General features: G+C 44.7%; 1 protein-coding gene across 1 annotated transcript; it reads left to right on the top strand.

Moving 5' to 3' along the window:
* Window positions 1-800: 800 nt before the first annotated feature.
* On the top strand, window positions 801-12,981 carry LOC111155777 (MIS18 kinetochore protein A). Its single transcript, XM_022516175.1, has 5 exons — window positions 801-1,146; window positions 3,255-3,321; window positions 7,453-7,575; window positions 9,983-10,079; window positions 11,151-12,981. The coding sequence occupies exons 1-5, from the start codon at window positions 801-803 to the stop codon at window positions 11,229-11,231; spliced, it is 714 nt and encodes a 237-aa protein (XP_022371883.1). The 3' UTR covers window positions 11,232-12,981.
* Window positions 12,982-60,948: the final 47,967 nt, after the last annotated feature.

The raw sequence follows: 60,948 nt of genomic DNA, 5'->3' as shown, positions 1-60,948 counted from the left end.
GAGATCATCCCTTTGAATTCCGAGTTACTATCCACTTACTTAAAGAACAGATGTGGGTTGTACCGGAGATACTATTGTGCCTGAAAAGAGCAGTCCAGGGAGGTCAAGCTTGCTTGCACACAAAAAAGGAGAGAAGGCAGTTTTCCCCCCATTGCAGGCTAATTGACGCGGACGCAGCACTTTAGAGCACTCCAATCCCATCGTCTCACTGGATCCTCGTAAAGAACCCGGTGCGGTACTGACCCATTTAATCCACGAAGAATCAGAGTCCGGGAGAGCAAACAGACTCTCCGCAGTTTGCTTCATGGTTACTGCGTCGTGGCCCACCCGACCCATTGGCTGGATTTGGGAGGACAGGGCCGAGAAATCTGTTTTCACCAGCTTCCTTGTGACCCTCGGGCGCGCTGAAATTTGAGGGGCTGCAGCCTGGAGGAGGGGGAATGAAGCTGTAGAAAGCAGATGTGTTCCCCAACTCCTCTTCCCTGGGTGGTGTGTGAGGCGGCGTATTCACTTTAGTAACTAGTAAAGGGGGTCAATACCGCTCCCCACGTAGACTGGCCGCCGGATCTCCAGCAGCTTCAATTTCCTAAAGATGGAAAATCTCACAGCCCCAGAGATGAACCCGCGCTGCTCAGCCCGACAAAGAGCATGCGCCCTAGCAGGTTGCCCGCCATTTCTTCTCTCCCAGGCCCCGCCCCCTAAGGCCCCACTCCCTTCTGGCCTCCGCCTCCTTGCCCCGCCCCGCGCAGGCGCAGGCGCGCATTTCCCGTGGCGCTCCGCGACGCGGGCTATTTGGAGGAATGGCGGCCGCTTGGTCTTCCAGTTGTTGCAAGGGATGCTCTTCTACAAGCTGTACGTGTGGCGGTGACAAGGGCAAGTGGAGCGACTCCTCTCTGTTGGGCAGGCGGCTCTCGGAAGACTCGAGCCGTCACCAGCTGCTGCAGAAGTGGGCAAACATGTGGAACTCCGTGAGCGGAGACGCGTCGGTGGCCTGTGCAGAGGGGACGCGGCGCGAGGAGGCTGCGGAACCCGCCGAGGAGGAGGATAGGCCGCTGGTGTTTCTGTGCTCCGGCTGCAGGCGGCCACTGGGCGACTCGCTGAGCTGGGTGACGAGCCAGGAGGACACCAACTGCATCCTGCTGCGCTGTCAGTTGCCGCGCCTGGGTGGGAAGTGGGGGTGGGGGTGAGGAGGTGGGGAAGAGCTTGTGCCTCACCTGGACGGCCTGGGAGGAGAAGGGGAGGGGGCTGTTTTGGCGCCGTCCAGGGTTTTTAAAAGCAAAAAAATCTTAGAAGGTGAGCTGTCCCAGGAAAAAGGGAGGAGGAGGGTCACCCCTGCACCTTGGGCTCACGAATGATGGGTCCTTTTCTGGGATTCCGCCAGCCCAGAAGAGCAGCGATTCAGTCGGCATCTTTGTGAGCATTGTACAGTAAAAAGTGACCTGAACTCTTAAGCATTTGGGATGTTGCCACTCTCTATTAATCCCCACAGAAATTAGCTAGCTGTTAATTCGGAAATAATATTTTCATGGTTTATTTAGGAAATGAAGCTTTTCAGCTACCTGATTCCTGCAGGGGGATGTCAGGATTGGTTTTTCTTATTAGTTGTGTTAGAGTTGTCAGAACACATTACTATCAGAATTTTTTTTTTTTTTAAGGAAACTTGTAATAAAAACACTAACAGTCTCCTCAAAACTGGAGAGGAAGGAGTTAATTGTAAACAAGTCAAGAAGGTGGCTTGAAATCTAGCTTCTAATACTGGCTCTGCCAGTTACCTCTGTGTTTCTCTGCTTTGTTGATTTCCTAGTATTTACTTAGGGGAGTGGTTCACATGTATTTTTCTGAATGGCTGTAAAAATGGCTATTCTTTTTGGACTTGTGGTTTTCAAATCAGGTTTATGTCTGAATTCTATAAATATTTGGAAGAAATTCACCACGGAGATACCATTAATCCTCCCAATCTGTGTCTGTTGTTGGAGGTCTAGATTGTTTCCAGAGTTGCTGCCATTAGAACAGTGTGTACTTGGGTTGAGATTTTTGATATTGTAGGAGAATCTCTTTTTCTTAGTAGGCAAGAAATAATACATTTGGTGTTTAACCTTTCATTTTATTTGTACTTTCTGTTTTTACAGTCTCTCTTCTATCATTTGCCACATGCTTTCCTCCCCTTTTTTTAATATATATAAAAACACATTTACTTTGTATCAGTTTTTAAATTTTAACAACTTAATCAGCTTTAGATAATTCGATTTACTCCCCCTCTTCATCACTGCTGCTGTGAAAGATAAAGAAATGAATTCTTTGGTTAATTTCTATTCCCTCCTGCCTCGGTTTGAGTTAGTTTGATTATTTTTAGTTTGTCAAGGTTTATCACACTTATTCTGTTCTGTAGCCATAGCGTGGTTGTTGAACCTTAATATACCTTCTTGTATGAATTTGTTTTTTTAACTCCAGGACTCTTATTAATACAAGGAAGCTTATTAATAGCTTTCTCATTTCTGAGTTGTTTATTTCATTATCATCAATAGACACTCTTCACCCCCACCCCAATCCCCAAGAAAACTTCAAGTTTGAATGGTTGGAAATGTCATTCTGTTCTCTCTATACACGAATGGCAACTTGACTACTTGTACAATTCTGGGGTCATGCTCTTTGCTTTTTCCAGGCAGAGAGAAGCTAGTGCAAGAGCCCTGAGGTTAGTGTGGACATTTTAGGTGTGATGTCCCTTCTTCATTTCCCTCCATCCCATATCCCTTCCTTTAGTGCATCCTGGACCTGGATCCTCTGGAAATGTTTCCTGCTTCTGGGGTCAACTGTGACCCTATCCAAGACATGGTCTAATTAAAAGATTTTTGTCCAGGTCCTTAAGAACTCTGCATTTGAAACTTGGGCTTTAAGCATCTTTCTGGGGGTTTTCCCACTTTTATTATACCTTGCAGGTATTCTTGGCAGTCTGTGATTGAGGTTCTAATTGTTTCAAGTTTTATTGGCTGTTGAATTTTCCCTGCTAATTTTACTCCTTCTATTAATGTCAGTGGTTTTCAGGGAAGAGAAAGAAGTAACTCTCATTCTGCCATCTTTTTTCCAGAAGACCTCTGTACATTTAGTTTTGAACCACCTTTGTTTATATGTGACTCTGGGCTCTTATTTTTTCTGGTTCTCTGAGTGCTAAAGTAAAAATTGAGTTAGAGTTTCTTTAAATATCTGCAGGTGTATTATAGCAAACCACATTAATATGTTATGTTACTTTGCTGTAGGTGTTTCCTGTAATGTTGCTGTGGATAAGGAACAGATACTATCCAAACGTAAAAATGAAAATGGTTGGTGAGTAAGGCTATTATCTGTGTGAATATATGTATTAGAGAAGATGTTTATTTTTCAACTAAAAATCTTTAATAAGGTCATTACCAGTAAGAGTTGTTGGGATATAACTTTCTTCATGGTGATCAATACAGAATCAGTCATTTTAATGTAAGAATTTTTGAGTGATGGTGGTCATTTTTAGATATTGCGATGAAAGAGTTTCTGAATTTCCAAAGTCACATTCTGACACTCTCTTCTGGGTCTTTGGGCTTAGTGCTAAAGCAAGTTGAAAATAAAAGTAGAAAAAGAAATTATCTGTATCATAAAATCCCAGCCAAAGGGTGCCTTAGACCAATGCTACCTACTTTTTTTTAATGTTATGTTACCCATAGAAAATGCTGGCATCACACTCACACGCGTGGACATGTGGCCTGTTGAGGTAAACAGACAAGGCTGCACGAGGCCAGAAGCAACCAGCACGGGGCCTCCAGCAGTCCGGGGCCTGTGCTACAGCTCCAGGGGTCGAAGGGATCACCATCTTGGCGTACCTGCCACCCACTGCTATAAGCCGCATTCTCAGTAAACTGAATGGAAGGCTCTGCCTGTATAATTGTTGCCCAAAGTGTGTCTTAATTGATCTGTCTTAAGTAACTTTAGGTGGCATACAAACAACTACACAGAAATTAATAATCATGTATTTGTTTTAGTGTGTATTTAAAAATACTCATTTTTCATTTTAAAGTAGTGCCGGAGGGTCCTATTCAAATAAAGTGTATTTCAACTTAAAAAGTTACCCTCTTTAAGGAGAATTAAATTAATAACAGTACAGGTAGTATGTGGATGTGACGGAAACGGTGCTGCGGGGACGCAGGGGACCTCAGTCTGGAAAACCAGCCTTAGATCGTTTCTCATTCTGTAGATAAAGAAAGACCTGGCGAGATTAGAAGTTTGCTTAAACCATAGGACTGTTTAGTAGAGCTAGGATGGTGCCCGTGTCTCTCCTTCCTTCTTTTTTTGTTTTTTTTTAAAGATTTTATTTATTTATTTGAGAGAGAGAGAGTGAGCACACAAGAGGGGAGAAGGTCAGAGGGAGAAGCAGACTCCCTGCGGAGTTGGGAGCCCGATGTGGGACTGGATCCCAGGACTCCAGGATCATGACCTGAGCCGAAGGCAGTTGCTTAAGCAACTGAGCCACCAGGTGCCTGTCTCTCCTTCCTTCTTGGAAAGTGTTCTTTCTTCTTTCCTTCCAATTTTAGTTATTTTGATGCCACTTTCACCATTTTTGCCATATCCACATACTAGCTTTGCTATCATGTACTTAATATCTTTCATTACATTGACTCCAGATTTTCATTTAAATTTATTTCAAAAGGAATCTGATATATTACTGCCATATCATTTGCTTGAACTAGAAATTAACCACAGTGGAAACAAATTGTTATTAAACTCTAGCAAAGATGCTATCACCTGACTGGTTCTGAGCCTGAGGTCTGGATTCTCACTGTTAAGAGATCTGCAGCTGTGAGATTCTTGTTAAAGATTTCCTACCCCTGGACTGAGACTTTCTTTTTATAATCGGGATTGATAGGGAACTGAAAAGGGGAATTGACTCCTATGCTGTGAGCCATTGTTATTTAGTCCTGTTTACTTGTGTCACCCGAACCCATCACTTTTGCCACATAAATTTAAATTCAAGACATTCACTAGGGTCCCATATTCTGCACTTGGGGAAATAACCTACCATATTGCCTTGGGATGCTCGTAAGTTTTTGATGGGCCTGTCTGACCGGATAGCCACCTGAGCCATTCCGCATCTGGCCAACAAGGGCATTCGGGGGTTTTAGAAACGTGTTGTGAGGTTAGCAGCGCCGTTTCCTGGGTTCTTTCTGTCATTCATTAAGGTTCTTACATGCTCACTCTTTTCTTCGAAAACTCATTTTCTTTGAAAAATCACCCTAAGATTTCTGGCACTGCTTTCTCAGTATTGTTCAGTGTTAAGGCTGAGTTCTGGCCAAATCCTGGCCAGTGGGGAGAGCAGAAGGACGTTGCAGTAACTGTGCTGCTCTCTCCATTGTTCCTCAAGGTCACTCTGGAGGTGTGAACGGGTTTGCATGTGTGTTCCTCAGTGCTGTTTTTTGATTTGGGTAATCTGGGATAAGACACTGTTATCTGTTGATGAGTGTGTTTTGTATTTTAGGTTTATTTAAGTATCCTTTTTGGTGATTACACCTGCATTATATGTTTGTTCACAATCTTGGTAATTGTGTATGGCAGCCACACAGAGATGACGAAGTTCGAGATGTAGTATGGACATCTTCCTGTTCATTCTTGGTAGTATGGATAGGGTTCCCTCCAGGGCTTTACTAAGAAATATAAAATAAAAAATAAATATAAATTTGAACTATTAAAAAATATATAATATTTTTAAAAATATAAAAACATATAGAAGCTTAATATATGATCAGTGGCATATTATCTAGCTAATTATATCACCAGTAGGGACTTATCATTTATTGGGCATTTTGTTCTTTGTTCCATATGTAGCTGCAGTAGTTAAAGTCTCTCAGTATCTTTAGGTAAACAATAATGCAGTCTCTAATATGTTGTTTGAGTCTTGGTTGGCTCCACTTTTTGATAACAGGAATAGCTCTGTAGTTATTACAAATGGCTAATACCAATAGGAGTTTTGAAATAATAGCTATCTTTTGTGATGTATATTATATTATGATCCCTAGATTTAAATCTTCAGTTATCAGTTTGCTATGTGTTGGGACTGTGATTTATTATAGATATTAAACATTGGCAAATTTGGATAGGTCAACTTGACAGGGCATTTGGGTGACTGGATTCTAAGATTTTCAGAAGACATGAATTGACATTGTGGGGGAGATGATATTCAAATATGCAGAGCCTGAGATGAGAAATAACTAGAATGAAGGAACAATTATGTGGAGAACTTGGATCATCAAGTAAAATATTTGTGAGTTGTCTGTGTACAACATATCTGTAGTGGATAGAAGAGTGTTAGGTCAAAGTGTAATTAAAAAGAGAAAGGCAGTCACGATCCCAGGATTCTGGGATCGAGTCCCGCATCGTGCTCTCTGCTCAGCGGGGAGCCTGCTTCTCCCTCTCCCTCTGCCCTTCCTGCTTTTGCTATCTCTCTGCCAAATAAATAAATAAAATCTTAAAAAAAAAAAAAAAAAGAGAGAAAGGCACCCCTAACAGGAACATGATGAGCACATGTCAGAGATTTATTTAACTCATTGCTCGGGGAGTCGGAGCCTCACAGAGCTGGTTTAGGGAAGGAGTCTCTCTGTGGAACAAATCTAGTTACTGTCCTGCAGGACAACAGAGCCTCAGCCTTTGAGGTTACCTTTTCTACTAGCAGAGAACATTTGTGTCTCTACCAGACTAAAATTATTTCTGATTTTACAAATTATCAATCTTATTAATCTCCTTTCTATAAGTTATCATCTAACTTCGGAGAGTCTGGGCCCTAATCAGTAGTAGTGAGCAACCAGTGTTACCTTCCGGGAGGGCAGAGTATGGCCCATGGGCCAGGCACTTATTTTGGAAGTATATTTTTATTGGAACATAGACGCGGTGTGGATTCAGCTATGTATTATCTGTGGCTGCTTCTGTGCTGTAATAGTAGAGGTGAGTCATTGTAGCAGACACCACACGGCCTACAGACTGAAGATACTTGTTTCCCGGATCAACGCAGAAGAAATCTGCCTCCTTGTCCCCGAGCGTTCATGAGGCTTGGTGGGCTTGTTGGACAGTGTGCCAATAAAAGGGCATGTGGAATCCTTGTCTTATTTTTAATTTTTAGATAATTTTTCTTAATACCAGATGGAGGCATTTACATTCTAGAAAAACACCACATCAGTATCCTCCCTTGTCACTTTTCTGATGTCCCCTGTCACTAGGTGCTGCAGGCAGTGTAGCCTGGAGGTGACTGTCTACATTTTTTAATATAAATATTTTACTATTATTTTTTTCCTTCTTTATACATAACATGTGACCTAGTAGGGTTGGAATAACATATTTTAGCAACTTAAATATTAAGCGTTTATGGGTTTTAACAGTGGGATTTTTGTGATAATGAGTTGCTCCTTCCCTGACTGAAGCAATGGTCCTTCCTCTGTGCAGCATTCTGGAGGCCCTCTCCTGCACGGGGTGCTCACTCAGGCTTGGCTACGTGTACAGGTGCACACCCAAGAGTCTAGACTACAAGAGAGACTTGTTTTGCCTCAGTGTGGAAGCCATTGAAAGGTAAGTATACTGAATAAATGAATACCTTGTAACTGATTTCTTGGAAAGTTGTTTGGAGAAAAATTGGTATGAAAACATCAGAACTAAATCAACACTGTTTGGTTAAAATATATTTTCAAGTAATAATTTCTGACAGTAGAGCTGGTGATTTTTTGTTTGTTTTGACCTGATGTATTTGGTATTGGAAAATCAGACATTATAAGTTGTAAGGAGAAATCACTGTGAGAATGTTTTTTTCAGAATAAAAATAGGTTCAGTTTTCCATAAAAATTGATTTAGTTTAAGAGGATTTTTTAAGCAGTTGTGCAGATCAATATGTGTCGTCCATTTTATTCCAACCCCGCTCTCCCAAGTTTTTAGCCATCTAGAATATGAAGGATTTGGAATTTCAAAACTGGTTAGGAAGAAGTCCCTTTGGTCTTCTGGAAAAGCAGAAATACAAAGTCCAATACAATCTTTTTTAAAGATTTTATTTATTTTCTTGCATCTAGTAAGGAATCACCTGTTTTTTTTCTGAGGCATGCAAGGAAGTGCCTTCATTCTCTAAGATTTCTATAAAAAGTAGACATTTGGAAACAAGGCAGATAGGAGGCTGATGACAGATGTCAGTTAAAGAGTTTTCAGATAGCTTTTATTTATTTATTTTTAATTTTTATTTATTTATTTTTAAAAGATTTTATATATTGGAGAGAGAAAGAATGTATGAACAAGGGGTAGGGACAGAGGAAGAGGGAGAAGCAAGCTCCCCACTGAGCCTGACATGGGGCTTAGTCCCAGGACCCTGGGATCATGACCTGAGCCAAAGGCAGACATATAACTAACTGAGCTACCCAGGTACCCAAGAGTTTCAGGCATCTTAGTGGCCTTTTAATTCATGAACCTTTTTAAATAGGAAACAAAATTAAATCACTTATTTGACCCCAATGTATTTTCACTTATCCTGCAAAAGATGTAACCCTCAAGCCTTTAAAGATGCCTGAAAACCTTATACATCAGGAAAGAAGAATAGTTTAAGAAGAAAAGAATTTATTTATTTGACAGAGAGACGTAGTGAGAGAGGGAACACAAGTAGGGGGAGTGGGAGAAGCAGGCTTCCCACCGAGCAGGGAGCCCAATACGGGGCTCAATCCCAGGACCCCAGGACCATGACCTGAGCTGAAGGCAGATGCTTAACGACTGAGCCATCCGGGCACCCCAAGATGAAAAGAATTTTAATGCCAAGGAACCTGGTTGGTTTTAGAAGTGTTTATTTACACTTTTGGGGTTTTTTTAAAAGACTTTATTTTTAAGTAATTTCTACACCCAGTTTCGGCTCAAACCAATGACCCCAGGATCGAGAGTCACGTGCTCTGCGGACTGAGCCAGCTGGGCGCCTCTGTTTACAGTTCTGTAAATTACTGCACGCCACTTCCTTTCCCACCTCATGGCATTCTTCTTTCCTAAACAGGATGTTAATTGCCTTCTGCCTTTTTACCTCCCATGCCATTTTTCAGAAATATAATCACTAAGGCTTCCAAGGGAGGCTTGGTCTTATTTGACGAAAGAAGTGACCTGCTGAAGTAGCTGCGTGTGAGGAAAGACTTTGGAAGAAACGCACATTCATCAACTTTCTTTGGAGAAATATTAGCACCTTCTTGTTTCCTGTTTAGACTTATTGGGTTACCAACCCAGGGACTGTTTTCTTTGTTTCCAGGCCAACACTTCTCTTGTCTCATATTTTCTACACCACGGCATCTCCTAACCTGAGAGAGCTGAGTGAAACATAACTTGGATATCTGTTGAAGTTGGCAAATCCAAGTCACCAAGAATTGACTCCATATATTATTTACTAAAAGTCAAATTTGAAAGTACCCATGTTCCCAAAAACTTATAGAAAGCAAAAAAGCAGTGGCTTCTTCAGAATCTTTTAAAACTTTTTAATTATAGAATTTTGAACTATGATGGGCGCCTGGGTGGCTCAGTGGGTTAAAGCCTCTGCCTTCGGCTCAGGTCATGATCCCAGGTCCCGGGGTCCCAGGATTGAGCCCCGCATTGGGCTCTCTGCTCTCCCTGCCTGCCTCTCTGCCTACTTGTGATCTCTCTGTCAAATAAATAAATAAAATCTTTTTAAAAAAGAATTTTGAACTATGTTAATGTTTTGCTACTTGGTTAACTAAAGACCAAGTTTGTTCAAGGAATGAAATACTTAGAATTTTGGATAATATAAAGCAATGCCTGGACCAGGGTATTTTGGAGAAAAACTTGATTTTAGGTGGTACAACTTCCTGTGTAAGTTAGTAGTAACAAAAACGTGATTTTATGTTCATTTGGTACAAATACATAGTGTAAGAGTTAATGTTATTAACTAACATGAATTTCATATTTGCCTCTTTTTCATATTTTAACTTTGTACTGTGCTATACCACAGTTATATTTTAGGGTCCTCGGAAAAGCAAATTGTGTCAGAAGATAAAGAACTTTTTAATCTCGAAAGCAGAGTTGAAATAGAAAAGTCTCTAAAGCAGGTAATTCTGTTCTGTACTTTTTCTATCTTTGTATGAACAACTTCCTATTAGTGCGCAAGCGCTCCTGCACAGACAGCCCTCGGAATGGCGTCTGGTTTGGTCTTAGTACTTTCCTGGTAAGAGAGCGCCTGTTTTATTTTAGGCGTTCATAAAGTTGACTTTGGGGGTTAGCCAAACTTATGCTAAAGCTTTATAAAAAAAATTATAAGACGTTTCATGTCTCAATCAAAACCATATAGATCCAGAAACTAGTAAACTATATTTCATTTGATTCAGTTCTCCTGTTCTAAACAACCTGCAAGTGTTTTTGAATGTTGATGTCGTCCCATGGCAGATAGGCAAGGTACCGAGGAGTGGATAGAAGCTCTAGGTTAGAGGCTGAGAACGATGCCTTATTTACATAAAATTCAGAGTATGCCTCTAAACACTTTCACGTGTAATGCATACCTTTTTTTTGTCGTTAACTTATTTTTCTTTTATTTTTATAAAATTTGAGTATAGTTGGCACACAATATTACATTAGTTTCAGGTGTACAACTTAAGTGTTTTGACAAGTTGATACATTATGCTTTGTTCACCACAAGTATAGCTACTGTCTGTCCTATTACCTCACTATTACAATATCATTGACTGTATTCCTTATACTCCTTTACTCCCTTGGCTTACTCGTTCCATAACTGGAGGCCTTGACCCATTTTGCCCAACACCCCCTCCTCTCCCTCCCCTCTGGCAACCGTCAGTTTATTCTCTGTACTTATAAGTCTAATTCTGCCCTTTGTTTGTTTATTCATATTTTTAGATTCCATTTATGAGTGGAATCAATAATATTTGTCTTTTTCAGCCTGACTTATTTCACTTAGCCTGATCGCCTGTAGGTCCATCCGTGTTGTCTCAAATGGCATGATCTCAGCCTTTCTTATGGCAGTATAATATTCCACTATAAATTCGTGTGTGTGTGTGTGTGTATAAATGCATAACTTTTCATAAATTTTGTTAATGATACGTATTTTAATCAGGTATGATCTTAATCATAATCTATGTGTATCTGAAAATATTTTTTTAATTCAATAGATGGAAGATGTTTTGAAAGCCTTACAAACGAAGCTATGGGAGGTTGAATCAAAATTGTCCTTTACCAGTTGCAAAAGCTGAAATCTTCTAAGTGCCCCCACTCTGGACTCCCTGCTGATGGACACTTCTTTCATATGTAGCAATTCTGGTTATCATTTGATTTCACCTAGAATGGAAGGAGTTCTAAAGGGCTGTATGCATATTCTCTTGTATTGATCAAGTGAGAAGAATTGTAGAACTACTTTACAATATAATAAATGGTAAAGAGATGGTTATTTCCTGAAGTTGAATTTTAAAGCCATTTTATGATACTTGCTGAAACTGGAATTTAGTAGCTTTTGTGTTGATTAAGAAACTGCCATGATCTTTTGAACTCTTCTCTCTGTACTGAGTTCATTATTCATTTCCTTTAAAAAAAATTTTCATTCACCTTTAATACTTTGGGAAATATTTAATATTGAATGGCAAAAAATTCTTAGGGGTTTTTCCTCCCACTGTGTGACTGACTCTCTCTGAAAATGGATGCATAAAGTTCTCTGAAGAAACCGGTCAGTTGAATCACTTGTCAGAACTGTTTGAAAACTTGCACAGGAGCCGAACAGCATAAAGTCTCATGGTAGTAGAATTCCTCTGGGTCTGTTTGTTTACTCCTATATGCCCCCCAAAATCTGGAATAGTATTTGCCAAAGAGACCAGTAGTCATTCTCTGAGGGCGGGGTTCTGGGGAATTTTCAATATTCTGTAATGTGAGACTTAGAGTAAGCCTGTGCTATCTTTAAAATCAGGAGGAGACTAAAGATGAAAACAAAGTATTTTAAAACTGAATTGCGGTATTTAACTGAACTCAGAAATCCTGACGCCATGAAAGCCTGCTCGGGCATGTACAGGTAACCCCAGATTTCTCCAGGCGCCTTTCTGGTTTTGGGTTCAGATGAGGCCGCACAACATTAGTACTCAGTATGTATGAGGAACTCAACTCAGTTTCTGCTCAGGAGTTCCCTACTTATTTCTGAGAATACGTAAAGGTGTCCCAACAAAAGGACTGACTGACTCATTTACAGTTATTATTTTTGATAGACTGGCAGTAATGCCTGGTAATTAGAGATTAGTGAGTCCCCTTGGTCTCCTCTCACGCAGACTTGCGACCAGGTAGAACGTGGTGGCGAGACAGCACATACTTGTCCCTGCTGGCAACAGCACAGTCGTCTTGCCTCGGTCAGCTCGAGGCAGTCCCCAGTGTCTGTGCCCTCCGGTGCTTCAGGGCAGCTTGCACGCGAGTTCATTTGGAGCAGATGGGTGAGTGCGGTAACAGCAGGAACTCCTCTAACTTCCTGTTGTGCGGCGGCAACAGGCCAGCAGTCACGTTCAGGGCTGTTCCAAAGACAGGTGGTTTGGCTCCCTAATTCCTTTACTCTGCTCCTACTGGGGCAGGATTTCTAGTCCAGCCACGCATCTTGAAAACTACTCATTTCACCAGTGAAAAATCATTTCTAAGATCCAAAGTGCTGACTGAGCGTCTGTTGTGGATCAGGAGACGAGCCCAGCTCAGGTGCTCTGGGCTGCCTCTGGTGCGGACTTGGATTAGCCACAGTTGCCTTTGCTGTCAGGCTGTCCTTCAGAGGAAGCTAACGGAACACTCCTGGGTGCAGATGGGAAGCTCACACGCTTGTATCACATGCTCTGCACTGCAGCCCCCGGAAGGAGACCCCAGGAGACAGTTGCATTTCATACGGCGGAGTCTGCATCTTCGGCCTCTGCCCGTGATGTCACTGAGGGATGTTCTCGCCCCTGCCAGAGAGCTGCTCAGGTTCCCGGACCGCTCACCTCGAGGCCTCCGGGTGGGAATACTTTGTCCTCCCTGCGTGCGGCTCTGTGACACCTGCAGGAGGAGGGGCTCCCCCCCACCCCATTCTGGGCCAGCCTCTCCTGTTTTCCCGAAGGCTGGGAAGCCTGGCTTTCCTGGCTTTTGCCTGAGGTCTCAGAACGCTACCGTAAAACACATCCTGTGTATCCACGTCCTGTCACCGACAAGACTTGAGGCAATGGGTTCTTGTTTCTGTTCCTTGTAACTGAAAAACAGTGTGTTCTCGTTGCTGCTTGCCAAGTTCTGATGAAGCACGGCTTGTGGGCAGGAACGCGGTGCTGAAGCAAGACACGGACATTCCCGCCCAAGTTGCAAGAGACTCAAAGAGTCTTCAGGCAGATCTACCCAGAAATTGTCCTGTCAGCCATCCCCGTAAAGGGGCACTCCCCTGTTCTTTAGGGAGAAGCTCTGGAAGCTAATACCAGGACCTATTACATGGTCTTTCTAGATTCTTCTAACCACGTCTGCATAGAACATTATAGTTTCATCCGAGTGTGGGTTCTGTCCTCAGCAAATGCTCTCATCGTGTTTGTAAATTTCCAAGCTAGAGGGCCCACTGCGGTCACTGCTCTGTGTAGCACCTGCGCCGGGATGGAATGCGTCCTGTCTGGATGGTTCTAGTCAAGCTCTGGACATGTAAAATGGGCAGCATCGGGAGAAGGCCTCCTTGCAGAATTGGGTCTACGCATTTAGTGGGAAATTCTTGAACAAAGAAGCTGTGAGCGAGACTTCCTCAGCTTGTGTTTGAGGGATGGTCTCACAGGTAGCAGAAATCCTAGGTCAGGACCCCAGTCGGACTGCTTTCTTCAACCATGTGACCTTGAGCAAATTATTTAATCATTTTGAGCCTTTGTTTCCTCGTCTATAAAATGAGGCTATAATAACCTTCCCCTGAATCACAGATTATCCAATTAGGTAATGCTTATGAGAGTGCTTTGAAAACAGTAAAGCATCACAAAAATGAAATGACAGTGATTTATAGCCTCGTTTAGAATAGAGTTGATCTGATTCCTTCCTACCTAGTATCCCCATAAGATTCTAGTAGTGTAAAGGGAGAAATCTGAAACACTGTAGTAAAAATATATATATTACCATTTACTTCTTTCTCCAATTACAAATACAACATATGAACATTGCAGAAATTCTGAAAAATAGAAGAATGGCACAAAGAAGAAAATAAAGCACATAATCTCACAACTAAAAAAATTAATGATTCACTTTTCGGGTATGTTTTTATAGTCATTTTTATACCATACCAAACATACTGTTTTCACTTAAACTACTTCGTAACTATGTTTCTGCATTATTAAATACCTGATTTTTAGTGAACACCTATTTTTAAGGAAACATTTTAAAACCTGTTCAAGTGCAATCATATGGTATGAAATTCACACTTTCAGTGGCTTAACAACTGAGTTTACTTGTCGAATAAGAGGGAAGGTGTGAGCGAAATCTTAAACCAGTTACCTCCGTCTGGCTCCAGGGCGTGCAGGATCTGAGAGCCAGCTGTTAAATTGTCAGGAATTTTGTGAGTTGGTTGTTAAACTGTTGGTAGCTTCGTGTTGGCCGTGGCTGGGAGTGTTTATACCAGAAAAATGAGCATGTGCTAAAGAACCCAAAATGCCCCTTCACACCACCACCAGCTGGCTTCCCAGGACATTACTGTGTATTTTGAATCTCTCTCCATACTGTTTGTCTTAAAGTTTAAGGGAAGGAAAATGAATTCTTTTGTCACCCAGAAGATTCCATCCTAATGTCTTTTCATTTAATAAATCTAAAATGAAACACTATATCTTAAGACTTTAATGATTACAGCCACATTCTTCACCGACTGGAGAAAAAGCAGAGGTACCTGAAAGCTAATGACTTAAAATTTTGTATAAATAGTCAATGTTATGTATATATATCTGTATATCGCTTTTTGTTCTTCCTGAATAAATAGGTGGGCGGTTGCACGCCTGTGAAGCAGCAGACAGCGCATTTGCAATTGCTTTGAACTGAGGGAAGATCATTTACTCTTTGATCTAACCCAAACTGGTTTGGGTACTGATCATTAATTTTGTTTAATAAGAGCTGAGTTTCATCTATCTGGCAGGGGTTTATCTAGGCAGGTGATCACAGCGGCAGGCAGTCAAGGTCAATCTATGTAATTGTAGTCTCTTCAGAATGTGTACACTTGTCTAAATTCTTGTGATAATTAGAGGCAACGGGAAGGGAGGGGTCGGAGGAGTGACGGCCCACCTGTGATTTGAACTAGAACTGGCCTCATTTTAAGTTAGCTCCAATCGACTTCTGCTAGCTGGACAAAATTAAATTAAGCCTAACTTTTTCCCCCCTTAACAATTACCACCATGGTTTCAGATATCCTCCATCGGACTTTAAGGCAGAGAGGGACAAGTTGCCCTCAAGGGCCCTTTCAGCCTCTTAGCTCATGGGAGCTGAAAAAGGAAATGAGAGAGTTCTAAGGGAGGCAGTGAGAATCCCTGAGCTGACTTCGCAAGCTTGAGTTCTCTCCCCCACACACGTTGTCACATTCACGAGTCTCCCGCTGACCGCCGTGGGACTCCCACTCCCACTTACCAGGAGCTGTGGGCTTAGAATCCTGGAGGCTTCCCCAGAGCAACAGGAATTCTGGAACAATTGGGCGCATGTTTGGTTGAGTAACAATTCTCAAACCAAATGTAAGAGAAGGTCACCATTTTGAAGAGAAATGTTCTGAAACCTGCAGAGGATCTTCCCTGAAGGGGACAGACAGTTGCTTTTCCCCCTCGCTGCTTCCCCAGGGGGTCAGGGGATGACTTCTGCTCCAATCCAGCACGCAAAGGATTGTTTCCTACATACCAAGCATTGTGCTGGGAGCTGGGAGCTCACCTGCTTCTCACAAAAGCCTCTTTCATAGGAATCCTCCCTCCCATTTTACAGGTGCGGAAACTGAGGCTCAGAGAAGTTAAGTTCCAGCCCGAATTCCCAGGGCTTGGCAGTGCGCTGCTGCCTCCTCGCTGTGGCCCAAGCTGCAGCTAGAGCCTCCTTGGCTCTTAGCAGTGAAATACCGAAGGGGAGGTGAATCACTTCCCAGAGTGGTTAGCCCTTAAAGGCCTTAGAAGTCAGGAACGTCTCCCTTTTCTATAAAATGAAGCTAACTGAACCCTTGTGCGTTGAAGTCCCTGCACATTCTTTGTCTCTACCCTCAGATTCCCCGGCTGCCCTGGGGCAAGGTCTCCCTCTCCCGCTGTCTCCTGGCTCCGATCTCCCTCCCACCACCTCCTTTGTGTCATTTCTCTGCTTTATTGCACTTACCCCTCTGCCCCCGACATCAGATTTTACATTTGTCCGTCCCTTCATCGTCTTTCTGTCAGATGGTCATCCCCACAGTCCTGTGGCCTCTGCCGGAAGGGACGCAGCTGCTCGGCAGCCGCTCTGAGCACCCAGTGGGGTGCCTATCGCTGCATCACCCACCCGCTTCCTCACGCCTCCAGCTGTCCAGCCTGCGGACTCCGCTCCGGTGTCTGTCTGGCGGCGAGCGGCCTCCCTGCGGCCCAGCCAGCTCTCGGAACCGCCGTCCTACCCCTAACCGTGCAGGCTCGCGACAAGCCTTTTGGTCGCCCACGGGAAACATTTTGCTGAAACCCCTCTCTTGAGGGCTACCAGTCAATGTTCCCACCAAGTGTTCCTGTTGGTCTGAAATCCCCAAAACTTACAACAATGTAAAATACCCCCACCTTGGGGTGCCTGGGTGGTTCGGGTGGTTAAGGGTCTGCCTTGGGCTCAGGTCAGGATCTCCAGGCCCCGGGATTGAGCCCCTTGGCAGGCCCCCAGCTCAGTGGGGAGTATGCTTCCCTCTCCCTCTGCCTCTCCCCCTGCTGTGCTCTCTCTGTCTCTCTCAAATGAACAAATAAAATCTTAAAAAAAAAAAAAAATCACCCTAGCCTTTAGAATTCCCTTTTCAGTTGTCCGTATTTTTTAGCGTGGGATAAAACAAGGTTGATATGCCATGAGGCTGGGCACCTGCTGTGCCATAGGCCAGAGAAGTTGCCACACAGCAAGGGGGGTCATGTGGCCAACGTCGCTGACCACTACAGCTCATCTTTGACGGGGTATGGAGACTTCGTTATGACTTTGCTTCTGTGCATGTCTACAAGTTTTTGTCAAACCCAAACACCAGGGTGCTCTCACACTCCAGCTTTATGGGCATCTAAGCCTCCGATGGCTTCCAGGCTCTATCTCCCATTTTTCTTACCTGGGACTCTGAGCTTTTGCCAGTCAGAACACTCTTGTGTCTCACATATGCCACTGAAAACAATATATACAGTTTTGGGTTGCCTGGACGGCTCCGTTGGTTAGGCATCTGACTTCGGCTCAGGTCATGATCTTGAGGTTCTGGGATCAAGAACCCAGGTTCTGGATCCCGTGTCCAGCTCCCTGCTCCCTGCTCCCTGCTCAGCAGGGAGTCTGCTTCTCCCTCCGCCTCTCTCTGCCCCCCTGCTAATGCTCTCTCTCTCTCTCTCAGATAAATAAAATCTTAACACACACACACACACACACACACACACACACACACACACACACAGAGTTTTTACTTGTCCTTCAAGGTCCTGCTGGGATGTTACTTCCTCCAGGAAGCCCTTGTTGATTTCTTTCAGAAGTAATTTCTCCCACTTCATCATTCCTAAATTACTTAAGGATGTTTTCTTGCCTCCTTTGATTTCAACTAGAGTTATGTGGGAAACTTTCCTGCAAGACTAACTTTTTTTTTTTTTTCCCAGAGGCCCAGCACATTGTCAGGTCTTGTATGCTGGAGGTAATTAATATTTACCTGTTAAATGTAGAGAGAATTTTCATCCCCTGTCTACTTTGTACAGTTGTGATGGTAAGTTGAAAAAATCTGAAAAGAAAAAAACAAAACAACTAAGCTGAGAAAAATGTTTATGCCAAAGCATTCTAAATTGCTTTCAGTATTTCAGAAGTGTCGTATGAGAATAAAAAGAAACTGGGCGCCTGGGTGGCTCAGTCCATTAAGCATGTGCCTTCCACTGGGGCCCTGATCCAGGGATCCTGGGATCCAGCCTATGCTCTGTACTCAGTGGGGAGTTTGCTTCTCCCTCTCCCTCTGCCCCTCCCCCTGCTTGTGCTCTCGCTCTCTCCCTCTCAAATAAATAAAATCTCTAAAAAAAAGAAAAAAGAATAAAAAGAAACTATCCCCAAATGCAGTGCTGGTGTGGGGTTGAACTCCCCCTTAACCATGTAAATAGAAATTCAAGGGGAAATTAGCAAATTGAACTCATTTACATGTGTAATTACCCACCTGTGATCATTCTCCTGCCTTACCTATTCCCTTTCTCCTCCCACATCAAAGTTAAAAATACTTTGTATCAAACATTTTCTCCCTAACCTAATACAATGAATTCCGGGAACCGAGTCTGTGCGAAGACCGCCCCGCTCCTGAAACAAGACGTGGGACTCGCGGTGCCCCCCCCCCACACCCCGCCCCGGGGTGCAAGCTCTGCGGGTGGGGAGTCCCGCTCGTATCGCAAGCCGCCTTCAAACGTGCGGCTCCCGAGAGAAGACTTGGGCATCGGTGGCACTGGAAACATCCTGCCGGGGATGTTCGGAGATCGGGAAAGCCCGGAAAGGAAACCTTGGCTTTTAAACCCGTGAACATCCAACAGGCACGGTCCTAGGGCACCCTGAAAGAGCAGCTTTCTCTGATAAGATAGGAGGGTGCCGAGGAGTGGGCTTTGCCTCAGGACACCCTTTTCTGGGGGCTGCAGTTGGGGGAGGATAACCAAGGAACTGGGGTAGACAGGCCCTTGAGGTTGCAGAGGCAAAAGAAAAGTGGTTGTCCTGGGGTGTTGGTGTCTGGGGCGGCCGGGAGTTGGGACCCCCGGGGGATGCTCTCCGGGGGCCTGTGGTCCCTGCAGCGGAGTCCGATGGTGCGGGCCTGGCCCACCCGAGGGCAGGGGCCTTCTCTACAGCCCCTGGAGACTCACAGCGGGGGCATTGCTGGGAGCTCATTAGTCTGCTGGGCCCCAGAACCCAAGTTCAGCAAGATACCGCCACCACCCCCCCGGCCCCGGGAGACCCCCGCGCACGCTGGGATGGGAGATGCGCTGGTTTAGAGTGAATAAAACACCTCATTAGTGGTGTTTTGTCACGATTATTAAGTTCTCTGAACCCCATAGCTGTTTTCGCTGGGCCTCCTGACACCCTATTGAAGTAGGTTCCTAGGACTGTCCTGTTGGAGTTGGATTTTCCCCTAATCTGACCACAAGGGGCCGCATTTCACCAAATAAATACTCCTCGTGTCTGGCCCGCAGGCCCGCGGGGGCTGAGTGGCTGCAGGAGGTCCCTTCCCCAGGTGGGTTCCCTCATCTCGACCTGGAGTTTAATCCCTTTCCTAACGGAGCCCCTTAATTAAAATCACATTCAAGGCCCCCCCACCCCACCCCCGTGAACCCTCACCAGATTGCCACCAGCTTCGGTTACTCAGTATTCATTCCTGAAATTGTCCACACCTACACTCACAGGAGCATTTTCCCCAGGAGACTGAAGTTTTACACTGAGAAGTTAATTATGTTTTCTCTTACAGTCACTTCCGGAGTTTCCATGACTCAGGTTCATTACTAAACCCCCTCCCCCGATGTTTTTTAAATGGGGTGTTTCCCAGAGCCTTTTGGAATTGTCAAGTGAGAGGAGTCGGCCTTCCTGAAAAAGCACGCTTCTGGTCACTGGGCTGATCTGACTCACAGGACTTCCCAGGAATCTCAGCCTGTATTAATGCCATCCGTTGCTCCAGAAACAAGAACGGATGCTATTATCTTTTTATGGGATGAGGCATCCAAAGCATTTCATTCAGATTCATACATTTTGCAAGACCTTACACTAAATTCGGAAATCCCATTGGAAGTCAGACCTGAAACGGGCGTTTTTAGGCATGTGTGTGTATACACTCGAGCATTCAATTATTTTACCCCACAGAAGGTAGCAAAGGGGTCCGCGAGCGCACCCCAGACTGGGCAGCCTGGGGCCTGGAGGTCTGGGTCCTGCTGGGCCTCCAACTATCAGAGCGAGTCTTGTCCTGGCTTCCCGTCTCCTAGCCTTGGTTTCCCTACCCATCTAATGAAGAGGCTGGACTAGAATGATTGGTAAGGTTCTTGCTTTCATTGATCTAGTAAAAGCAATCAGAACTGTTTTGTTGTTCTAATTAAGCATCAACTTGAAAAGGCAAACGGGGTCCATGCCTGATGGTGCACACTAAGCATCCGGAATCAGACAGACATTGGCCATGACTCCCCCTTTTGGAGAACCAAGACCACGATGGAAGCGCTGCCCACCTTTGCTGAGGCTGCGGCTTAGTCCGATGTAGGTGGCTGGCAGGTGGCGCATCCTGAAGATATTCTTGAATCAGCTCGTAGAATTCTGAATAGAATTAACACATGGCACGTGAACACTTCATTTAACAGCAGCATCTCTGGTCACCACCGTTTCATTAAGAAGATTCATCTTTTTTTTTTTTTTTTTTTTAAAATCAGGCTCCATGCCCAACGTGGAGCTCAACGCAGGGCTTGAGCTCACGGCCCTGAGATCAAGACCTGAGCCGAGACCAAGAGTCAGACCCTCAACCAACTGAGCCCCCTAGGTGCTCCAAGAATATTAATCTTTAAAATACACAAGTGATTCCTTTTGTCACTGCTTGCGTTGCTTTGCAGGGAAAAGACGTATGCCCTGCTGGAGTCCTTTTCCTTGTGCCTGTTCTCCTGTCTCCCCTCCGACCCCCATCACTGGATCCCCTTTGCCAAGCCAGAACCAACCAGAACCAAAATTAATCAGGGCTGGATATCAGCCACAGAGCAGGCCCAGCAGAAAACCCCGCAGTTTCCAAGGCAACCCCTGCCGTCTCTCTCCCCAGGCTGGAGGGGAGCCTTCCAGAGTGTACCCTTACGTGGCTCTGGAGAGAACCAGCGCGGGGCCAGACAATCCATGGACTTGGACTCTGGTTCCAGTCCTGTTTTTGATTTTCCTCTGGAAGGAGAAGGCTGACTCACATTTATTTGCTCCAGTTCTGGAAGGAGGACTTGAATTTGAATTGAACTGTTTCAGGGGTGAGCCGCCGAGAACAGATTTAAAAATATACCAGACCACTGGTCTGAGAATCCCTAGATGACCTTCCAACAGCGAGGAAGTAACGGAGGCAGGAAAAAGAAATAATTTTTGTCCCTACTTGGGGGGAAGGAAGAGTGGGGGAGCCAAGACACGGAGAAAGGGCTGGCGATGGCCCCCAACCAGAGCAGCTCCTGTCTTGTACCGTTTTTCCCATCGTTGGTGAGACTGTACGATGTATTGTCCAAACCAGGGCGCATTAGAGAGGGACAGGGGGAGATTTCACAATGAAGCCGGGATGACAGACGTAAACCATCCGAGGTAAGCCAGCACACATCACCCTACTTTGTGTGCTGCGTGATTAGAAGTCCTTGGAAACGCAGATCCCCCCAGCCCGTGGAGATGCAAACTCACCAGGCCCCAGAGATAGAGAGTCCTGGTCATCTGATGAGATCAGCTGGTGGGAGCAGAATAGGGGAGCCGAGAAACGTCTGAGGGCTTTGGACAGCGGCGGTTTGGGGATAGGGGACAGGGAGTCAAACGGAAGTGAACAAAAAGGACATTGAGGTGGGATCCGAGGGAGCACAGTTTAGGGTGGCCTCGGTCAGCAGTTCGGTGACTTTGTCCAGTAAAGAGTATAGTAATTATGATTTATGTTTGAACAGAAATACGTAACATTTCTGGGAAGAAAAAAAATCCCAACACAATACATATGAAAACAATGTGGTTTATGATTTGTCCTGTTTTCCCAATGAAATTCACTAACGGCAGACATCACTAAGATTATGAAATATGTTTATTATTACCCTCAGAAAGGTAAACTGAGTTTACCATACATAGCAAGCTAATGATAGGAGAAAATAAACTGAAAATAAACTGAAATATTTTTATAATATTAAATATACTTACCTCGGGTGAAAGCGTGCATGTTTGTTCTTTAACCAGATGAGCTTTCCTGATGAAATCATCTTAACACTTTAAAAGGGGTGTTTTAGGGGTGCCTGGGGGTGGCTCAGTTGGTTAAGGGCCCGAGTCTTGGTTTCAGCTCAGGTTTTGATCACAAGGTCTTGAGTTCAAGTACCATACTGGGCTCCATGCTGGGCATGAGCCTACTTTAAAAAAAAAAAAAATGATTTCAACATGAATTTGGGGAGTGACAGAACTTTCGGCCTGTTGCAAAGTACTCAAGAAATGTACTTCTGCTGTAGAAAAATTAACAGATGCAGGTAAATGAAATGAAGACAATAAAATCATCTTTAATCCAAGCTTTATTCAGATTTTAGTATGTATCCTTGCACACCATTTGTTATGCATTTTATTTATAGCTATAATTATTTAAACAATAGCTGTAATAACAATAATTATCATATTATGAACAGTTTTCCATATCAGCAAATGTACTTATAGACCATTGTTTTAATGACTATATAATATTTCACAGTATTGAATCGTTCATTTACCCAAATTCTTGGCGTTAGGTATGAGGCTGTGTCCAGACTTTCTGTATTACAAACAACAGGGTATGGAACATCTTCTCGTAGAATGTCTCTGTGCACATATAATGAATGACTCTGGAATGAATGACTTCAGTGGGCCGTGTGAGACCTATTAACTCTGGGCTCTGTGTATGATCTGATTGTGGAATGCACACGCCACAAGAACAGGGAGGGGACATGGGTTCTAGTTCCTGCCCAGGCACATAACCTGAGTGCATACCTTCATCTCTCTGTCTCAGTGTTCCGCTTTGTAACAGCACAAAGATTAGACCTTATCAATGCACCTGTTTCTTGAACTGGGTTATTGTAAGGATTTGATCGGGCAAGTGCATGTGAAAAACCATTTTAAGTCATAAAGCAGGGGTGACTGGGTGGCTCAGCCAGTTAAGTGTCTGCCTTTGGCTCAGGTCGTGATCCCAGCGTCCTGGGATCGAGCCCCACTTTGGGTTCCTGGCTCAGCGGGGAGCCTGCTTCTCCCTCTCCCTCTGCCCCTCCTCCCAGCTTGTGCGCTCTGTCAAATAAGTAAATAAAATCTTTTTAAAAAGTCATAAAGCAGTTTATTTACAGGGATTTATTATTTTCTTTTCAAAATGTTATTTAAAAAAAATCTATTACATCGACTTAAACTATTTCCAGTTCTCTAGGAAAACTGATTTTTATGAACCAACCGACAAGCATTGCAAATGTAGAAGCTGCAGCGCCTGAATGACCGCTTCCAGGGAGAAGCTACTAGAAACTCAGGCTAATCAGACACCTGCCTGCCCACATTCCAGATAATGATCGCAAACCAAAGGCAGAGGGAGCACCGGCTTTGCAAAGAAGTAAACTTTGGTGTACCATCTGGGGTTGGGGGGATGGGGAGGGGAGGCATGAGTAGCTCCCTCCCTCGCTACCTCCCCCTCCCATCAGCCAGGAGACTGCTCTGAAACTGGAGAGTGGTTTGGGGCTGATCCTGTCCAGCCTGAGAGAGACAGAGGCCAGCCTGCTGTCAGAGATAACAGCGGCTGTTGGAAGGGAAGTCTGGGGGAAATATTTTAATAAAGAATCCTGGGAATTCCAGCTCCAGTTGGAGAGGGCCCCCAGGGGGCAAGTCGGGAGCATGAATGGAAATTTGCAGCCTCAATTAACCCCAAAGAGACAATACTACAGCTGGAAACCAGACATGCCTCCCACATACCTGCCATTCACCCGTGGGATGGAAAGGCATGGGGGAGAATTCCACTCAGCAAACATGAAGGGGCCCAGAACCTTCCCTCCCTCTGACCCTCCCCCACAGGCCATGGGTGCACAACACCGGTGGGGGTGGTTGTGGTGGGGGCACCCTTCACACGGTGTTCTGTGAGTACCTTCTCCAAGGGCCTCTGCTAGGAGGAAGGGAGCACAGAGCATGTGCTCATCGCGCTCTCTGAATAGTTGCGCCAACAGTAGAGGCCGCAGAGGGGGGGGGGGGTGGGGGGGGGGGGGGGGGGGGGGGGGGTCGGGGGTGCCTGAGGGTCTCCCCCAGCCCACCCACCAGGTAGCTTGCAGGAATTCCACCTTAATTCTCAGGGTCCCTAAAGAAAACAACGTTCACTCCCTCTCCCACAGGAAGACATCTTGCACTGGGAGAAAATGGTAAATGCCCCACTGTAAAGACAATATTTTTGAGTTCACTGAAAGGTATGTTGTAAAGCGAACATATTTTTCTTCCCAAACTCCAAAAACAGGAGTTCCATGTAGCAGGTGGCCAACTGAATCAAGAGGGGGAGCAGACCGGGAAGGGTATTTCTGGTAGCAGGTGTGCTGGGGCCAAGGGATTGGAGCACCCCATTCCGCTTGAGCGGAGACGGGCAAGTGCCAGGCTTCTGGAAGCCCTTTCTTTGCCTAACTCTAATATCTTCACTGCAGTTATTTTAAGTTCTCCCAGCTGTTTAAAATACGATATATAATGCTGACCGAGTAAATGTAGCAGCACGCTTCCCCAGGTCTTCAAACTCTACTGATGAGAACAGGGAAGAAGGGGAAACATACTGGTACGACTGACTTTTATTTTAGTTGCTATTTAAGTGCAAAGAAAGGCTGGTAGTCCCTGATAAACAGAAAAGGCAAGGTTCTTCTGTGAACCATGGGTAGAAGAATACAAGCACTTCTGAGAGCGATTAATTCCCCTGCACAGAGGGGTCTCTGGTCTCCTGCCTTCAGTGGAGTTTGGGAAAAGCCTTCCTTTGGAGTAAATAGGTCACTTTTTGGGTGACTGCCCAAGATCAAGTTCCTGTCTTTGTTTGGTGACCATTTTTCAGTTGTTAACAAATTGTTAGGGGAGGGACAGATTTTATGTGGGTTTCTTCTCTTTACTGATAAGTTGGAGAAGAGATATATGGAAGCTCCAGGTCGGGGGTGAGAGGTTAGAGGTCATGTTGGGAGCTGCCTCTACCTGGGCATCAGGTGCTTAAATGGAGTGGTTTCTGAAGGGGAGGTGGTAGTTAGGGACCTAAGGGTTTGCGGTCAGCTATCTTGAAGACAGGGAGTGTGGAAGAAAGGAAGAGATAGTGAGAGAGGGGGAGAGGGAAAGAGAGAGAGAGAGTGCATGAGAGAGAGTGATAGAGGGAGGGAAGGAGACTATGAGTTGATGTAGCACCTTTAGGAGCCACAAAAGTCATCCTAGAAAATTTCCCTCAAGGCTGTTTTCACTCTGGTAGAAATAGGCTCACTGATAGTCCTTCATCACCTCTTAAGGGACAGCCTTGGAGGAAACTGATTAAAGCCCTTCTTCTCCCTTCTTGGTCTCATCCAGGGCTCTTAATTCAATGGGGTTTTCTCAACTGAGAAAGAAGTGTGAGGAAGGGGGCTGCCCAAGGGTTTGTGCCAGAGTGGCCCAGCCAAGAGAAGTGGGACATCTAGCGAGAGCTAAGACTTTACACCATCCAGTCAGCCTATGAGAAGCTCTGGCCTGCTTTCTGGAAGCTCTAAGGGCTCCTCTGGACCCCAGTGGGCCGGAGGAACCAGAGCTGGAGAGATGGGACAGGCGCTGTCCCGTGGGCCTTGGTGGGGGGCAGCCTATGCGTGTGTGTACTCTAGGGAGCTCTGAGAAGTAACTGGGGGGAGGGCAGGAGAGACCTGAGGTCCTCCTAATGTGGGTGGATTTAGGGATTTGCTATGGGACAGGGGAATCTTGGTTGGTATAGAACATCTATATCATTCAAAACATTTTTTACAAGTGTTTATTTTACAATTATGGGGGGAAAAAAACAAACCCAGTACAGATAATTTCATTTTGGAAAAAGAAAGTTGGGGGTAAGAATCAAGACTTAATAAGGTGCAGATGTTGGGGGCTTGGTGGGACCTATGCTCGTGGTCAGCTCCCAGGCTGGGCAGAAGGCAAGGGAGAGATGGTTGAGTTTGAAGTCAGAAGACAGGAGCTTTTCCTTCTGCCCTGCTCCTTTCTGTCAGGCAGCAGCTGTCTCCTGAGCCTCAGGGTTCCCCTCTGCAAAATGGGGTGGTTGAGAGGTTTACGTGGCACCCGACAGAGTGGTTGAGAGGCTAAGAAAACTCTCCATAAACACTGCTCTTTGTAAATTGCCACATAAATGCAGCGCGCTGACCCACACGCTGGTGTGTTTTTCTCCCTGCTGAGGATGGACTATTCATCATTCTTATTCATTCATTTGTGTTTCCATTAACCGTCATCCCTACACAGTTAATTATGGCTTCTGGGTAACGGAAACACAAATATTGTCAATGAGCACCTGCTCAGCGTTTTACTGCATTTCTGCTGCATTTCTTACTCTGAGACCCTGTGTTAGAGTGTGGGCGACCAGGAGGCCCAGGCAGTGGGTCTGGGGGGCCTGGAACAGAGCTCCATGGAGGAAAAGACCCCCGCCCTCAGCCTTTCTCCCCTGGTCTACAAAATGTCAGAGGATCCTGAACAGCTCCCTCATAGCCCCACGAGGCTGTGGTGAGGGGCCAGGGCCCCCTCCTGAACTTCAGGCATCCCTGTTGAAATACAAGATGGCAAGGCCATATCCACCATCATTCTGCCTGCCACCCAACTTTGGAGTCTTTGTCTGCCAGAGAAGTTTAATGACAGCTATACAAGTGATCTTGGATTTGCTTTGGGGGTTTTCCAAAGCAAGAGGGGAGAAAGTAATTTTATTTTTATAAAGATGAGGAAAATGCCCAGAAATCCTTTGCCAGCCCAGAGCTTTCTTCTTTTTCTCCTCCTCCTCCCCTTTCTTCTTCTTCTTCTTCTTCTTCTTCTTCTTCTTCTTCTTCTTCTCCTTCTCCTTCTCCTTCTCCTTCCCCTTCCCCTTCCCCTTCCCCTTCCCCTCCTCCTCCTCCTCCTCCTCCTCCTTCTTCTTCCTCCTCTCCTCCTCCTCCTCCTCCTCCTCCTTCTTCTTTTGTTCTATCTTCTTGATTCCTCTGACTTCCCAAGCCCCATGAGAGGCAAGTTTACAGTCCTGGACAAAGGGTGGTGTGTATCCTTTTTCTACAAGACAAATGGGAGAGGAGCAGGAAGCAAGAGAGACTCAGGGTTCAGAGATTTCTTCTAGAGAATTTGAAATCCTACTGCTGGAGTAGCTGCCCTGGTCCATAGAAGAAGAAACATCCCACGTAGGGGAAGAAGTAGAGACGACTTGCAGGGTCAGTGGGGACAAAACTGTCTTGGTCTTCCCGAGTGAGTTAGAGTTCCACAGAAAACCTAGTTTATAGTCTCCAACCTCATTCAGCCTGAATAGAGCAGAAGGGTAGAAGGATGGATGAAATTCTCACATGAGTTTTATTTCCCTTTGGCTCTCATTGTTTGAATATACCATGTATTTACCTATCCTTTGGTGTATGAACAGAACGTAAGTCCATGTATTTGATTAACAAGACTTTTTAAAAAAAGATTTTATTTATTTATTAGAGCATGTGCACAAGCAAGGGGAGGGGCAGAGGGAGAAGGAGAAGCGGACTCCCCTGCTGACCAGGGAGCCTGATGCAGGGCTCCATCCCAGGACCCTGGGATCATGACCCTGGGGTCATTAAGCATCTGCTTAACTGATTGAGCCACCCAGGTGCCCCTGATTAACAGGGTTTTTTTTTGAGCACCTACTGCATATCTGCGGGGGGGACATGGAGGAGATGTGCCATCAAGCACAGTGTGGACAGTGGAAGGAGCATGAGTGCCACAAACTCCATTTCTACCACCTTGTGACCATGACCAGCTGCTTACTGTGCTGGACCTCAGTTCCTTTGTCTGGAAGATGGGGCAGGTACTCCTATGGGAGAAACTAAACCACATGAGATAACATATGTAAATATCATGGTTAAAGGGCTTTGGGTAGCAAGGAACACAACCCACTTTGGAAAAGTTTAACCAAGAAAGGGAGTCGGGTGGTTGAAGGGTATTGAGGTCTCTTCTGGAATTTGCTGAAAGGTAAAGCAGGGGGGCTGCAGGGAGGGCAGGGACCCAGGCTGTTGTGTGGGTCTAGGCAGCAGGAGGATATTCAAGGTTCTGCTCTGGCTGCTGCTCTCTGTGACTCTCTTCACCCTCACTCTGATGTGAAGGGTCTGCATGGCTCAGTTAGCAACAGCCTGGAGGGCAGAGTCCCAGTCCAGGAGCTCGGGTAGAATGGGAAGTGGATGCCAGTATTAGCCTGCTACCGCTGTCACGACAAATTACCAGACTGGGTGGGGTAAGCAACCGAACTTTATTCTTTCTCACAATTCTAGAGGCCTGGGATCAAGATGTTGGTGGATTTGTGGGTTTTTGTTTTTGTTTTGTTTTGTTTTGTTTTAGCAAATTTAATAATTTCTTTGCTCTGTACATATATGTTCTCCTCTGGAATTGGAGTCCAGTATGCCAAAACTTTTTGTTTTTTATTTTTTATTTAAATTCAATTAGGCAACGTATAGTACATCATTAGTTTTTGATAGAAAGCTCAGTGACTCATCAGCTGCATATAACACCCAGTGCTCATCACATCACGTGCCCTCCTTATTGACCATCACTGAGTTACCCCATCCACCCATGGACCTCTCTTTCTGCAACCCTCAGTTTGTTTCCCGAGTCAATTTTTTTCTGAGGACTCTCTCCTTGGCTTGTAGATGGCCATCCTCTCCCTGTGTCTCTACGTGGTCTTTTTTCTGTTGTGTCTGTGTCCTAATCTCCTCTAATGAGGACACCAGTCATATTGGATCAGGGCCCATGATAATGCCTTCATTCTGACTTAATGACCCCTTTAAAGATCCTTTGTCCAAATAGTCACATTCTGAGGTACTGGGGGTTAGAACTCCAATATGTGAACTTTTTGCCATACACATTCAGCCCATAACAATGCACTCCAACAAAGAGGCTTGCTGGGGCCTGGGGAGATGTGTCCAAAAGTGTATACTCAGTAACGACCCTACCCTAGTGACCAGAACGTAGTAGGCTCTTTTCAAACGTCAGTTGTCTCCTCTCTTCTGGGCAAAACATGAGATCTCTGTTATCAAAGGGCTCCTCCTCCTCTGGGGAGCCATGAAATCTCAAGCCATGGGAAGGACATGGACTTGGAACTCAGGGGTTCAGGTTCTCAGTCTGGGCTGTGCCACTGCTCACCAAGTGGGTATGAGATGTTATATTTCGAGTCAGTTCCTTGGGTGTAAAATAGGGAGGGTTGATAGAAGTGAGTGGACTCCATGATCCAAGGGCTCGTTGACTCCGAGCCCTGCAGTGGTTTAAGGGCAGGGTGCCAAAGTGAGGAGCAGTGACTGGTGTTGGCTAGAGTCACTGAAAAAACATTTGTGCTTGCTCAGAACTGGGTGTTTCCCATAATCTTAGTCTGGGCTGGAGCCAGCCATCCTCTACGACTGGCTGACTTTTTTGGTCAAAAGGAACCCATCTCCTTTTCTTCCGTGCTTCTCCCCCAACCCTCAAAACCAAACAAAGAAACTCTGCCCCTTGGAGCCAAAGCAGCACATGCTTTGGGGGGAAGTCTCAGAGAAAGTCAGTTTCTATTCGTTTCCCTCAGTCATCATCCTGCCTGCCAGGCTCTAGCTGTGACCGACACAGCTGGGATGTCTTAGTGCAGCTCCACATGGTGCCCTGGAAACTCTGAAGGCCAATTACTGGAAAGAAGATTCCGGAAAGGGTCTGCCAGGATGCTGGTAACAAAGTGAGGGAGTTAGAATGGGAGTCAGACCAAGATAACCCCAGGAAGATCTCCTCAACTCTGTGTTCTGGAATGTTCCCACGAGGAGCCTGCCCTGGGTTCACTGTTTAATTGGATGACTCTTGGAGTTTCACTTCACACAGAATCCCTTGCTGGAGTTTGAGAGCTCAAGGGATCTACTCCTCTCCTCTTAGCCTGCATCCAGAAATAACCGAGGATAAGGAAAAAGGGAAGGAGCGTGTGCTCCAGGAGCACATTAATGATAGAATCATACACAGGCCTATGAAACTGATGGTAAGGAGGTACAGACCAAATGCCCTGTGTCTCAGATCTTGATCTGGCCAGCTCTGAAGGATAACAGAGGGAGCCAGGGGCTGAGTGATGACCCTGTAACTCTTTCCAACAAATGATGGAGGAGCCTTCTGCTGATGGATGCCCTGCCTCACGAAAGGAAATACAAGGAATAAGGAAGAAAACCTTCTCCACCCTGTTGCTCTCCCCAAGACCACCCACCCAAGCTATGCAGGGTGAGAAGACTTTCCTGACACTTGATGTGACAGAAGGGAGGTCGCACTGCAGGACACCGACAACTTAACACTGAATATCAGCCGCTAGCCCGCTTTGTCTTTGGAAATCCTTTGGCTAGCCCGTCACCAGGAATTCTTCCCTGCCTTCCTCCTCGCCACGCTACAGGCCTCCTGCTGTTGAGGAGACTTCTCCTGAAAAATTCCTTTTGTTATACAGAGAGAACTTTAGCTGTTCACCCACTTCCCTGGACATCCGAGGAGCATCAGAGTGACCTGTGATCATCTGTCTCCTTGGAATTTCACCCTTTGGCATCTCAGAAGGACTACCAGGGATTTTGCCCTTTTTCTGTCCTTTGTCTGGGAAGGTGGCTGGGAACAATCGTAGATCATTACTTTCCCACTGTGATGATTGATGCCACCTCCCATCAGAAGGCAGAAGTGCCTACAGTTAGTGTGGGTGTTTGGTAGAATCCTTTTTATTTATGGTAAGACCTTATCATAATGCGCTAAGTGGTCTCCTCTGCATTTAACAGGGTAATGAGATCAATGGAGTGAGCCTGTACGCTAGGTCAAGGGCCAATCAACGAATTATGATTTAAGTTTTGAGAATGGTGTGAATTATGAAGCAAACTTCATTCTTTTTCCAAATAGAATCCAGATTCCAACTCAACTTATTCAATAGTCCATTCTTTCCCCACTAATTTAATTGCTTCCTAAAGTATTTACTAGAAATGCACGCTGATCTGGGTACAGGTTTTGGACCCTATGTCAGTTGATTATTTGTCTGTTTCTGTATCAATAGCACACTTTGAAAATGATCATCTTATGGTGTATTTTGGTATCTCTTGGAGCACATTCTTCCATTGCAACGCCTTTCCTAACCTCTTCTGGCTTCACCTATGGGTTTTTGCCTCCCATTGATTTTTTTTTTTTTTTTTTTGTGATCAGCCTTATTGAGGTATAATTTAAGTGCAATAAAATTGGTGGGAATTAAAGTTACTGTACAATTCGATGAGTTTTGACAAATAGGTAACGTCACGTGACTACCTTTAGTTATGACAAAGAATATTTTATTACTCCAAAACCTCCCTTGTGCCCTTTGGCAACCAATCCCCTCCTCACCTCGGGCCCCTGGCCTGCTCTTCTTCCTTCTGTCACTGTGGGGTTTTGTCCTTTTCTGGCATTTTGTGGTAAAGGAATCCTACGGGGTGTCGTCTTCAGTCTCGGACTTTTTTCCACTTAGCGTAATGTTTTTGGGATCACCCATGTCCCTGTAGGAAGCCGCAGCTGTTCCTCTTTCCTGCTGGTGATGACCCATTGTGTGACTGTTACAACTTGTTTTCCATCCACTGTTGGAGGCACCTTTGGGCTGTCTCCTGCTTCTGACTGTTATGAATAGAAACCTTCAGGGGTCCCTGGGTGGCTTAGTCGGTTAGCATCGGACTCCTGGTTTCAGAGCAGAGCCTGCCTAATTCTTTCTTCATCTCCCTCTGCCTCTCCTCACTCACTCTTTCTCTCTCTCTCAAATAAATAAGTAAATAAAATCTTAAAAAGAAATAAAAACAAACAAGCCCTTTCAGATTAACATTTGTATACAAATCTGTGGGTAGACCTATGGGTCTGGGAATTGGGTTAGGAATTTGGGTAAATTCCTAAGGTCTGGATTGCTGGGTCATTGTCACGTGGGAAGTTTATGTTCACCTTTATAAGAAATGTTTGTGTGTTCTGGTTTCTCTACATCCTCACCAGGACTTGCTATTATCAGATTTTTAATAGGTGTGTGGTGGTACCTTGCGGGCATTTGAGTTTGCATTTGCCTGAGGACAAATGGTAAACACCTGTTCATGCACTCACTTGTCACCCGTATTGTTTTTTGGTAAAATGTCTGTTTAGGCTTTTTGATTTTTTTTTAAAGTTGTTTGTTTCCTTACTGATTCTTAGGAGTTCTTGATATATTCTAGATACAAGTTCCCTTGATCAGTTATGTGATTTTCAAATATGTAGCTTAACTGCTTCCACAGACCAAAACTTTTAAAAAAGATTTTATTTATTTATTTGACAGGGAGAGACAGAGTGAGAGAGGGAACACAAGCAAGGGGAGTGGAAAAGGAGAAGCAGGCTTCCCGCTGAGCAAGAAGCCAGACCTCGGACCCAATCCCAAGACCCTGGGATCTTGAGCCGAAGACAGCCACTTAATGACTGAGCCACCCAGGCACTCCACAGATCAGAACTTTTAAATTGTGATGAAGCCCAATTTAACAATTTTATTTTCTTTGGTGTCCTAAGAATGCTTTGCTAACCCCAGATCCCAAAGATTTTCTGCTATGTTTTCTTCTTAAAAGTTTAAAGTTTTATATTTTTCATTTTGAGTTACCATCTATTTGAATTTTTTTTGTTTCTTTGTAGAAAGTAAGCGGTTTATACTGAAGTTATGATTTTGTTGTTGTGGTGTTTATGGACATCCAGTTTCTCCAGTGCCATGCATTGAAAAGGTCACCCTTCTTCCTTTGAATTGCTTTTGCACTTTTGTAAAAAATCACTTGGTCATATTTGTGTGGGTCTATGTATAGTTCCTCTGTTTTGTTCTATTACTACCACACTGTCTTGGGGAGATGGATGAATGAATAGAGTTCACTCATTTGTTAGGCCTGAGCTCACACTTTTATTGGAATAATTCTCTTGAAACCTTACCAGGTAGAGCTGGCTTCTCCACATATGCCTCTTTGCAACCCTGGTCCCTCTATTCAGGCCCACAGCCCGGTGAGCTTCAATTTTTTTTTTTTTTCTGAGAGAGAGAGAGAGAGCAAATAGGGGAGGGGAAGAGGGAGTGGGAGAGAGAGACTCTTCAGCAGTTTTCATCCTCAGCACGGAGTCCAACTCTGCCCTTGATCTCCTGACACTGAGATCAGGACCTGAGCTGAAATTATGAGCCTGATGGTTCACCAACAGAGGCACCCAGGCACCCCAACTCCTGTGAGCTTCTTGAGGTCAGGGATGGTGGCATTCCTTTATATCAGCCCAGTACAGGACCCGTCATATAGCAGTGTTCAATGACATTTGTTGAATAAAATGACTAACCCTGGATGGGCTGAATGCCGTCTGGATTCGAGAGGACAGACCAGAGGTCACCTTCAGAGGGAGGCTTTTTGTTCACAGGGGAGCTCTCACAAATGAGGAACAGACAGACATTCTGCTGTGTTGCAGTGGTGAGAAGTATTTTTGCTTTTGTTGTAGGATAGCCCAATTCAAGTGAAGAAATATATTTATGGCTTATGACTTTTTTTTTCAATCAAAATGAAATGGTTATATTAAATCCTGAGGGGAAAAATGATTTTTTTAAGTATTTATATTACTTATTTTATTCAATAAAATAATGTGGATGAGGAAATTGGCCCTGGTTTTCATCTCAAACACCCACATCCAGGTATATCTGAGAAGTGACAGTCTTTGGAAGACTTATCCTCCTTCATCCTAGAGTGGATTGTGGCTCATATTGGGAAACCAGTGTCAGGCTGTTTCCTACCACTGTAAAGAGTTTTTCTAGTAAGCAATTGATCGTCAAGAGATCAACAAAGAAAATTACTTTCAGCCTTCTCTGGGACATGGAAATGACTTGATAAGACCATTTTCATAATGGTGCTCTTTATAAAGAGATGTTGTCTGTGAAGTCTCTGAGTTATTGGAGGTTGACATGTGTTTTTCTCCTACAGGTGTCAGGGGTCAGGGAGGGCCAGAAACCCAGCCTGAGAATTCCCTGTCCTTCTCTGATGTTTCAGTCAACTCCAGGAGACAAGTGACAAGCCTGGAGAGGTTGGCTTGGAAACTCTCTAACTTCTCAAGGACTCCCTGTTTCTTCTTTCCGCAAAAAGGGAAATCCTCAGGATCTAATGCATCGTGCTGGTGCACTGTCTTCCCTGATGGGGAACTGCTGTGAGTGATCACTTTCGAGTCGCCACAATGGTGTCACACCTATGGGAACTGGTCCTCTTACCTTCTTGCGCATTTCTCACCGTCAGCCTGACATTTTGCTTCTTCAGATAAAGCAGCACTCTTCTGAAATGTTGCTTGGATTGTGATTGTATTTTCTTTGGTTGGTGAAGAATTTGAAGTCCCACTTTCATGATAACCACATCTAATGATTTACTTGAACTGGAAAGTGAATAGTTATATGTTTGATTTTCAGAACCATGAACTTATTTATGAAGGTTGTGAATAGGTAAGACCATAGTACTGACTTTGAAGAAAACCATAAATATAAAATTACTGTGGTCCGTCCAAAAACACTGAAAGCCAAATACAACCTTGACATTTAAGTGTGACTTTGAGATGTAGGACCACATTTTAGCAGCTCAAGTGACCTCATTCTTTATAGCTCCTTTCTTTAAAGAGAAATTTCTGAAGTATTTAACTAGCTTCTGTCAAGTCTCCCAGAAGTGAGCCACGAACGAGACTCCCTGTGTTCTGGAATTGTAGTAGCTGCTGGGAAAATAAACCACAAATAAATAAACCCAGGGAGGAGGCGTGTAGATGGACTTGGCAGTAATAGTTCACTGAGAAGTGACTGCTGGGTAAATTTTCTTGAGTAAGAAATTAGAAAAGAAAACAAACCAATGCTCCAAAATAGCAATGAAACTGTGACGTTAAGAATAAATAATAATGGGGCGCCTGGATGGTTCCGTTGATTAAGTGTCTGACTCTCCGTTTTGGCTCAGGATTTCAAGGTCATTGGCTTGAGCCCTGCATCAGGCTCCACACTCAGTGAGGAGTCTGTTTGTCTGTCTCCCTCTGCTCCTCCCCCATGCTTGCATGGTCTCTCTCTCTCTCTCTCTCTCTCAAATAAATAAAAACCTAAAAAAAAGAATAAATAATAATAGTAATAGGTACAATAGTAAACCTCTGGGACATCGAGGATTGTGGCAGCTTGTATGTATAGCACACGTACAAAGACAGGATCCCAGGTAGAGAGAGGAATGTGCACCTGTTGTGGAGGGAAAGGGAGTCAACTTATACTGCATACCCAAGCCTTACTTAATCCTGACAACAATGTCATGGGCTGTTATTATCCCCATCTTAGAGACATTAAAACAGAGTCTGGCTCTATCCCTTGGTTTTGCCCAGTGCCATGTAACTGGTCAGTGTTGGTCTTGCTTGTCTCTAGAACCTCCTGGCACACTGACCCTGATGTCACTGAGTGCTTCCCCGCCTCAGATGTGGGCTTCTGATTTCTATGTGATTCCCAGCAACTAAGATTCAATTCCAACATCAAAGGTCCCTGTTTCTTTAGTTAGAACTGCCTTTGTTTCTGCAGGATCAAAAAGAAGCAGAAGCCTGTGGTTCAGGAAATGTGATCGCAAAAAACCCAGGAACTGCACTGTATTTTTCTTTCAAACCACGAAAGATTTTCTCCTGGGAAAAAGGCCCCCCGTGTGTCATAAATGTGCCAGTCCCATAGCACTTTTCCTCCATGGAGGGCCAGACAGGAGTGTGAGCTTTCATTATTTGAGAAGCAACAAACACGCAACCAGAAGTTGGATCTCATCTGAGTCTTCCTCCCATTCTGTTTTCTTTCTCGTGGCTTCTCTGTGGCCAGAATATTATGAAAGCCTCCCTCCCATGGCCCTGAGTCTGTCAGAGATCTCATTTCTCTTCCGTGGCTGCTCACACATGCCTGCTTGTGTCTACCCCTTCGTGGGGACCTTTTCCGGGGGGGAGAGTCTTATAAACAACTCGCTCAAGAAAGCCTGTGGTGATGCAGATTCTTGACCCTCTTCAGCTTTCTTGGCAACATTTTGGGGCAAAAATGACTGGAATTTGATTTTCTGTCAAACTTTACCAGTATCAGCTAGGCTCTGAAGATTTTTGAGACAGTTGGAAGGTGGTTTCAACTTTAAGTTTAGGTAATATATCCTCCCCCCGTCCCTGTCTCCTACTTCCCTGTCAGACAACGAATCCCTGATAATTATACTTCTTGATGTTTGTGCTGGGAATTAACTTTTCCTGGTCACCCTGAGCACAACTGTATGGAAGAGACACCTGGAGCTGAAGGAATCTTTACTTCTTAAAAAAAAAAAAAAAAAGTCTCCCCTGTTCCTATCATTAAAGGGTTACATTTGTATGTTAAGAAGAAAATTAAAATGACTGATAATCCCATTGCATAGGTATAAATGCTATCCATATTTTACTAAGATTTCTCTCCAGTGCACATGTAGGGTTTTTTTTTTTTCCACACAACTGAAATTATAAAGTTGATGTTATGTCAACAGGAGGACATCTCCATCTCTTGCATAGAGCTGAGAAAGGTTTTTGTTGTTGTTGTTGTTGTTTGTTTTTTTCAGGAAATGAATCTTTGTGGTATGAGGTTGGAACGACTCTTTAAACATTTTAGGAAAAAGCAAACCTCACCTTGAAATGGGAGACTCCTGATGTGCTTTGTTCTCAATCCATACCCACCCCAATCCCATCCCTCCCTCTTCTCCGCAGCAACAACATGTATAAGAGCAAATGCTTTGACTTAGTAGAAGTCGTTAAGATTCAGGAAGAACTTGGATGCAAGGATATCTGAGGAAGGGAGAGATAACATGGGCCAGAGGAACAAGGGCAATAGTATTGGGGTTGATTGAGGAAGGGGTAAGAGAGTAAAAGAGGGAGAGGTGATAATAAGAAAATGCCAGTGTGGCAGAGATGGGGTTTCATTCACCCCTGTACACATTCCTGTTTGCTTGCAGCAAGGTGAGGCCATAGAACAAGGTGCGATTAAAGAAGGTGGAAGTAGCATGAATTACTTTCAGACTAAAGGAAAGGAGAGCTGGTGTATAACTCCAGCTGCCTCTCCCCTGCTACAGGGAGCGAGGAGCCCTTGCATTACAAACGGTGCACTCTGGATCCTTGAGAGACTGCATGGACTTTCAGTGTAAGTGTATGAAACAAATGTGAGGTGTATCAAGTCATTGAGATTTGGGGGTGTTTGTTACCGCAGGTACACCTATCCTGTCCTGACTCTCTAGCCCGGCAGGTGCCCACTGTGGAGGCTGACAGTACCAGAACTTTGCTTTCCTGGTCTTGTCTGTGGCTTGGCATGGGCAAAGTACCTGTGTAGTGCAGGTGGGGATCTCCTGTGAGGCTTCAGAAAATGGCTTTCCTGCCTTAGGAAAAAAGACGAGTGAGGCAATGCTGCCTTTCTCCCCTCTTTTCTTGCCAGAGGTTGTCATAAGTGGATATGGTGCTTGGGACTGTGGCAGCCTCTTTGGGCCATGAGGGGAGACATCACTGACACTCTGAGGATGCAGAACAAAAATATGGGAAGCATCTCGGTCCTCAATGACACCACAGAGCCAGTGAACCAACCCTGGAGCTTCCCCACCTCTTTGCTTTTGATGGAATTAGTTTTCCTTTTCATTTTAACCACTTTTAGTGGGTCCTTCCCCTGGTTGCAGTCCTAATATCCTAGCCATCCATAATAAAATCATTAATATCATCATTTCCTCCTAATTACAGGGAATATAATTTTATAGTCTTGCCATTTGTGAAAAGCTGAACTCAGAAAAGGTATTTAAGGGCAGAACTTATTCCCCAAAGATTCTTGTTTTATAAAATGATCCATCCAGTAGGGTCGTTTCAAGTAGCAGTAACCTGTATACCTTTAAGTGATGAATTACAAAGTGCAGGCAGTAGGAACCATCTATAAACGGATTATCAACACCAAGCGAACTTTAATGATAATGTTGTTGGGCTTAGCTCATTGTAAGTGTTCCATAAAAGGCATCCATTAGTACTATGATGGTTATATCAATGGGCTGTATTTTTTGAACAATGATTCCACTGTAGATCCACTGGCAGGAAGGCACAGGTGCTGAATCTGTCCCGCTAGGCTGGGCTATGCTGCCGTAACCAGCAACCTGGCAATCTCATTGGCTCCTAGAAACACAGAGGTTTATTTCCCCCTCATGTGATAAACCCACCTTGGGGAAGCTGGGGCTCTGTTCACATCAGCAGCCTCTGTCTAGAACATCCCTAGTTTCATGGCAGAGGGAAGAGAGACACCATGAATGGTGTGCTGGCCTTTAAAGCTTCTGCCTGAAAGTGACACACATCACTTCTGTCCACATTTCATTGGCCAAAGCAAGTTGATATGGAAGGAGAGACACCATGAGAGGAAAGCAGAATTTGGTGGCCTGCGGCACTGACCTAAAGCATTTGAGACCATCAGTCAGCCCGCTTTCCCTAAGATGATGCCATTCATTCTTGAGGTCATTGCCTGTGTTCCTGACATCTTATCACCTCACTCGCTGTCCCCTAATGTCCACTCTCTTTTCTCTCACAGTAAAAATAATGCTCAGTTTCTAGCTGGACTCTAGGTTAAACCCTTTCTTCCCCAGTTTCCCGTGGTTTTAGGTGTGGCTGTATATCAAACTCTTGGATCAATGGAAAATGAGCCACCATGATATGCAATCCAGATTATTCCCTTAAAAGGAAGAGACAGATGCCCTCTCCTCTACCCTTTGCCACTTCCTGGTGTCTGAAATTTAGAACTGTGTTGGATACTCCGTGGACAGGAGTGACACTCCAGGGGATGACAGATCTGCAAAGTACAAGGAGTTCGTACCCCCTGGAGATCTGAGCCATTGAGCCACCATACCAGCCTGGCCTTCTGCATGTAAGATAGATTTTTATTTATTTTTCACCACTGTATTTTAGGTTTGTATTTTAGCAGTCTTACCCATTTCCTACCCAATACATTCCATTTTTGTATGACCCAGCTGGCATTCAACAATAGAATGGAAAAAAGCAAGGTTATATTTAGTAATAAAGATGCCCAAATGTGATACTTCCCTGATGCCATTTGTAGTAATGCTCTTAAGACAGAACACCTGCTCCTTAACTATAATGCTTGGCCAAAGAGAGTGAGAAATGTCTCCTGCTATTAGACATGACAGCTTCTTGCAATAAGGACTCTTATCTCCTTAACACCACCTTTTCCCACTTTGTCTTGCAGACCCCCTTCTTGTAGAAAAACTTGTCCTGAGTGATGGACTGAAGAAGAAGAAATACGAGTGGACAGGTCTCCAAACCATACCCCAGCCCTGTGTCTCAACAACAAAGTCACAGGCTGTTCACTCTGCAGACTGTAGGCTCTCCTTTGTCTTTGCAGAGGACAGTGGTTAAACTGACAGTTCATCTAGGTTCCTGGCCTCTTTGTCATTGTTTCCTTTTGTGCTGGTATAATTTCTCCTATTTGTTAATAATATTCCTGGCCGAGATGTCCCAAAGGTTTAGCCTCGCATGTCAACTCCTATCTTGGTACTGGCAGCATGGCCACGATGTTGAGAAGGATTCTGCATCCTATGTCCTGGTGGGTTCCCTGAAGCAGAAACTGACACAGGATTCCGATGCTCTGGGTTTATTGAGGGAGGAATTTCCGGAGAAAGGGAGCAAAGGAAGACAGATAGTGAATGGAAGGAGCTACTTGAAGATGGATTCTCAGCAGCAGCCTAGCTTCAGTGTGACCTACTGGGGGCCTGAGGCACATGACTCACATCTTAGAGTTGGTCCCACCTTGGGACAAGAGGGCTGGACTTCCCTGTCCCGTTGTCAGTTGTTGATGGTAAGCTATCTCAGATGAGCACTTCTCATTTTCTTGAGGGCAATTTTCTGGAGATGAGGGCAGCTGTGAGCCTCTAGCAGGTGACATTCAAGGTAGCTAGGAGATGGACAAGGATCCTTGCTGATGAAGAGGTTCTGGGTGGGACACCCCCAGCATCTATCACTCCGTGTTCATGCTCCATGAATGAGTGTTGTGATCAGTTAGCAACATCTGCCATGGGCACAGGCACCATTTCTGTAGAGAAGTGTGTAGAGGTCTCATTCTGTGAGAAGAGGAAGGGTTAAACTAGGTGCTGCTCCATGTCAGTCTGTAGACTGAACTACAGAGTTCAGTCAGGAGGAAATTATGTGGAAATTAAAGAACGTGATTCATGTTATGGCCCAACCATTGCCTTCTAAATTGAGAACCAGCAGAAACTGATGGCAAGATCCTTTGGTTGCGAGCAACAGAATTCATCCCAGCTAACTTCAGTATGTTCGGAATATGGGAAAGAAACTGAAAGAACTTGGGGAATCAGAGAAAAATCATAAGGCTGGCCAGGAATTTTGGGCTATTCCTCAGCTGCAGAACCATATGGACAGCTCAGGATGGACTCTCAACAGTCAGCTCCAACCACTTTTGGTCTCTCTGTCTTTTTAATCAACTTTTGATCTTAGAAGATTTTCAGATTTACTGAAAAGTTGTAAGAACATTAGAAAAGGTTTCCATATCCAATCTCCTTATTGTTGACATGACTATGGTGCATTTGTCACAACTAATGAACCAATATTGACAGCCTGCTACTAACAAAACTCCATAGTTTATTCAAATTTCCTTATTTTTTACCTAACATTACTTTTTTAAAAGAGTTTATTTATTTGAGAGAGCAAGCACACACACAAGTTGGGGGGGAGGGGTAGGGAGAGAAGCAGACTCTCCTCTGAGCAGGGACCCCAAAGCGGGGATGGATCCCACAAGCCGGAGATCATTACCTGAGCCAAAAGACAGACGCTTGACCCACTGAGCCACCCAGGTGCCCCTCACTTAACATTATTTTTTTACCGAATGACATTTTTCTGTCCCAGGATCCTATCCAGGGTACTGTATTACATTTAGTAGTATACTTAGGATCCTCTACACTCTAAGATTTTCAGTCTTTCCTTGTTTTTGATGACTTTGATGGTTTGGAGGAATACTTCCGGTCTTGGAAGGTCTACTGGTCAAGTATTCTGTAGCACATCTTACACTTTGTGTCTTTTCAAATTTTGGCCCAGTTTGAGTCCAGCACCTCCCTCCTTGGAGCAACTGCCACCGCCAGGGGCAAGGTGCAGGCAGACCTGCCCATGTGAGTGGAGGTAGGAGTGTGGGGGAGGGGGGTCTTTGTGAATCCCAGCTACCCAAGCCTCTGCCTGTAACCTGGTGATCTAATTAGGGTCCTCGCTCTGCAAATTTAGCTGACAGGAATTACAACTCCCAGCAAGATGATTGCCTGTGTCCCAAATAGTAAAATAAGAAGCGGCACAGAACTGATGGCCAGGGTCAGGTAATTACGGAGAAAAAACCCGGGTTATTCTGACCAGAACCAAATATGTGGCTTTTACAGACTTTATTCCGTGCCTAAGCTTTAAAAAAAGCCAGTACGCCCGAAATTCCTTCCCCATCACTAGCCATTTTGATTACTGTGTCAGGCACATAGCAATTTTTGCCTGTAAACAAAATAGCAAACCCCCAAACGGTAGTTTCCTCCCGATTACAAGATACAATTAATTTGTTACTTCTTTTGTTTTTCTCCCCCACCTCCATCCCGAAGATTACAGAACAACGGATGTGCCAGACCCTTGGTTAAAAACGACTGAAGAAAATTCAGAAATTCAATTCATCTCTAAATAGGTCATTTGCACAGCAAACAGCTGTGGTGCTTGCTGAACTGAGCTGAACTCATTGAATTCATTGACTCTTGCCTTTATTTAGAAAACAAAGAATTTATCCGGGAAAACAATTAAACTCTGGCCTATTTCAAGAAACCTGTTGCTCTTTTGTAAGCCAGACCATTATTTATTTGCATAGGATGGAAAGGTTAAGGAAGCTTAGACACTTGCCTCTTTGTAGCTACATCACATAGTCAAAAAGGAACCGTCTTGCTGGGTACGTCAGAGCAGAACAAGAGAGAGAAAACGATGATTCCCAAGTTCCCGATGAGTCTTCTGGTCTCTAATACCTGCAGAGAAAAAGGGAGGAAGGGCAAAGTTTTGAGGCCACTGTTTTTGTGGTTGTCTCTTTCCTTTAGCATAGTATTTTCGAGGTTAATCCATGTTGTAGAGATTGTGCTCCCTCCCTTTTTCCTGCCAAGTAGTATTTCATAGTGTTTATATACAACATTTCATTTATCCATTCATCCATTGATGGACATTCGGGTCCTTCCTTCCTTCCTTCCCTTCCTTCCTTTCATTCATTCATTCTTTCCTTCTTTTTCTTCCTTCCTTCCTTCTTTCTCATTATGAGGAGGCTGCGGGGAATGTTTGTGTATGTTTTTAAGTGGACATGTTTATTTCCCTTGAATATATATCTAGGAGTTGATGTAGCATAAGTCACACTGGACCTTTTAGATAATACCATGTGGCAACTCTGGGCATCAGACTCTTGCCCCTCTCCAGGGTTTGTTGTATTGTTTTAGTGGCTTTTCTGAATGGATCCTGTAAAGTCTGTATTCTCCATCACGGAAGGCTGTGAAGTCTGTGTGCATTTAGCTTGGTGATAGTCTCATGATGGGACAGAGATTCCTTGAAAGTCTAGAACCAGTGAGTCTCCCAAACTTTGGGGGGAGCTCTGTGTGTGTATGGGGGGGCAGCCCTTCAACACTCAGACAGGCAGTTTACAGCTTCGCCTTAGCCTTCACTTCCTGCTTGTACAGAGTGTCAAGGTCTGTTGGAGGTGCGAGCATAAGACCTTCTCAGTCTTTTCTGAGTGTGACACAGTGTGGGGCATGCCTACCATCCCACGCGTTTGCGTGGCTTTCTAGAAGCCCAGGAATATACTGGAGCTTTTCAAAACCTCCCATGAATCACTCATTCCCTAGCTATTTCTTTCTCACTTCTTGGCTGGCCTATTGCTCAGTGCACCATTCAGTAGCATTCCACCATTTTTGCTGACATTCCCCCCGCTCCAGTGCACCTTTGTCGTAATGGCACCACAAAGTCTTGGGACCTCATCTTCGAATGTTAGATTTTTTTTTTGTCATGGTGTAGATTTTGGTGTTCTATCTTGCTATCTTTCTGTTTACATGGAGTTTTAAATAATGAGAAAACCTACTGTCAAAACAACTTGTACCAAACTCTGTCTCTCAGTTTTGGGTTCAGAAATCAGATCACTGTAATCATGGGACAAAACCATCATATGCCAGAGAATCAGGGGACTAATGGCGACTCCAAATAAGCTGGGAGGCTCCTCCGGAGCCTTTACAGGGCAAAGGGCATAAGTAACAGGGCAAAGAAGAAAGACAGCAGTTAATTTTGTGTCCCAACAAAAAGGCTCTACATCCAGCCTGCTTCTGCCTCCCCCCTAGATCTCCATCGGAGATGGACACCAGCTTCCTCTGCAGTCTCAGCGAGGGTGACATACTGCGCCCTACCTTGGCCTCATTTAAGTCCTAGGCTGTTCCCTAGTTGACATTAGCACAAGACCCAACCCACTACCCATCTCACACCTCTGTCCCTTGCCTCTGGGCCTACCAGGCTCCCACTGTCTGGGAAATCAGCCTTGCGGGGAAGCCATTATCTTTCCTGTTTAGGAACAGCTAGCAGAGAAGCTGTTAACAGCCAGGCCAGAGCCAGAGCTCTCTCCTAAATGTTGCCCCACAGTGCTGCCCCTGTAAGTTTTGATGGAAAGATGATTCAGCTCAGACAAGGTGAGTGCAGGCGGAAGATGTCCCCTTGGGAGGGACAGCAGGGCAAGCCTGGGCAGCAGCCTGCTTCCTGGCCCTGGCTGTGACCCTGATTTGCAATGTCTCCTTCAGAAGCTTTCAAATTGCATTAGGCTCCGGCCCTTGCTGACTTGATGAGCTATGTCAGAACTGCCAAAAGCGCTTCTGCTTGGCCTCACCAGGTGGCCCAAGCCCCCTGGGAGTCAATGTTTGCAGCCTCTAGGTGTTGTGTGGCCCGCTTTGCTCCCCCAGACTGCCCCCCGCCCTGCCTTCCCAACTGTTTCCCTGTCCCCAGGACCGAGGCGTCCTGCAGCAGCTATCAGACAGGGTGTTCAGCCAGTGGTCTCAGCCCGGGCTTCAAGTTCCCACCATGAGGGAAACATTAAAGAACACCAAGGCCTGAATCCCACTCTGGGCCAATTAAATCAGAGCCTTGGGAAGAGGTGATTTTTGGAAAAGGAGCCTGAGGCCATGAGCCGAAAAGTGACTTCCCCACTTTGCACAGCTGGTGGGTGGCCAGAGCCAAGACTGCTTCGGGTGTCCTGACCCCTTGCCCAGGGCTCTTGGTACTGCCATTAGCCAGCATTGCTGTTGTCTTCTGTGTTGTTTCTGTACCTGCTGCTTCCCCATCCAGACTTTTGGACTCTTAAGACTTTTATCCTTAGGTATGGTAATGGAGGTTTATGTGCTTCTGTTAGGTGGGTTTCTTTTTGTTTGTTTGTTTGTTTGTTTTTTAAGATTTCATTTATTTGAGAGAGAGAGAGAATGAGCAGGTAGAGGGGCAGAGAGAGGGAGAAGCAGGCCCCCGCTGAGCAGGGAGCCCAATGAGGGGCTCGATCCCAGGACCTGAGATCATGACCTGAGCCGAAGGCAGACACGTAATTGACTGAGCCACCCAGGCGTCCCCACTCTTGGATATTTTTGAAAGCTTAATGGAAATTATGCCTTAGTTTGTGAGTAAATGCATGGGCTGCTACCTAGTAAATGTAAATTGTTTGGAAGAAGAAAGCTTTTAAAACTCAAGGCCTGATAGAAGAAAATTAATAAAAGGGTCACTGGTCAACCTTTTATACCTAAAGAAAATAAAAAATAAAAAAAATAAGGTGGAAAGTGCGGCACAAAACTGCCTGGACTGCGACCCTTGTGTCTTGTCTAAATCCTAGCTGTCTCACCCTCGGGGGCTCTGGCCAGGTCAGCTGACATTGTCAGAAATGTCAAGGGCCCAGATGCAATGGATCATCTAGGTAAGGCCTCGCCAGCTGCCAAGGTGCAGAGCTCTGAGCAAACCACCAGGGGAACGTAGTGCATTCTCGAATGTCCCGTCCCAGGGTGGAGGCTGCCGGGCCCTGCAGGTGGACCCGATTGTTGTGCTCATCAGAGAAGAAATGTGGCCGAGTGAAGGGTCAAGAGCACCCAAGGGCGTGAGAGGGCAAGGTCTCTCTCTCCACCTGCTGGTGAACGGCCCGTGCTCACCGGAGTGTTCACTCCCGTTTCTAAGAGAACAGGTGCAAAACGTAACGAAGAGAGAATAGAGTGTTTTTTCCCCATTTTCCCATGCTCCCTGCCATGGACTGAAGAATGGACGCCAGCGATGTCCATGTCCGAATCCCCAGAACCTGTGAACTGTTGTGGATAATCCTGGGCCCGATTTAATTACAAGCGTCCTTCTAGGAGGGAGTCGGGAGGGTCTGAGTGGCACCGGAGATGTGACCAGGGAAGCAGAGGCCAGAGAGGAGATGGCCACATAGGAAGGAAGGCAGGCGGCCTCTCGAGGCTACAAAAAGCCAGGAGCGGGAAAGAAACCAGTCTGGAAAGAACCAGTCCTGTTCCTACCTTGACCTTGGCCCAGTGAGACTGATTTTGGACTTCTGACTTGAGAACGTGAGGAGAATTCCTGACACCGGCATAATGCCTTTTATAGCTAAATGTGAGGGGTTTTGCTTAAAAAAAAAAAAAAAAGAATACTTGACTATGGTCCACACCTGAAAGGTGGAAAAGGATACATAATGCAAAGAAAGTCTCTCTCCTCTGCAGTCTCCCAGCCACCCCAGACTTCTCCTTAGAAGGAACTGCAGTCAGTCAGTTTCTTGTGGACACTTCCAGCCTAATTCCGTGCACACGCAAGCATGTTCGCACACAAAGGTACGCTGTGGGCGAATAGTGGCATGTTATACACAGTATCGTGCCCTTTCCGTTCCTGCTTCGTGGTGTCATGGAGCTAATCCGGTATCAGGGATTGAGTGTAGGGGTGGTTCTTGTTTGTAATGACAGAGTCGATTTCCTTTGTATGTGAGTCGTCATTTACACAACCGGTCATCTAGTGATACATTTAGGATGTTTCTGATTTCTTCCTAGTTCAGATGGCATGGTAGTGGGTAGCCTGGTGATATTGTACGTTGTGTATGTGGGATGGCTCTCCCAAAGGGCGGCCGCATTTTTTTTTTTTTTTTTTTTTTGGCTGGATATGGCCGAGATGCCCACCTTCAAGATAGTAGCAATTCACGCTCCCAGCAGCAGTGTTTGGAAGTGTGCATCTCCCAAGCCCTGGTGACACAGTATGTCATCTGACATGATGTTCTCTAACAACTTGACAGGTGGGAACTGGGAGACCTTGAGCAGCTCTGGGAGTGGGGTCTAGAAAGGAACTGGGTCTCTGGGTGAGGCACCAATGCCCCAGCCTGGGAGCCTCCTGCCCAGTGTCCCCGGAAGCTGCACACCTACCTAGACCATGGGGGCCTCTGGACGCAGGCCATCGCTATCTCTTCCCCACTTGGCTTTCAGATCTCCTGGAGATGGGGGTGTGAGAGCCTGACTTCTCCAGCTCTTTCTGGACCAGCGTCCTTTATGGCTTGATAAAATTTAGGGCCTTGCAGCTGAGAAGCAAAGCCCAGGGCACTCAGGGACAGGACAACTGCAGTGAGCTGCTGTGTGTTCCTGTGAATCCTGGAATATAGAAGGACGAAGGCATGACTGCGTTTTCAGGATGCATTAAAGCCATGTCTTCTGATTGCCTGGCATTTGACACTTATCAAGCCTCTCCTAGTAATCTGAATAACAACTTTATATAAGGGAAGATCAACCAGCTACTCAGACCAAAAACACCCCGGGTTGCCTTGATGCTAACCTTCTGTCCCCCCGACTTGCCTCCCTCCTGTCCTGTCCCCCCAAGGTTTATTTCGTGAGTACCGTCATTAGCCCATATTCACACTTTGGTTAAAAGGCATTAGTCTTCTTAGACCTCCTCTCTTACCAAAGAGTTCTTTTTTATTTTTTTTTAAGATTTTATTTATTTATTTATTTGTCAGAGAGAGAGAGAGAAAGCACAAGCAGGCAGAGTGGCAGGCAGAGGCAGCGAGAGAAGCAGGCTCCCCACTGAGCAAGGAGCCCGATGCGGTACTTGATCCCAGGACCCTGGGATCATGACCTGAGCCGAAGGAAGTGGCTTAACCAACTGAGCCACCCAGGCGTCCCCCAAAGAGTTCTTATTTGCCAAATAGTTCACCATCTGTTATACTGACATCAGAGTGTATATGGGGAGATGGAGTGCAGCTGCGGAGTCTCTTGGTGGGTATGGAGATAGGGAGGGGTGGGTAGAGGAGAGAAAGGAGTCTCAGGTTTTACCAGATACTTAGTCTCTGCAAAATATAAAGAAGTGATGCTGTCGATGCAGATGGGAATGAAATCATGTAGTTCAGGCTACATTCTCTGTACATACTATTCTGCTCATCTTTTTTTCCTTTTTTTTTTTTTTTTTTTTTTTTTTTGCTATTGCAAAAATTGCGTTATTTTGAAGTCCATCAGAAAAATGTCTGACTGAAGGGTCAGCAATAGGAACAGGAAATCCATAAAGAGAAGTTTCAAATCCCCCATCTAAACTGGATCCTCCCCTCAGACTTCCATCATGGGTTGGTTGCCTTCTAGGATGTCTCCAAGAGCAAAGCTCAAAGGTCGCAAGGGGCTGCTGAGCATACGGATCTCCCAGGCACCTTGCAAACAGGTTCAGAGCGAAGGGGAAGTCGTCTCTAAGAACAGATCCTGTCTTTAGGAGTTGGGGGTCTGAGGTTCCTGTTAAAGAACACAGCTGGCAGGGGGCGTGTTTAATTTCTTGATTGAAATTGATAAAGGGAAAGAAGAGAGAGGTGTTATTTGCTCAAACAGTTATACATCGACTCCGTCATTTTTCCAATTAAAAGTCCTGCCCATTGGTTGGCTTGTGTGAGCTGCTGACTGGCTGGACAAAAAAGGGACAGCAGATTGCATGTGACTTTAAAAGTCATCTTTGAAGAAATAATAATCGATCCACTCTTGATGCCTTGATGAGAAATGAATGGGTCATATTGTTCACCTTCTCCCCAACCATGGAATCCTTATCTGAGTTATCAGAGGCAGTATGTCTGCTCCTCAAACTTTGTTCCAAGTGAACAATGAAATTAATTTTCAGGAGACCTTTGTGTTCATGACAGCCTAGTGTCACGGTTCAATGTACAGAATGAGGAGGGAGCAGGCATGTTAAAATATACCAATCCCATTCGATCAACACTGTCAACCCAATGCCCTTCTTGGTCATTAAAAATGCATGAGCACAGGCACTTTGGTGGCTCATTCAGTTAAGCGTCTGCCTTCAGCTCAGCTCATGATCCCAGCATCCTGGGATCTAGCCCTGCATGGGGGCTCCCTGCTCAGCAGGGAATCTGCTTCTCCTTCTGCCCCTCCCCCATTCATGCTCTCTTGCTTTCTCTCTCAAATGAATAAGTAAAATCTTGAAAAAAAAATGCATGAGCACACAGTTAGGCCATGCACAAAATAAATATAAATGGCAAATAGAGAAGAGTTCATCTCTCTAGGTCTCCAAGTGTGAGAATCGAAACAACATGAAGGTTCTTCTTTTTTGTCTCCTGATCATTTTTGTCTCCAAATTGTGGAAGCTATTTAAAAATAATTTCCAATATTGGTGACATGAAAAAATAATTATTAAAATATTACCACAAATAATATCAGTGAACACCATGGTGCTTCTTATGAGCTAGGACTTTTAAAAAACACTTCACAAACAAAAACTCACTTAATTCTCACTGAAACTCTGAGATGGGTAATGTTATTATTCCAATTATAAGGTTAAAGAGACTGAGGCATGTAGAGGTTAAGTGACCTGCCTAAGGTCACAGAACTAAGAAGTGGGAGCCAGAGACTCCTAGTAGAACCTTCAGAGACACCCAACTTTTTAAGAAAAATTTTTATTGTGTTATGTTAGTTACCATACATTATTAGTTTTTGATGTAGTGTTCCAAGATTCATTATTTACATATAACACCCAGTGCTCCATGCAATATGTGCCCTCCTTAATACCCACCACCAGGCTCACTCATCCTCCTACCCCTTTCTCCTCTAAAACCCTCAGTTTGTTTCTTGTTGTCCACAGTCTCTCATGGTTCTTCTCCCCCTCCAATTTCCCCCCTCCTTCACTTTTCCTTTCCCTCTCCTAATGTCCTCCATGTTATTCCTTATGTTCCACAAGTAAGTGAAACCATACAACAAATGACTTTCTTTGCTTATTTCATTCAGCATAATCTCCTCCAGTCCCATCCATGTTGATGCAAAATCTGGGGATTCATCCTTTCTGATAGCTGAGTAATATTCCATTGTATATATGGACCACATCTTCTTTATTCATTTGTCCATTGAAGGGCATCTCAGCTCTTTCCACATTTTGGCTATTGTGGACATTATTGCTATGAATACTGGGAATACATATGGCCCTTCTTTTCACCAGTAAATGTTTAAAAAGAAAAACAAAGCTGAGGGCATCATGTTGCCTGACTTCAAGCTTTATTACAAAGCTGTGATCACCAAGACAGCATAGTACTGGCACAAAAATAGACACATAGACCAATGGAACAGAGTAGAGAGCCCAGATATGGCTCAACTTTATGGTCAATTAATCTTCAACAAAGCAGGAAAAATTATCCACTGGAAAAAAGACAGTTTCTTCAATAAATGGTGTTAGGAAAATTGGACAACCATGTATAAAAGAATGAAACTCGATCATTCTCTTAACCCATATACAAAGATAAACTCAAATGTTTGAAAGACCTCAATGTGGGACAGGAATCCATCAAAATCCTAGAGAAGAACATAGGCAGTAACCGCTGCGACATCGGCCACAGCAACTTCTTTCAAGACATGTTTCCAAAGACAAGGGAAACAAAAATGAAAATGAACTTTTGGGACTTCATCAAGATAAAAAAGCTTTTGCACAGCAAAGGAAGCAGTCAACAAAACAAAGAAGCAACCACAGAATGGGAGAAGATATTCGCAAGTGGCACTACAGACAAAGGGCTGATATACAAGATCTATAAAGAATTCCTCAAACAGAACACACACAAAACAGATAATCATGTCAAAAAATGGGCAGAAGACATGAACAGACACTTCTCCAAAGAAGACATACAAATGGCTATCAGACACATGAAAAAATGTTCATCATCACTAGCCATCAGGGAGAGTCAAATCAAAACCACATTGAGATACCACCTTACACTAGTTAGAATGGCCAAAATTAGCAAGACAGGAAACAACATGTGTTGGAGAGGATGTAGAGAAAGGGGAACCCTCTTACACTGTTGGTAGGAATGCAAGTAAGTGCAGCCACTTTGGAAAACAGTGTGGAAATTCCTCAAAAAATTAAAAATAGAGCTACCCTTTGACCCAGCAATTGTACTACTAGGTATTTACCCCAACGATGCAGATGTAGTGAAAAGAAGGGCCCCCCAACTTTCAACTGCAAAGTCTGAAACTTTGCAGAGAACCCATCTGGGGAGGTGTCACTGCCTGGATGTCTCCCAAAGCTGAAGAGGTCGGGGAAGGAGAATTTTATTGGGAGTCGGCAACACCACTCTATGGGCTTGGGCGTGTTATGCAACTTCTCTGGGTTTTGATTTCTTTACCTGAACAACAGCAATCATGTTTCTTACCCCAAGGAGTATCAAAAAGATGGAATATAGTAATTTGGGCATACGAAAGCCCTCTGTTTATTCTAGAATCCTAGGCAAGATGTTGGAGTTGAAACTCCACCCCCTGCTCGTCTGGGACTCTGTTAATTATGCAAGTGAGCCTGTGTGTTTGATGAATAAAGATCTCAAAGGTCCATTTAACCTGTCAAAATCACAAGACTAAGTAAACTTTGGCAAACTGTCCCTAAAATGCTTTAACATACACTCAGTTTTTGTGTGAGCAGCTCCCATCCGTCTCTAGGAGCCCATCCAGTTTTAACACGCTTTGATTCTATTTTTTCTGAGTTTATTATTATCAAGAGGATTCTATGAAAAGCAAGTAACTCTTAAAGCCACACTGTATCAGATGAATTTTCCTTTTGATGAGCTGCCTTGCATATACAAAGTGACTCCTTCCAGATGGACAACTTTGCTTTTTAAGCACCTGAATTTTTGCCTGAGAAGAGAATCTGACTAACAGCTGTGCCATTTCCAACCACTTTAAACAAGGGAAGGTTGCCCATTGTTGGCGCTGTCTCCTGCATTGGAAGAGATGCCTGGTAATGATGGCATCTCTTAGCCTACAGAATGGTTTAGCCTACAGAATGAACACATGATGTCATTATAATCTACACGCCACCTATTGTCAACAAAATTGAGAGATGATTTAGGATGAACTACACATTTATCCTGCGTTGTTAAAGAGGAACCGGAATGTCAAATGCCCTTGGTGATTCTTAGGCTGGTTGGGAGTCATGGAATTTTTGAGAATCTGATAAAGACTAGGAAGACTCGAGAAAAATAATGTATGTGTGCCTACAAGTATACGGAAAGGTTTGTGTGCAATTTCAGGGCCCCTCAGATTAAGAGTCGCAGAGAGAGAGAAAGAGAGAAGAGAGAGATAGAAATACACTAAAACGTCAACTAATGTGTCTTCTTTGTTTAACCCTTAAATTTAGTCTTGGACTTTAAGGCACATGCAGGACTGGCTACAGAGTTTGCAGGACTGCGTGCCAAATGAAAATACAGGGGCTTCCTGTCAAAAAATTACTAAGAATTTTGAGACTGCAGCAGCAGACCATTGAACCAAGTGTGGGGCCCCTGTGCACGGCTAGTGCACCTGTGAAGCTGGCCCAGGGCACGAGAGGCAAAGAGACACAGTGGGCTCTTCTGGTCTGGCTTTGAAACCATAGCCTTGTAAAATGTAGTAGCCTGCACTGAGAAACATTTGGTGAGCTTGGTATTATAATTTTCTTTAAACTTTAATATGGTCTTCCTATGTATTGTGGATGAAAAAAATCCAGCGAGAGCCAATCTGTTTCCCCACTGATGTGAACGCTGAACTGTTAGTAAGAGATCCATGAGCACGGTCCACAGCTGATAACTGGGGACAGATTAGCAGCAAACAGTTTTTGGCAGTGTGTGGTTCTACAAGGCCAGCTGCCCTGGGCTAGCTGAGATGCGTCACCTTTAAATTCGGATGCTTATAAAATGTGACCCTTTAACGGTTCCACATTGATCAGAGTATCACAAACACATGCTATAAAACAAATTCACATTTCCCAACGACTGGTATGAGAAAACAGCTATCCCTTAACCTACTGCCTTTTACTTCCCATCCTTCTTTCCAGGACTTTCAGCTCAAGTTGTTTCTTGTGGCGTGGACCATCATTTTTTTCTGGATAAGATGCTCGTCTGCAATTTTTGGCTTTATCAGTTTTCTTCATTATCTGTTGACTTCTGGAAGTAGGCATTTGTCATTTGTACAGGCATGGTGTTTTTTGAAGACTCCTCGTCTGTTGGGCATTTACTGCATTCCCAACATAGAAGCCATAAAAATCGAATTCTCAGGCTGCCTGACAGCTGGGTGCAGGAATGTAATTTAGACGTCATCAATCATATGCACCTGCTCAAATTTTGATTCGGAAGTGAGAACATGAAGAAAGAGATGTGCAGAGGAAGGAGTCTTCTGGTGTCCATGGATGTGTAGGTCTGGTTTTGGGGAGGCCAAAGTGGCAGAGGCTTGGACACACGGTTCAGGGTGTCAGTGGTGTGATGTTCTGGCTGCAGCTTGTGTGCCGGGTCCTGGAGAATGGAGCACCCGCCAGGGCAGTCTGTAGTATGGCAGACATGGCTTCCAGGGGTTCTGGAGTTCACCTGCTATATCCTCGGATAACCTCATTTCCTGCTTCAACAAGCCAGAGTGAAGCCCGTTCTTTGCATCTAGGAGCCTTGACTTACACACTCTGTGGATGAAATGGCTCTCTGAGTCTGTTCCCCAACTCCCATTATGTTGCCATCATCATTTTTGGTTAAATCAGTCTTCAACATTTACATTATTAGGACCTTGTAAATATTACTTACTACTGAGCCAATTTGCATATGATGTGAGATAGGAGGTTAAAAAGCCCCCCACCTTTTTTTCTCCAAATTTAGGCTACATCTCCAAGGCAGTGGATAATAATGATTCCCACTTTTCAAAATGGGGCATGGGGTCCCCTAAGTAGGACTTACAATGGAGAATCGAGTAACTAAATTTTGCCCTTAGCTGACACCCTGCTCTAGTCCATGAAAAGGGGCTGTAGAAACCTAGGAAGCTGGGAATTAAATGAGTATTCTGCGGGCAAGCCATCAGAATGTTGAAAACTATAACATCAGCAGTCACCCAGCCCCATCCCACACCAACACATATGGGAGTGATGGGTGGTACTTTCCCCCTCACTGCAGCCTAGGGAAGGAGCTTCTGTGGGTCCCTCAGAGCCTGTTCCAAGGCTCCAAGATCTTGAGGGCACCTATTAGTGTCTGAAACACTCCTGAAAAATCTGAAGATGAGACCTTGTGGTTTTGGTGGTAGGGACAAAAAAGGTGACAGCATTGAGGATTCCCTGCACTCCAAGAGTTTGTCAGAGCAAAAGCCGAAGGACATGTCACTTGGGTCAGATGGCCCACACGAGAGAGGTCACCTACGTCCAAGAGGAAAAGAATTTTGATCCTGAAAGCGGGTAGACCACTGGGTTCCCAGGAGCTGAAGGGGAAACAGTAGGTGGCCAGCCAGGGAAAGTCATTTGCCTCTGTCAAAAGAATTACAGATGAGAAATTCCCAAGAATTATTGGGGTGGGGATATCTCCGCTCTCAACCAAAGTGTCCCATAAAGGAAGGCATCATCTCTAAATGCACACCCAGCTCAGAAATAGCTTTGCCATCTCATGATAGCACCCATCACATTAAAAGGAGGGGAGACCTTCTTATCCCCGTATCTCTCTCTTCTTCCACTTGTTCCCATCCTGAAAAGGCTAGAACTCTTGCTTAGCAAACTGAAAACAGAGAGGTGAAGCCTAAGCCTGGGTTGTCCACCCCCCTGTGACAGTCTACCTATCATAGATCTGAATAGTCAACGGGGCATAGCTTTCAATTTAAGTGACTGCCATACCATTAGATAGGTCTGGAAATTTCAATTACTGAAATGAAACGTTTTTATGATTATAGATGACCAGAAAGCTTGTATATCACTTAATAAGGACACATTTCTCCAAACACATACAAATCAGAGGGCTAGCTCTAGATTTCATTCAAATGGTGGAACAGAAACTAGCTTCTGTAGAGTGGATTTAAGTAAGGGGTGGGGGAAGAAGAATAAAGTGGGGTTTGTTTTCAGATGCGATGCCAGAAACCAAGAGTGATGGAGTGGGGAGAATGACCCAGAAGAAGGATAAGTCCATGTAAAGATGTCTTAGTTAAGTCATTGGGGTAGCAAGGGTGACTTAATTCTTCCAGGGCTTCTGAAGCATGTGCAAAATGGCTCCCAGAATTGGTCTCAAGTGCATGGAAAGCAATGTCATTTATCTATCAGCCCTTGTTGTCCATCAAAAGTTGTACTTTAGGGTTGCTGCTATTTTATCTTATTTTTAAAAAAATATTTATTTGACACACAGAGAGAGGCCCTGTGTTGGACTCTGCTGGGTGTGGAGCCTATTTAAAATTAAAAATTAAAAAATAATATTCTGGAGTGCCTGGGTGGCTCAGTCATTAAGCATGTGCCTTCAGCTCAGGTCATGATCCCAGGGTCCTGGGATTGAGCCCCATTGGGCTCCCTGCTCTGTGGGAAGCCTGCTTCTCCTCTCCCACTCTCTGTGCTTGTGTTCCCTCTCTCAGCATCTCTCTCTCTCTCTCTGTCAAATAAATAAAATCTTTAAAAAAATAATATTCTGTTTCCAACAGTATCTCTAGAACATGGGGTTTTTAAATCCCTAGTTTGTTGTGTTATTTGTCTTTAATGTCGAGGGCTTTCCTGGAATATCAGGTAACATTCAACTTTCTATTCATATTTGAGTGAGGTAATACAAAACTGAATGGAAATTTCTGTGATTTTTGATAGGCAGTTTTCGCCAGAGAATCAGGGAACAGCGAGGCAGTCATTTCAGTTGGGGATCCCAAGTGTCAACATCTGGAGGTCTTTATTCTGGTGTTTTTTAGACACACAAGAGGAAAGCGTAATTGCCGACCAGAGTTCTGAGTGGGGGAGGGTACAAGGATTCCACCATTTTGTAAATAAACTTTCACTTAATTCTCATATTTTTAACTGTGTTTCTCCATCTGCCTCCTGCTTGCTCGAGTTGACTGCCTCTTCAGTTCAATGTCTCTACAGAACAAGTTTCCTGTATCTGTTCTAAGCGATAAGTGTGGGAAAATAGAGACGCAGCTATCCTGTGTGTACTTTTAGACTGTCCTCTTCTTTCAGACTTGAGACTTGCACTCTGTGTCTTTGGGGGTCTCCATTTCCTGGGCTTCCCCATGGCTCATGAGATGGGGGGGTTGGCTTACTTCTCTGTATGTCTTCTGGAGCTTTGGTAGCTGTACTCATCACTTAACTCCCTCCTTCTACTTTGTAATCTATTATCTGGGCTCTTGCCCCATTCTTTTTAATCTTTTTGGTTTACAATTAAAATTTTTCCTTTACTGCCATTTTTGGAGTTTTGGAAACAAGAGAAGAATCATCTGCAAGGTTAATCTGTGTAACTAAAGGTTACAACTGTTGACTTAAAAAACCATCAGCATTATTAGAGAAATGTCATTCTTGCTTGTGATTCGTTGACTAGGATTCATCACACCCCATTTCACAGAAACTGGCCATCTTTATTCAAATGCTGGGCCAAACTTGCAAAGTAAGTCATTTAAGTGACCAAACAAATGGTATGACATTTGCAGTAACAGAACCTGCCCTAGTTAGCTGTCTGCCCTAAGGATTTTTGAATTTTGTCTTGGGTAGATGAGGCTCCCTTCTCTTTATCCTCAGTCCAAAATGTCCATAGTTTTCAAGGATATAGGATCTATCTAGGATATCTATTTTCCCTCCCACCTCCAACCTCAGGTTCGTAGTATGTCAACATCGTGATGTATGTGCGGGAAACACTTTGTGGCACTAACTGTTAATTTCCTACCCAACATGTGGCCTCTACATCTCTACCAACAGAACCTCAATTTTGTTTCAGACAGCAATTATATAAAATTAAATCTCCATCTCTCAGTCTCCTTTACAGATAAGAGATTTCTGATGGATAGGATGCAAATGGGTGGGACTCATAGAAAAGCTATTCAAAATGGAGATCACTCAGCTGGCATGACTTTGACCTCTGCCATTTCCCTGATTCTTGCCTCCACCATGGACAGGGTGCTAAGGCTGGAGTTGCCGTCTTGCAGCCATTAGTTGACCCACAGGAGATCAGTCATACAATAAGGATGATTGACGGTAGGGTGGAGGGAGGCTGGGTCTCTGATGGCATTGTGGGGATAGCCATGTTAGATCTGAAGGATTCACAAATTTCTTGTTATGTGAGAAAACAAAACTTCTAATATATTAAAACTTCTGTTTAGTCAGATTTTCTGGTTTTTTTGCCACTGAATGCAGCCCACACAGATGCCAGTTTTCTTTGTTAGTAGGAATCTGTGCTCAGTTATATGTTCAGAGAGCGTGATATAGAAAAGTGGTGGTTTATCATGACCTGGCAGATGCTGCTGGTGCCCTAGATGCCACCCTCGGGGCTCACCATTTCTCTGCAGGGCAGCCTGATTTCCATCTGGCCAGCACCTACAACTTTGCCTGAGGGCTTCCTCCAGCCACTGGAGCCTGTTCTGTTTATACCTGAGACAGTCTGGAAGGATGTTCCAGGGAATTAATGTTCCCCTCATTCTCACCATTTGGGAGCATCCTCCAATGAGTGGTTGATGGGGTTGGTGTATAAATACCCCAGCTCCCTTGCCCCTCAGGTGAGATAATTCTGAATCAGTTTCCACACCGGCTCCCAGGAAGCCCATGGATTTCAGATTTGAGCCTCAGTAGTAACTGTGTTGGTAGCATGTACATTTGTGGCTTCCTTCCCTTCACTATCTCACTTCCACACTCTCCTATTGGGGTCTTCTGGGATCACCTCACAAACAAACTACCTACACTAGAATCTCTGTCTTGACGTTTGCTCCTGGGGGAGCCCAAACCAAGGAAATGGAATTTTACATGGGTTGTTTTGAGGTCATGAAAGTTAAAGAGGCCCAGAAGTATTTGTGGGCCCTTTGCCTAAAACTAAGTCAGTCTTTGCAGTACGATGTTAGGTGATGGTGCCTAACCCAACATCAAAGGGTTTCTGGTTGTCAGTCTTTTCTTGGTGATTATTTTCCTCTTCTACAGCTCTCTGTGATCTAGACCTCCGTGTGGCAGGCTAAGAAGGAGGAAACAGGATGAGACCCAGCTCAGCAGACATCTTGATGGGGGTTGCTGTGGACAGCCAATAGGTTGGCCATGAAAGGTGAATGGGAAGGACACCAACCCCAGCTCTAGTTTACAGCTGGATAAAAATGTTTAGAAGCTCTGGTGAGTTAAGTGGGGTTTACCTTAGGTAACTGGTTTCTTCCTTCTCTGGTTCTCTTATGTACTGAGGGTCATCTCAGGAGATAAGTACAAGGGCACCAAGCAGCCAGTGCAATAATCTGAGTTTTTAGCATTTCTTACAATAAGAAGCATATTTGAGGAATGCCTGGGTGGCTCAGTTGGTTAAGCATCTGGCTTCAGCTCAGGTCATGATCTCAGGGTCCTGGAATTGAGCCCTGTGTCAGGCTCTTCACTCAGCAGGGAGTCTGATTCTCCCTCTGCCCTTCCCCCTGCTTGTGCTCTCTCTCTTTCTTTCAAAGAAATAGATAAAATCTTAAAACATATATTTAAAGAAAGAAGTATATTTGAGGAACAGGGCTAGATCACATGTTCCTAATTTTCAAGAAAAGGCTTGATTTTTTTTTTTTTTAATTTGAGACTTTTTTAAAACGATTTTGTTTATTTATTTGTGTGTGAGAGAGAGCACACGCAAGGGGAGCAATAGGCAGAAGGAGAAGCAGGCTCTCCACTGAGCAAGGAGCCTGATGTGGAACTTGATCCTAGGACCCTGGGACCATGACCTGAGCTGAAGGCAGACACTTAACTGACTGAGCTACCCAGGTGTCCCAAAAAGCCCAATTTAAGTATTCTGTCTCACTGACAAAGCTGGGTTCAGAACCTAGTGAGACCCCAAGTTTTAGGATCAAATATAATCTAACCTGTAACTGGTCCAGAATATTCCATACTGTATGAAGACACACTTGTTCCCTTAGATCGGGGATCAACAAAGTACTGCCCATGAACCAAATTGGACCCAGCTCCTATTTTTGTTAAGTTTCACTGGAACACCATTATGCCCATTTGTTTATATAGTGTCCATGACTGACATTTTTGTTTGTTTGTTTTGTTTTTTTGCCCCACAGTGATATAGCTGAATAGTTGTGACAGAGACAGTATGGCCAGCAAAGTTTACATATTACCCTCTGGACTTTACAGAAGTTTGCTAACCCCTGCCTTAACAACCACCAAGCATCCCACCCAAATCTGCGCCTTTAGGAAACACTTCCTCTGCCTTACCCCATCCGCATCCCGCCATGAGCTCCATTTCAGTTCCTGGAAACTTTAACATGCATATGAATCAACTGGCAATCAGTTGTTGGAAATACAGGTTCTGATCCAGTACCTCTAGGATGGGGCCAAGACTACATTTCCCAGGCTCCTGGGGCATGCAATGCTGCTAGTCTGAGGACCGTACTTCAAGGAGGAAGGTTCTAGAAGAGTGGCTTCTCCTCCCTAGAACAACAACTTCTTACCAGTGTTCCTCATTGTTTAGCATCGTCAGGCTGACCCTCCCTGACCCTCTTCCTTCCCTGACACAGAACCCCCCCCCCACCCCCCCTCCACACCCCAAATACAGGAGTGTGGAGTCACTGTCTCCTTTTCAGCGAGTTCTGGTCTTCTCATCTGAGGAGCATTTCAAGAGTTAACGAGCTATGAATCCAACAGCCGGAGAGATGCCAGAACTCTAATTAGTCTCCCTTTTTATATTTAGTTTGCTATTAGATAATGCTCAACACCTGTTCACCAGACAAATCTGTTTTTAATCTCTTCCATTTCACTTTCTTGGACATGTGGCTACCCAGACATGTTGCACTGCATGAGAAATGGGGCAAAAGCCAAACAAAATAGCCATTTCTTTGGAATTAGAAGCACGACAAGGGACTAGAAACAACGGTTGCCTGGTGTGGGCCAAGCGTGAGGCACTAGTGGGGGAGGCAGCTCTGCGGCTGGGAGGTACAACCTAGACCTCAGGCACCCGACTGCTGTCCTTCCCTTGACTTCCAGCCCCTAGACATCTTTGAAAAGTGTTTCCCGCCCTCCTGTGAAAAGGGGAGGAGATTACCAGGAAACTCTCCTCTGCCGGGCTTTCATCAGACAGCCGGCAGACGGCTTTTACAGAATGATCTAAACAGTTCTAATTTTGATTTGATTATTTCCTTTGTGTGAAGTTGCCCCAAACATGCAGTTTCAGCCTTATGGATCCTGAGACCTTTTCTTAGATGCCGCAAGCAAACTGGCAATACTGAATTAGTCGAAACCTTTCTTTTCTTGGTTCATCCTTCTTAAGGGTCCATGTGTGTTCTAGAAGTGGAGATCACCTCTCCCATGGGGTCAGCAGGATTGGTCGTTTGTACACACAGGTGCCACTTTAACCCAGTTTCCTTGCAAAATAACCCTTGACTCAGTCCCATCAAGTGGTAGAGAAACCTTTGTCTAGCTGGGAAGCATTGTCCTTTTGAAGAATTCTTACCAACCATCGAGCTCCTCTAGGCCCAAGAAATGTCCTTCCTGATGTGTATGTCAGAGTCTATGCAAAAGTTCAGATAATTGGGGCACCTGGGTGGCTCAGTGGGTTAAGCCGCTGTCTTCGGCTCAGGTCATGATCTCAGGGTACTGGGAATGAGCCCCTCATTGGGCTCTCTGCTCAGCAGGGAGCCTGCTTCACCCCTCTCTGCCTGCCTCTCTGCCTCCTTGTGATCTCTCTCTCTCTGTGTGTCAAATAAATAAATAAAATCTTAAAAAAAAAAACAAGTACAGATAATGCATTCCCTTCTAACTGCTCAGAACTCATTCATCAGCATTAAAAGTTTTTGGCACATGCTGAACATTACATAATCATGATGTCAGTACAGAGGCTCTTAGCATCTTGTCACTGTTCATGGCAAGCCATCCCCAGTGTTGTCATATCATTGATATCTCCAGAAGATAACCCGAAGCCGTCTACTGGCTATGTAATTCGCCAGACATTAATAAAGACAGGAATGATCAGAAAACAGGACAAAGCAGCAACCGCCACAAACACTTTTTTTTTTGGTCCTTGGGCTTTATCATCTGTTTGGCAGTGGCTAGAACTGACTGATGGATGTGGGACGCAAACCCGTGCATCACGCAACACCCATAGATGGACGGCGAAAGTGGGTCGGTAGGAAACAGGTAGGAGAACCTCAGGGAGCAATAGCGACGGAGAGAAATTGCATGGGGTGACATAAGAAATCACAAGGCAATGTCTTCTTTGAAATAATGAGGACAGAGAATGTGAAGAGAGGGCTTGGTTCAGAAATTTCCTTCTTTCCAAAAGCTGTCCTAAGGCCAAAGTCCCCGAGAGTCTAACACAGTGCAGAGACGCTAATCCTGGATACGAACAGGAAGTCGTAGTAGGTCATTTTTTTTTTTTTTTAGATTGTCACGTTAGCATACATCCTTAAACGGGGACTTTCCTGTCCTGACCCTCCTGAAACACTGTACAACTTGTTATTCACTTACAAAATGAAAATGAGGTGTCGGGGGACT

The sequence above is a fragment of the Enhydra lutris genome, unplaced genomic scaffold, assembly GCF_002288905.1.
Source record: "Enhydra lutris kenyoni isolate GAN:26980312 unplaced genomic scaffold, ASM228890v2 scaffoldscaffold43, whole genome shotgun sequence".
NCBI lineage: Eukaryota > Metazoa > Chordata > Mammalia > Carnivora > Mustelidae > Enhydra > Enhydra lutris.
Note: the sequence above shows the minus strand (reverse complement) of the source record. Positions and strands in the feature narration are given on the sequence as shown.

Coding starts and splice junctions, on each gene's coding strand:
- LOC111155777 (XM_022516175.1), top strand. CDS start 801: ATGGCGGCCGCTTGGTCTTCCAGTTGTTGCAAGGGATGCTCTTCTACA. Junction 3,322..7,452: donor CGTAAAAATGAAAATGGTTG/GTGAGTAAGGCT, acceptor TCCTCTGTGCAG/CATTCTGGAGGCCCTCTCCT. Junction 7,576..9,982: donor AGTGTGGAAGCCATTGAAAG/GTAAGTATACTG, acceptor GCTATACCACAG/TTATATTTTAGGGTCCTCGG.